The 72,089-nt window shown below is 39.0% G+C and overlaps 2 protein-coding genes and 1 non-coding gene across 8 annotated transcripts; 1 reads left to right on the top strand and 2 right to left on the bottom strand.

Moving 5' to 3' along the window:
- Positions 1-1,950: 1,950 nt before the first annotated feature.
- Positions 1,951-16,474, bottom strand: PGBD2 (piggyBac transposable element derived 2). 6 transcript variants are annotated; one of them, XM_072640956.1, is made up of 6 exons: positions 16,238-16,439; positions 14,806-14,977; positions 13,638-13,737; positions 12,046-12,107; positions 5,012-5,081; positions 1,951-4,061 (listed from the first exon to the last, which is right to left on the bottom strand). In XM_072640956.1, the coding sequence occupies exons 5-6, from the start codon at positions 5,026-5,028 to the stop codon at positions 2,303-2,305; spliced, it is 1,776 nt and encodes a 591-aa protein (XP_072497057.1). In that variant the 5' UTR covers positions 5,029-5,081; positions 12,046-12,107; positions 13,638-13,737; positions 14,806-14,977; positions 16,238-16,439; the 3' UTR covers positions 1,951-2,302. The 6 variants fall into 6 exon arrangements, with proteins under 6 accessions (XP_072497057.1, XP_072497055.1, XP_072497056.1 ...); XM_072640954.1 differs by lacking the exon at positions 13,638-13,737; XM_072640955.1 differs by lacking the exon at positions 13,638-13,737 and having other exon boundaries at positions 16,303-16,434.
- Positions 16,475-39,736: 23,262 nt separating this feature from the next.
- Positions 39,737-55,053, top strand: LOC140525504 (L-amino-acid oxidase-like). Its single transcript, XM_072640960.1, has 6 exons — positions 39,737-39,940; positions 40,537-40,649; positions 47,905-48,106; positions 49,961-50,029; positions 50,655-50,791; positions 54,225-55,053. Exons 1-6 carry the CDS (start codon positions 39,737-39,739, stop codon positions 55,051-55,053), a joined length of 1,554 nt encoding a protein of 517 aa, XP_072497061.1.
- Positions 55,054-59,289: 4,236 nt separating this feature from the next.
- On the bottom strand, positions 59,290-59,396 carry TRNAL-CAA (transfer RNA leucine (anticodon CAA)). Its single transcript has 2 exons — positions 59,359-59,396; positions 59,290-59,335 (listed from the first exon to the last, which is right to left on the bottom strand). It is a non-coding gene; the product is annotated as a tRNA-Leu (tRNA).
- Positions 59,397-72,089: the final 12,693 nt, after the last annotated feature.

Below are 72,089 nucleotides of genomic sequence, written 5' to 3' on the forward strand. Positions count from 1 at the left end.
GGAAGTATTTTAATAAGCAAGTAACATTTTTGTATAATTGTGAAAATGGTTTTGACCTCAAAGATCCTCTGAAAGTACCTCCATGACAATCAATAGACCATGGACCACACTTTGAGAAATTCTGACTAAACCTTACTTTCTTTTCAAGCTATAATCCCATATCTCTCATCTTTTTCTTGGCCAAACTTCTTAAAAAATCCATTTATACTCACTGACCTTCATCCTTTCACTCCTCAAGCCTTTTCAATCTGGCTTTTCAATTGAAAATACTTTCTTTAAAGTTACCAATGATCTCTTAACTGCCAATTCCATGGAGTTTTCTTAGTCCTCATTCTCCACAGTCTGTCTTCTACATGTGACAGTGCTGATTACCCACTTCTCTTGGATATTTTCTCCTATTTTTGTGACACTACTCTCTCCTGGTTCTCTTTTTCTGTGACACTCCTCTCTCCTGTATAACCTCTCCTGTGTCTCCTTTACTGACATAATACAACTCCTATATATAGATATTTTTCAAGTTTCTGTCCTAGGTTCTATTTCTAATCTCATCAATTTCCATGGGATTATCACGTCATGTGACTTACAGACCTATATATCTAGACTTCTCTACCTTGAGCTTCATTCAGTCTTGCCTCACAAATTTCTGTTGGATAGTTCAAGCTGCTTTTCTTGGATACATCTCAAACACAACATGTCCAAAAGAGAACTCATTATCTTTCCCCCAAAACTCACCGTTCTTCCAAATTTTATTTCTGTCAAAAGAATCACTATTCTCCCAGTCTTCCATGTTCTTAACTACTATATTATCCTTTACTCATCCATTACCCTCTACATCCAACCAGTTGCTAAATCTTAATTTCCTAACTCCACATTTCTATTATCTGACCATTTTTTGCCACCACTGAGGTCCCCATCAGGCCTAGAGGACTACAATGGCCTCCTAATTGTTTTGGTCTCAGCAACAATCCCACTTAATTCATACATCTGTGAAGCTACTTTCCTTAAGTTCAGGTCTGACCACATCACTGCCTTAATCAATGAACTCTACTGGTTCCCTTATTGTTTCTAGGATCAAATATAAATGCCTCTTTGATATTTAAAGCCTTTCACAACCTAATCCCAACTTATCTTTACATATATATGTGGATGCACACACAAACACACATATACATTTCCCTTTGCTTCCAAGATCTGTAAAATTAGCCTCCTCTGTCCTTCACAAACTGGACATTTCCCATGACTGGAATGCACTTTCCCTTATCTCTACCTTACAGGATCCCTTTTCCTTGCCCCAACTTCTATATGAAGAATTTCTTGCTCACTAACCCCCTTCCCACCCAATTGTTAGTACTCTCTCTCCCAAACTGGCATAACTCTATTATATTTATCATATATGTGTATGTATGTAAACATATATGTATATGTCTATGTATTTATATGTAATCTACTACAACTATATGGAACTATGTACAACTTGGAGGCAGAGTGCTGGGCCTGGAGTTAGGAGGATCCAAGTACCAATCTGATCTCAGATATTGGCTGTGACCCTTATCATTTGTCTGCTTCAGTTTCCTGAACTGTAAAATGGGGATCATAATAGCACCTAATTCAGAGGGTTGTTGTAAGGAGATATTTGTAAAGTGCTTAGCACAGTGGCCTGCACAAAGTAGGTGCTTAATAAATGCTTGTTCCCTTCCCTTTATGTTGTCTTCCCTCATTCAAATATAAATTCCTTGAGGGTAGGGATTATATTACCTTTAAAAATTTTTATCCTCAGTGCCTAAAATAGCGCATAGCACATTCTAGTTTCTAATGCTTCTTGACTGATCATTGGTTTCTGGTTACTGCTTACAGAGTCTCCTCACTGGTACCCAACTATATTAAAACAAACAAATAAATAAAAATAAAGGGGATGAAAGGGCACAGAAATAACAATGGTTCAACAGCATATAACCAAGAATTTCAAAAAACTAAACATCAACCCTTTATTTTTTGTTTTTACTATATTTAGGTACAAGACACTGAAACCAAAAATGGGATTTTATTTGGGAAAAAAGTGAATGATGATATGAAGGGAAAGGGAACAAATAATGCAAAAAACAAGCTATTAGAAAGTCAAGTCCAAAAACATTTTTCAATACACAAGAACAGAAATGCTGCTCTAACTACTATACATAATTGAATATTATTACATATTAACTGAAATAACCTTTGGATATATAACAAGTAAACTTTAAAATATTACACTCTAGTGGATTGCAAACCACTGATTTTTTTCTTTCTAATGCATGTCGTCAAGTGGTTATTTTATATGATATTCTCTGAAACATTTTGCATGAACACCCTTCTGGCATTTTTCACACCTGGTGTTTGTTTGAGAATGACAAAGTGCACATCGGGTCCGCTTATCTTGGTGAATGATCCAATGACCAATCATGTCAAATCTGCTTTCCGTTTCTAAACGTCTGCTCCTTCTTCCTTGGGATGATGTGTCAGCATTGCTTTCCAAATAGACACAAGCAACATATCTTCTGAAAGCCAAAAGGTCTACCTGGGTCTCTTCGCTACAGATTCTGTGAAGCTGCCATGCATTGTTTAGAGCTACATCAATAATGTAACCTATAAAACTAGAATACCATTTCATTCCTCTAATTTTCACCTTATATTTGGAGATATTTTGGTCCATTCTGGCAACACCTCCCATCTTCTCATTGTACAACCTTACCAATGACGGTTGATGCACCTGAGTCCTAGTTTTAGATGCACTTGAATAACGATTTGTTAGTTTTACAGGTTCTATTCCAACTGCATTGGAACATACATCAATAACACTGCTATCATGCCAACGGCACACAATGATTTCTTCACTTTCATCCACTTTGTAATCAAATGAGCCTTTTTTCATTTTTTTTAAGTCTTTGGGATCTTTAAGTGGGCACCTCTCAGTCATGTATTCATGGACAGTTCCTGTGGCCTTCACTCCCCTTTCCCTCAAAATGGACATCAATTTGACACTGGTAAAAACTTTGTCAAAAAAAATATGGTATGGCAGAGAACCTCGTGCCTGAAGTGCATCTACAAATTTTATCACCATACTTCCTCCTAAATCTATATCCTTTTCTGGCTTTGTGAATAATGTTCCCTGAGAGGGCTCAAACCAAACTAAGTACCCTCTGCTAGTTGTTCCACACCAAATCTTATAACCAAATCGAATGGGTCTTCCCTTGTGCAACTGCTTAGATCCACGATGTCCAAAATATTCACACATGGATTCACCAAAGCTATAGTATTCCTCTAGGGGAGCATGCTTTTGGAAATTCTGATTCATCAAAATTATGAGAGGCCTTACCTTTGCAAATCTATCACTCTCATCAAGTTCATTGTTATCAGCAAAGTGCAGGTATGAAAATATTAATTCAAACCTGTCCCTTCTAATTGCATCAGCAACAAGGTGGTGATGTGAATCAGGAGATGTTTCCCAAAACATTCTCCTTCTTGGGTAAGAAATATAACCACTCAAAATCAGTATACCCAAAATGCACTTTAATTCCTGGCCTGTAAGACCCAGATTGACATTTTTCTGCCAAGCATAACGATTGGTTTCATTGACAATGAAATTAATTGTTCCTTCATCAAAAAACAATTCGAAGAGTCCAACTGGGCTCAATTCCTGGCTCTTAAGATACTCAATATGAGGATCTGATGCAGACCAACTTACAAAGTCAGGTCTAATATCTCTTTTAGTCCAAACCCTCCCTGGTTCAGCAATTTTCTTCTGCCTCTTTCTTGTTGGTTGTAGTTCAAGTTCTTCATTGTCTTCCCCAGTATCAGAGCCTTCAGATACCACAGAAGCATGTAGCATGCTTCCAGGCAAGTTCCCTCCTTTATGGCCATCTTCATCTCCTGAGTCCTCATCAGTGAAGTCTCCTGTGGCATTATCAGGTGGTGAGATGAATATAATTTCTTTTTCTTTGATGGACTCATCTTCCAGAGAATTCAGAACTTCAAGCAGCTTAGCAGATCTTATCTTAGGGCTAAGCAATTTTCCAGATGCATCTCCTCTAAAAGTACAGAACACAGACATTGGGAGAATACTCTGGATTAGATGATCTTTAGTTGCTTATTATTTTTAAAGGTGATACTATATAGGAAGAAAAAAATATTTCTAAAGTTTTACCTAGGCATGTAGAAATAAGAAAACAGAAGGAAATGATGAATAACTGCATTCTTTGCCTAATTTTAGAGTAAGAAGGTATCTTAGTGAGCATTCGGTTCACTCCATTCTTTTTGCAAATGAGAAAACTAATTCCTGGGTGGGCCAAATAACTTGCCCAAGGTCATACAACTAATGAGTGGCAGAATCAGGCCTAGGACACAGGTCTACTAATTCGCAATTCAATGCCTGCTCTACTATACCACACTGGCTGCTTGAAGTCCACAGAATTCACAAACCAACCCTCATATGCTAATTTCCAAATCCTATTATTAGGAAAACAAGCATAACTTATGCAAATTCTTGGAAACACTAGGCAGTTTTTCCAATAACACCCCCTAAAAAGTAAACATCATCTTTTTAGAGACTGAGTAGATAACCTCCCCATTGATGGCACTCAATCATTCCTTACAATATACACTTTTTCTATTTCTGTCCTTTTTTCATCTTTCTTTACTCTTTTCCATTTCCTTTATTTTTATCTTCCCTTCTTCCCATTTCTCTGATTCCTGGGCATTGCTAATTTGTATCAGCAGCACTTTAAGATGCTGACTCTTTTTCTCAATAATAAAATTTTTGATCTGCCCATTTGATTTCATCAGTGTCTTAGAATTAAAAAATTAATTAACTGACTTATCTATAGTCATACAACCAGTACATATCAGAAACTGAATTTGTACATAAAACTCCTTGTAACTCCACAGTCAGCTCGCTATCCATTATACCACACTGCCTCTCTATTAATTAAACTGAGAGTAAATATTGTCAGAATATTCTGTACAAAATGGCAATTCCTACCTTGAGGTTGATGCCATGGTGAACTGGGGAAAACAGATCTTTCTTCACATTCAAGAGTCCAAGTTTCTCTCTACAACAATAAAATATGGTGTTTTTGAAAACTGAATCTTAATTCAAACATTTTCCTAAAAAATAAACACAAAACTTTAGACAATTTTTAGCTTATAAATAAATATTTCTAATTCTAAATTTTTTCATAAAATAACTTCTTCCACTCACCCAATATTCAACAAATATTAATTAAGAACCTACCATGTGCAAGCACTGTGCTAAGGAAAATAAATCTGTTTCACAAATAAATCTTTTTAACAAATAAATCTTTTTAAGCTATTAGGAAATAAAAAAAGTGGTCTTTTACCAGAAATATGCTAAAATAGTCTTAGAAATACTACTTCTACCTAAAAAGATGTTTTGTTTTCAAGCAGAATGTATTAAAAATACATTCCTCAAATATCACAGTCAGGAAATGATTGAGAAAAAAATAACCAAATTATGAGGAATGAGAAAATGTGACTAAGAACTATTAAGAATTCCAGGAAAATAATGGAGGCAACTAAAAGGAAATAGAATCTTGGAAACACTATGGTATATTAAGTGGAAAATAATACTCAAGTACGAATCAGAAGGTCTGAGTTGAAATTTTGGCTCTGAAATTTACTATGCATGTGATCTCTGGCAAATCACTTTACCTGTCTGGGCCTTGATTTCTTCATGTGTAAAATGAGAGACCTCTGAGGTCTCTTGTAGTTCTAGATCTATGATCCTATAATAGAGTTGACCTAGACGCTCTCCAAAGTTTCTTTTAACTCTAAATCTATGATCTGTGATTTTTCATTGGAATTTTAGAGGTCATCTAATCCAAACTTTTACCTAATTCAGCAATCTACTGACAGATGGCCATCCAGTCTCTGCTAGAGTACTTCTAGTACTAAGGAGTTAAGTACTTCATGTTTCAATTGCGTATAGTTTAAGCTATTAAAGTTATTTAAAATCAGTTGTAATGTTTCTCTATGATTTCCCTCAATTGGTATTATTCCATTTACACAATGGAATACAACAAGCTTACTTACTCCCTCCTCTATATGACAGCCTATAAACAAACAGTCAAAGGCAAAAAATAAGTCAACATTTGTAATATTTTTTAATGAGCCTGCATCTCGGAGCTTTTCCAATTAGGGAAAATAGGCACTCCATCTAAAGGAGTAATTAGCTACTGGAGGCTAGATCACTAAGACAGTTACATCCAAGAAGTCAGCAATTAAGACAGTTTTTAATGTGTATCCATGTTCACCAAGATGACTGGTAAAGGAGGTGCCTGAAAGGTTTTTGTTGAATGGTCAAAAGTCTAAAGTAAAACTCTTTGGGAAAGTCAGTTTCCACCCTCAGAGGAAAGATTATGAAGTGGATTCTAAGAATACCAATGCACTTGGCAATGTAAATTCAACTCAACTAGAAAATACAGACTGATCCTGCATCCAACCCAGACTGGACTGAGCTGGGTGACTGAGGACAACACCTAGGAAAGGTTAAGCTAGGTAAGACGGGAAAAGTAAGGCACATTTAGTTCAAGTGTTACATCAAAGACAAAGCTTAACTGTTAAAATGTGTATTGCTATGTAACTTTTTATCAATTTAATTTCAACATAGAGGAAGCTCCAATAGTTTTAGCTTTTTAAGCTTTAATAGCTTAAAAAAATTTTTTTTTGCTACATAAGTTTTAATAACTTAAAACTACACTGAGACTTTTGGGGTGCTATGTACTTCTCTATTAGTAGCAAATCCCTTAAAAAAGGCACTGTTAATTTCTGGGATTGGGTCAATGAGCATCCATTCACAAAAGCAAAACTGGATCAAAGAAGCAAGGTTATGGTAAGGGACAGTAGCAGCAAAAAACTATCAGATCAATCCCTGAGGCTTGCTGGTTAAGGTTGAAGCAAGGCAATACTTTTTTGTTTTTTTCTGATTCCCAATAACACTTCCCAAAGAAGCTATCCCAAAATTTTTCTCTCTTCAAACTTCCCACACCTATCCCTACCACCACCCTTATCAGCTGAGGACCTCAACACTTACTTTACTAGGAAGACTGAGGTCATTCAAAGTGAATATTTTCTTCATCTCAAAACCCTTTGATATCATTCCCCCCATTCTTTCCTCCAGACTCTGATAATTAGGTGATCCTTTACCTTTAGTTCATTCCTTCCTGTTTTTTTCCCAGCAGACTGCAACCTCAGTCATCCCTCATCTTGCTCTTTAACATTTTCAACTTTATTCTATCAGTTCCTTCCCTACTAAATCATTGAATCTGTTTGCCTCAGTTCCCTCCACTGTAAAATGGAAATACTACTAGCGCTTACCTCCCAGGGTTGTTGTGAAGGATCAAATGAAATGACATTTGCAGGGCTTAGCACAGTGCCTGGCACAGTAGGTACTATATGTTGTTGTTCAGTTGTGTCCAATTCTTTGTGACTCCATTTTAGGGTTTTCTTGACAAAGATTTTGGAATGGTTTACTATTTCCTTCTCTAGTTCATTTTACAGATCAGAAAACTGAGGCAAACAGGGTTAAGTGACATGGTAAGTGTCTGAGCCTAGATTTGAACTCATGAAAATAAGTCTTTCTGATTCTAAGCCCAATCTACTGTACCACCCAAGGGTCCTATAAATGCTAACTATTATCATTATTACTACTGCTACTTTCAAATATGTACAAAGTCTCATTAAAAAAATTCTTGCTGCCCTCTCAAGCCATATTTCTATCTTTCTCCTCACTTTCTCATCCAAATTCATAGAAAAAGCTATCTACATTCACTGCCTCCAATTCTCATTCTCCTACTTCTCGGCCCTTTCCAACTTGGCTTCTAATTTCATCACTCAACTAAATCTTCTCTCTCCAAAGTTATCAACAATCTCGTAATTGACAAACTTGATAGTCTTTTTTTAGTTTTCAATCTTTTTAACATCTATGCTACGTCTCATACTGCTAGTCATCCTCTCCTCCTGGGTAAGTATCCAGGAAAAAGTTTTCTTCTCTCACTTTTCCTAAGAGTACTCTAGGTTCTCTTACTATCTGTCTCACTGGCAGCTTCTCAGTCTCTCTGCAGGTTAATCATTCATATTATGCTCTCCGTGGGTGTTACTCAAGACTTTGTTCTAGACCCTACTCCCTCCTCTCTATACTTCCTGTCTTGAGTTATTAGCTCCCATTGGTTTAATTATTATCTCTATGCAAAGGACTCACAGATCTGTATGTCCAGCCCGAGTGTCTCCCTAAGCTTCAGTCCACAGCAACAGCTACCTACCTGACATTTCAAACTCGATGACCCAGAGACATCTCAAACTCAACATGTCCAAAAGAGAATTCTCTTCCCCTTCAAATTCACTGCCTTACAAATCTCCCCACTTCAGTAGAAAGCACCGCCATTTTTTCAGTCACCCAACATAATACCCTTAGTTACCCCACATATCCAATTAGTTGGCAAATCTTTGTTTCCAACTCAACTTCTCTCTAATACTTATCCATACCTATGACTTTAATCATCTCTCATCACAAAATGCTCTTCCTGCCTCAAGTCTCTCACCATTCTAATTCATCCTCCATACTGTTGTTAAAGTGACTTTCCTTAAGCACCTGTCTGACTATGTCACTCCCCTGTTCAATAAACTCTAGTGACTCCCTATTACTTTTTAGGATCAAATATAAAAGCTTCATGTTTTAAAACCCTTTCATAACCTGGCCCCAATTATACATTATTCTCTTTCCCACACTCTCTGTTCAATCAAACAGTCTTTTCTATTCCTCACATAGCATTCCATCTTCTTTTTGTTTGCCTTTGAAGGGATATATCTGTCCTACCTCCTGGAATGTACTTCCTCCTCACCTTCTCCACACTGACTTTCACAGTGAGATCATTAACTTTTAATATGAAACCTTTCCTGAACCTTCCACCACTTGTGTCCTCCTTGCCTAACTACTCTGTATTTATTTTGTATTTATTCTGTACATGTTAATTCTATTATGTGCACATATATGCACATGTGTGTACACACACATACATATGCACACATACACACATATGCCCTATGACAGAATGGAAGCTCCTTGAGAGCAAGGATTCATTTATTCTTTGTATTTGTATTCCCACTGTCCTGAACAGTGCTTGACACATAGTAGGCACCTAATAAAAGTTTCCTGAGAGCTGATCCAACCATTCTGGAGGGCAATTTGGAACCATGCCCAAAGGTCTATAAAAATGTTTATGCCCTTTGACCCAGCAAATACCACTTTTAGGGCTACATCCCAAAGAGATCACGAAAATGAGAAAAGGATCCAAATGTACAAAAATATTTATAGCAGCTCTTTTTGTGGTGGCCAAGAACTGGAAACTGAGGGGATGCCCATCAATCTGAGAATGGTTGAACAAGTTGTGGTATATGAATGTGATGGAGTACTATTGTGCTATAAGAAGTGATGAACAGGAAGACTTCAGTGAGACCTGGAAAGACTTATATGAACTGATGCTGAGTGAAATGAGCAGAACCAGAAGAACATTGTACACAATAACAGCCACAATGTGATGACTGACTTTGATAGACAGCCCTTCTCAGCAATGCAAGGTCCTAAAACAATTCCAAAGGACTGATGATGGAAAATGCCATCCACATCCAGAGAAAGAACTATGGAACTTAAATGTAGAGTGAAGGAGACTATTTTCCTTTTTCCCCTTTGTTTTGTTTTCTTCTTTCTCATGGTTCCTCCCATTCATTCTAATTCTTCTATACAATATGATTAATGTGAAAATATGTTTAATAGGAATGTATGTGTAGAGCCTATATCAGATTGCATGCCGTCTTGGGGGAGGGGAGGAAGGGGGAAAAAATTTAAAACTTATGGAAGTGAATGTTGAAAACTAAAAATAAATAAACTAAAAAAAATAAAAGCTTGTTGACTGAAGGAAAAGTACAGCACTATAACTTGGTGGAAAAGTTATTTGATTTAGTGCAGGGACTCAATCTTTTCAGTGTGTGATGGACCTCTTTGGCAGAATAATGCCAAAGGCTTTCCAAAATAATGTCCTTAAATAATCAAAGAAAATGATAAATTTCAGTTAGAAGTTAGTCAAAATAGAGAGGATTCTCGGAAGATGGCAGAGTAGGTCAGAAAATTCCAAGCTCTCAAGATTTTCCCCCACAAAAAAGTTAAAGATCACACCTTAGAGCAAACAAAATGGGGGTGGAGATAAACAAAAACAGAGGCACAACCAGGGTCTTCCTGGGACAATTTGAGAAGATTGGAAGAAAAATCCCAGAACAGATTTGGTCCCAGTGAAGAGTAAACACCTCCAGGCTAGGTTCCATTTTAACGACAAGTGGCAAGTCCTGGGGTAAGTTGGTTTGAAAGGTTGCATCTGCCTTTTACCCCCAGATAGTGAAGGGAGTTGGGCACTGGAGCCCAGGAAGATTGAGGGAATCTCTGCTGATAAGGAATGCCAGAGCAGCAGGGGCAAGAAGGAACTAGGGAACACCCACTAAGTGCCTAAGCAGTGGAGCAGAAAGCCCCCAGCTGCAGGCACTTACAGGAGGTTGGAGGTTTGGCTTTGATTCCAGACTAGAGAGGAGAACTGAAGATTTGGGGCAAGAGGCACCATTTCCCATACCCCAGGCTAGAGGTGATTACAAAAATTAATCTATTCCTGTTGAGGTTTGGGATTCTGGGGATCCCAAAATACCAACATGCCAGGTCCTGCTCGAATGAATTCAACACAAGCCTTCTTAAAGCCAAAGAAAAACAAAGTTTATTAAAGAGTCGCCATATTGGGTTGACTCTTAAGAAACCTAAGCATTTGTAATGCCACTATTAACAAGCGGGACAGATAGAATCTCAGCCATACAGAGTCTGAGCTGGATTGAATCTGAGCACCTTCATGGAGGCAAGATGAAACTTAAATACAGAAAAAGACTGAGGGAAGAATCCAGGTGTCACCAAGTAGTCTGGGGGCCCCAGGGATGGTCCAGATAGGGGAAGTCAGCCTGGAATGTAGATCAAGTCCAGGGAGGATCCTGATGGGAGTGGCTGGTAGTCCAGACAATAGGACCTTGATAAGATCAAGGATCAAAGGCAGGGAGCACCCAGCTGGGCAACCTGGACCTCAAGAGAATGCTAAATCAAATAAGGGGAATCTAAAGAGCACCCCAAAGCCAGGTTTTCTGGAGCCCTTCAGACAAATGGGACGAAACCCCTCCCAGTCCAAGGGACAAAGGTATTGGCTTGGGCTTGTACCCCATCATTACCACAAAAAATGAACAGACAAAGGAGAAAGAATTCAACCACAGAAAGCTATTATGGGAATATAGATGGCTGGGGTTCATCTTCAGAGAAGGATATTGAAGTAAAGAAATCCCCAAAGGGTAACATCAAATGGTCACCTGCCCAAAAAGAATTTATAGAAGATCTTTAAGAAGACTTGCTAAGCCCAATGCAAGTCCTTTCTCAGTCTTCAAAAACCCTGACCCCTTCTATATACCATGAAATAAGTGATCACATGTTTCTCTGTGATACTCTTGCTTCCCAAGAACTCTGAAACAATATTGTACTGGTTATCCTATCTCTTAAACTATCCATCTGGCTCATCTTCCCTGGGTGATTTCAAGAGGATGACCAGAAGGCCCTGTCCTTCTTTTTTCCTGGTTTTTCCTGGTATTTTCCCTTGGTGATGTCATTAACTCCCATGGATAACCACTATGCAGAAGACTACCAAATTTTTAAACCCTGTTCAAATGTCTCCTTAAATCTCCATTTCTATACTACAAAATACCTGCTATTTATTTATGCCTGGATATCTTGACATCAATAGCATCTTCAAATTGTGGCTTTCATAAGTTTCAGAGCTGCTACTTTAGCAATCATATTGTCCAATAACCTCATTTTACACTTTTCAACTCAAATAATCATTAAATACTTATGTACCAGGCACTGTATTAGGAACTTAGAATATAATTTTTTTTTAAATCCACAATCTATGCCCTTAAGGTGCTTACCTTTCTGGAGAAGGTTGTAAGGAAAGACTTCCAAAGTCCATTCCAGCTCCATATCTATGATCCTAGTAAAAAAAAGCATAGGGTTTAGAGTCAGAATATCTGTATTCAAATCCCAGCTCCAATATTTTCTGACAGTATAACATTACATGGGCAAGTGCTTTAACTGAGCCTATGCTAACTCACCTAAAAAAATGCTTTATCAACCTTAAAATGCTATATAAATGTAAATTATTATTCCACAAGGGGATACAATAAACCAAAGGTAATCTGAAAGGAAAAACACTAAGTCTTTGGAAAAGAAGCAGGAGGAATTCATGGAAGGTTTCATGGATGAAGTCATATCTGATCTGAATCTTCAAGAAATATAAAGATTCCAGTGGATGGAGATGAGTAGCTTGAGCAAAGGCAGAGATGGGAGATGCAATGCTGAGTTCAGAATCTCAATCAGTTAGACCAGTTAATAAGAATGTATAAGGAGGATAATAATGCTGTCAATGAAGGTGAAAGCAAGGTTGTGGAAAACCTAAAAAGCCTGACAGCTGCATGGAGGATGGATTGGGGAGAAGAGTGAAAGTAAGGAGATCTAATTAGGAGGCTATCACAATACCCTAAGCCAGAGATGAGGACCTGAACTAGAGTGGTTAGTGTGGTGAATGAAGAGCTGATAATTAACACAACAGATGTTGTAGAGATTGAACTAACAAGATTTAGCATATTATTAGATATGAAAATTTAGAGATTTTGAAGAAATGAACTGACTCCAAGCCTGGATTTAGGAATAAAAATGATTAATTCCAGTTGGAATATATTGAATCTGTGATGCTGACAAAATATCCACATGGAGATACCCAGTCAGCAGTGACTGATATGGGATTGGAATTAAAAGAGAAATTTGGGTGAATTAAGTACATTGTTCAGGACATAGTCCCACGTTTAGCTACTAGGAAATAGATGAATGTTTAGAAAAGGAGATGGAGAAGGATATAGACAAGAAGTAAGTCCCCAAATTAACGGGGACAAAGTAAAATAAATGTTTACTGGCATACTATAAATGTTACAATTGCTTAACACTTGCAAAAAGTGGATAGTAAGGAAATATAATAAGGAAGCACACACAGATCAGTCTTTTTAAGTGTTGTGAAAGTGAAAAATGCAGGACAATAGCTTAACAGGATGATAGGATATAGTGAAGGTTTTTGTAAGGATGGATATACCTAAGACTATCTGTAGGCAGCAGAGAAACCACAGATAGGGCAAGGTAAAAAATGAGACAAGAAAAAAGAATAATGCATGAGGCAAGCTAGAAAGGGGAGAGCATCATGAGCATACAGCCTTGCCAAAGGAGAATCAGAGACTATTCGTCAGAGACTGGGTTTTGAGATGAAGATTACGAGAAATGACGATTGAGTTCACAATGGATGGTGAATTTTTCCAATAAATGAGGCATGGTCATCTTCTGAGAATCTCACAAGTATGGATGTGATGAGGAGCTCAAAGAAAGAGGCCAGAGCTGGTTCAAAATGAAGACTTTGGAGAGCTCAAGAGAAACAAGTGGTAAAGAATAAAACTTTTGCCACGTAGTGTTGACTCACATAAATTTGTAGTAGACTCAAGATGGCAGTCTGAGCAATTCCTCTCTCCTCAGTGGTGATAGCACTTAACTCTTCCTGACCATGTGGTGAAGGAGGACTGCTACGTTCCAAAGAGAATTTAAAATGTCCAAAAGTGAACTCATCTCCTGTCCTCCCCGCTACAAAAAAGGTCCCTCTTTCTAAATTCTCAGTTTCAAGCCACCTCTCCCTTTTCTTTTCACCTCCAAATACAAATCACCAAGTCCTGTTGAGAATATCTCTACTGTCTCTCTCAAACTTGTTCCTTTTCACTCCCTTATTCACAATAGCATGCTGCCTCTCCATCAGCAAATTGATATTTAAATTATATGCCTGTTTTTTCTTCCTTGCTCCATAGAGTATAAACTCCTTGAAGACAAGAGGTTTATAATCTCAATGTTTCATTACTGTATTTCTAGCACATTGTAAGTGCTTAATGAATGCTTGCCATTTAAAAATTAGAAAGGTCACAATACCTTATGGCATGTTCATTCCTGTACTCTTCCTAGTTTTCATTCCTGTTAGCTCTGGGCCTATCTTTAAAATTCTGGGATCACAGTTCTAGAAGTAGAAGTGCCCTCAGAGTCCATCTGGTTCAACCCCTTCAGAGGCACAGAGAGACTTGCCTAAAGTCACAAGGCAATAAGCATCAAAGGCAAGATTTGAGCCCTCTAAATCTAGAGGGAGTGTTCTTTCTCCTGTCATTTTATAGAGCACTTCTGCAGAATGGATAATGAATGTGTCATTAATAAGTATATGTAAGGAACAAAGTACAAACCAAAATGGGTGACATCACTATCTAGTTTTAACAATTATTAAGAATTGTTTTACATCATCCATAATAACCTACACACTCACGTGCACGCACACACAATTTCTCATAATTTTATCATGGAAAAAGAGAAATGCTTATCTATTTTTTCTATGTAAAAAAAGTTACACAAAATACAAACCTTTTTCTAGCAATACAGAAATAAAATTAAGCTTAAAATATATAAAAGACAGGTGGCAACATAACAAAATAGATTTTGATTGTTCGGTAAAGATTTTTTGCAGTATTCTGTAAACTATTAGGAATTTAAACTTAAAGGATCACAAGATCAAAAACTGGGAAAGGAACCTTATTGATAATGCTGTCCAGTCAACTTACTTCATTCTAATGATGAGGAAATAAGGTTGAGAATGGTTAAGTAACTTGGTCAAAGTCAACAGCAGAAGTAACTGAAGAGTTGGGTTTCCAATCCAAGTCCTCTGACTCCAAAACCAACACTCCTTCTACTATACCATACTGGGAGACACCCTATGAGGGGCCATGAGCTGAACTAGAAGAATAATGTATAAAATAAACAATATTATGCAGAAAAATTTTGAAAGACTTGACAAAACTCTGTTCAGTGTTATGGTAAGTCGAGGCCAAAAGAATGAAGATGAAAAATACCTGACAGAAAAAGACAAATAACTTAAAATATAGAAAGAGAAAAACATTTTTGGAAATGGCTAATATATATATACACACATATATACATACATATATACATACACGCACACACACATATATACATACACACACACACATATATACATATATACACATATACACACATATATACACACATATACACACACATATATACACATATATACATACATGCACACATATACACACATATATACATATACACACATATATACATATACACACATATACACACATATATATACATATATACACACATATACACACATATATACATACATACACATATATATACATATATATATGTTTTGCCCAACCATGCAGCTATATAGTGAGGGACCTGTTTTTCAGGTTTGGTTTGGTTTTTCAATTTGCTCAAGGAAGGGGCGCAGGAGGGGCAGATTTTTTAATTGAAAAAATAAAAATAATAAATTTGCAAAAAATGAAGCTCATGGCAACAAGGCATTTAGAAAAACCCTTAGGGGCACAGGCCGAACCATCAATGCTAAATCAGGAGGCAACCAATGCCAGAATTCGGGCCCGTGAAGCTCTTACTTTATTAGCACGTGCTCACCACCACTGACTCCACCTGGGCAATGCCAAGTCCAGCCACGTTCCCTGAGCTCGGCCCGAGGGCTGCCCTCGAGGAGCACGCACGTGGAGGTTTCCCGGGAGCACTTTCCGCAGCCCTCATTGCCCCGCCCCTCGGCCTCCCCCCTCCCTCCGGAGCAGGGAACAAGTGGCGCGAGGAAGGTGGGAAGCGCGCGCGCGTGCGCAGGGACTCCAAATTCGAGGCCGGCCTCCAGCACGTGGCAAACCTAATCGCGAGGCGGGATGGGACAAATCACCTTCCTGCCGGGAAGTCCTGGCCCCGAGAGCACGACATGACGTCAGTGCAGAAGGAGTGGAGTCCCCCTCGTCCTAGGGAGCCGGGGACACGACGTCACCATTAAGAAACCTGGCAGGGCCTCCATCACCCACCCACCAGCCCCAAAAGAGGAGAGCCCGGGAAATCACTACCTCGTGAAGGGGTCGGGGAAGGAGGGGGGTCGTCAGGATAAACTGAACCAAAAACACAGAACAATGGGTCATCAATGATGCCTACCTGCGGGGAAAAGGGACGAGGGAGGAAAAGCGGGGCCTCTCCCCCGCCGCAGCCCCAAGCATTACCTCGACGCCTCTCTGTGCAGTGTGAGCGCTGCCCAGCGCTGACGGCCCGCAGCTGGCCGCCGGGAATGCGGGAGCCGATGGCCGAGGCGCGCGGAGCTGCGCACACGCCGCCGTCTCGTATGCGCAACCTCCGGCACAAAAGCTGGCAGCGCGCGTTCCTCCGGGAGGCCCCGCCCCTTCCCGGCCGCTTGGCTTGGTTTCCGGGAAGGCTCGGTCCGGAGCTCCCGCAGCACTGCCGCCTGGAGCCCCGGCAGCGGACCGGGGCGTCGGAATGGGGAGCACGGCCGTCTCGTTCGGAAGGCGTTTGCAGGCCGGCTCAGCCTGTCCTTAAAGAAGCTGCAGGTGGATCTCTTTTCCCACCACCACCTCCAGAACCAAGCGAAGGTGTGCCTGCCCTGCTCTGCGGCAGGGGCTTGCTACGGTGCACGTTTCGGCCCCACCGCTCAGGGCATCCCAGCAGGGAGCGATGCCCCACCTGGAGCCGCGGCCGGCATCTGAGGCGTGGGGCTGGCGGGAGGCTTCCAGGTGCCGAAGCTCCGAGTTCCAGTTCTGCGTCTGATACTTGAACAGACGTGTGACCTTGGTTAGACCTCTTTCACTTTTGACAGCCACAGTTTTCATCATCTGTAAAATGAGGATGATCATCTTAAGCTCCTAAACAGGTTTGTTGTGTGCATCAAATGAGAGGAGTAAAATTGTGCAACCTTAAAGCATTATTATTTACCTGTTATTAACGATCCTGGCAGGGCTATTGCTTTCAGTCTCTCCCTGTCCTTTCTGGTGTGGGGTTTCTTTGCTTTTCTGGAGCACGTTTTGTGTGTCCCATTATCCCATCATGGATTTGGAACAAGGAGTATCATCTGATCTCATTTTAAAATGGATGAAGCTGAAGCCCCAAGAAATTGACTTATGGTCACACAATGGTGCACTTGTTGAACCTAGGCTGTCTAAACCAGCAGTTCTAGTTCTCTTTGTTTTCAGGGAGGCTAGCCCATAGGATTCATTCAGTTAATGTAGTGAAAAGATCACTTACCCTAGGAGTCAGGAGTCCTGAACTATAAACACAGCTACTTTACATATTTAGTTAGTTCCCCAATCTGAGCCACAATTTCTTGTTCTTTGGTCATTCAGTTAAATGAATAGGATTATAAAGTTTACAATCAGTTCCCCAATCTGAGCCACAATTTCTTGTTCTGTGGTCATTCAGTTAAGTGAATAGGATTATAAAGTTTACAATCAGTTCCCCAATCTGAGCCACAATTTCTTGTTCTGTGGTCATTCAGTTAAATGACTGGGATTATAGAGTTTACAATCTGAAGCAACCTTGGAAATCATAGTGTCTAGCACAGTGATTAATAAATACTTAATAACTGACTAGTCCAAAGACTGATATAAATAACTTACCCAAGTTCCCTTTGATCTTGTTTTCTTTTTTAAAGAAAAATATGAAAATTCCAATCCACACATTCTTAAGCAAAACAAAGAAAGAAGAAATTTAGTCAATAAATGCACACCAAAGTATATAAAACCGTGATGTACAAACAAAAATATCCTTTTTTCTGTATGGGAAGTTAAGGGATAGGGAAATATGAAGGGCAAGATGAAAAGCAATCAAAGAAGAGAGAGAGGAGAAGATAAAAATGTCTATACAAAAGAATGGGAGCTAAAGAGGAAAGGAGATGAAAAGGATGGCTCAACTACACCCATTCTAAAGTCAAATAAATTAAATGAGCGTTTATTAAGTGCCACTAAATGCCAGGTACTGACTCAAATGCTGGGGATACAAAGACAAAAAAACAGACCATGTTGTCAAGGAATTCAAAATCTAATAGGGGAGGCAACATGTAAGCATGTATGTAGAAAGTAGATATACACAGGAAAAATTAGAGATAGTATCAGAAGGAAGGCACTAAGATTAAGAATGCCTGAAAGGCTTCTTGTAAAAGGTGGGAGAAACCCAGGGAGGGCTGGAGGCAGAGATGAGGAAAGAGAGAATTCCAGGCAGGGGAGATAACCAGTGAAAATGTCCAGAGTCTAGAGATGGAATGGAGTGTTCAATGAACAACAAGAAGACCCTTGTTACTAGATCCCAGAGTACTTTGGGGGATGTGAGATGTAAGAAGAAAGGTAGGAGGGGACCAGGTTATAGAGGGCTTTTATGTTTGATTTTGGAGGTGACAGGAAGCCTCTGGAGTTTATTGAATGGAGTTGGGTGGGGGAGAAAGGTTGATATAGTCAGACTTACATTTTAGGAAGACCAATTTGACAGCTGAGTAGACCAGAGTGGAGAGAGGCTTGATGTAGGGAGACCAACAAGAGGTGACCAACAAGGCCCTCAGGCCTTCACCTGGTTGGTGGCAGTGTCATAGCAGAGAAGGGGAGATATACAAGAGATATAAAAATTTGAAACAATGGGATTTAACAATTGATTTGGATAGGCAGAAGAGAGGAGTTAGAGAGTGAGGAGTCAGGGATGACACCTAAGTTGCTAACCTGAGTGACTGGGAAAATGGTCATACCCTCAATAGCAATAGGGAAATTAGGAACAGGGGAGGATTTAGGTAGAAAGATGAGTTAAGATGTCTGTGGGACATCAAGTTTGAAATATGAGACTGAATGACAGAAGAGAAGTTAGGATTGGATAAATAGGCCTATTAGGCATGATAGTTGAACATATGGGAACTGATGAGATTGCCAAGTAAAACAGTATAGAGAGAAAAGAAAAGGGATCCCAGGACAAAGCCTTGGGAGATACCCACAGTCAGCATGTGTGACCTGGATAAAAATATAGCAAGAGAGACTGAGGAGTGGTCAAAGCCTAAAGAGAAGCAGGAGAGAGTAGTATCTTGAAAACCTAGAGGAAAAAAAGAGTATAAAGGAGAAGGTGGTGACTGGCAATATCAGAGGATGCAGAGAGGTCAAGAAGAATGAGGACAGAGAAAAGGACATTGGTGGAAAAACATCAGTTGCTCATGGGTAGGCTGAACTAATATAATAAAAATGACAATTCTACCTAAATTAATTTACTTATTCACTGCCATACCAATCAAACTACCAGAAAATTATTTTCTACAGCTAGAAAAAATAATATCAAAATTCATCTGGAAGAACTAAATGTCCAGAATATCAAGGGAATTAATGAAAAGAAATGCTAGTGAAGGTGGCCATACCATATCTCAAATTGTACTATAAAGCAGCAATCATCAAAACCACTTGGTACTGGCTAAGAAATAGAGGGGTAGATCAATGGAATAAGTTAGGTACTCAAGACACAATAGTCAATGAATATAGCAGTCTACTGTTTGGTTAACACAAGGACCTCAGCTTCTGGGATAAGAACTCACTGTTTAACAAAAACTCCTGGGAAAACTGGATAATAGTGTGGTGGAAACTGGGCATAGACCAATGCCTGACACTGTGCACAAGAATAAAATCCAAATGGATACATGATCTAGGTATGAAGGCTGATACTATAAACAAATTAGGGGAGCAAGGGATAGATTTATGGAGATTTATGGAGAATGAAGAAATTTATGACCAAACAAGAAACAGAGAACATTATGAAGTGCAAAATGGATGATTTTGATAACATTAAACTGAAAAGTTTTTCCACAAAGCCAACGAAACCAAGATTAGGAGGGAAGCAGAAAACTCAGAAAGAATTTTTACAACTAGTTTCTGTGATAAAGGCCTCATTTCTAAAATATATAAAGAACTGAGTCAAATTTACAAGAATACAAGTCATTCCCCAATTCATAAATGGTCAAAGGATATGAACAGTTTTCAGAGGAAGAAATTAAAGCTATCTATAGTCATATGAAAAAATACCCTAAACCATTGTTGATTAGAGAGATGCAAACAAATCAAAACAACTCTTAAGATACCACATCACATCGATCAGATTGGCTAATATGACAAAACATGAAAATGATAAATATTGGAGAAGATGTGGTAGACTTGGAACACTAATTCATTGTTAGTGGAGCTTTGAGCTGATCCAGCCATTCTGGAGAGCAATTTGAAACTATGCCCAGAGGGCTACAAAAATGTGCATACCCTTTGACCCAGCAATATCACTTTTAGGGCTGTATTCCAAAGAGATCATAAAAATGGGAAAAGGTCCCACATGCACAAAAATATTTATAGCAGCTCTTTTTGTGGTGGCCAAGAACTGGAAATTGAGGGAATGTCCATCAACTGGGGAATGACTAAACAAGTTGTGATATGTGAATGTAATGGAATAGTATTGTGCTATAAGAAATGACAAAGAGTCAAACTTCAGAAAAACCTGGAAAGACTTATATGAACTGATTCTGAGTGAAATGAGCAGAACCAGGAGAACATTATACACAGTAACAGTCACAGTGTGTGAGGACTGTTTCTGATAGGCTTAGCCCTTCACAGCAATGCAAGGACCTAAAACATTCTCAAAGGACTCTTGAGGCAAAATGCCATCCACATCCAGAGAAAGAACTATGGAATCAGAACACAGAATGAAGCAGACTGTTTTCTCCTGTGTTATGTTTTGTTTTGGTTTGATTTTTTTCATGGTTTTTCCCATTCATTTTAAATCTGCTATGCAACATGACTGATGTGAAAATGTATTTAATAAGAATATATGTGTAGAATACTTATACGATTACATGCCATCTTGGGGAGGGAGGGGAGATGGGAGGGGAGAAAATTTAAAACTTATGGAAGTGATTGTTGAAAACTGAAAACAAATAAATTAGTCAAATGGAACTGATACAGAGTGAAATGAGCAGAACCAGAAAGACAATTTGTATAACATGAGTATTATAAGGACAAACAACTTTGAAAGACTTAGGAACTCTGATCAATGCAGTGACCAATCACAATTCCATACAACTTGAGATAAAACACACTACCTACTTCCTGATAGAGAAATGATGAACTTAGAGTACAAATTGAGACGTTTCTTTCCGGATATGACTAGTGTGGGGATTTGTTTTGCTTGACTATACATGTTTGTAACAAAGTTTTTTTTTTTCTTGACTTCTTGATGGGGGAATGAGGATGGGAGTAGCAGGAAGAGAATGTAAATCTAAGAATAAAGTAAAATTTGAATTAAAAAGTCAAATGAATTGTAGCTTTTAAGAAACATTTGCTTATATATATTAGGAACACTTGGTACAAAATATCTCTCTCCCCCTCCAAAAAAAAAGGGTCTAGGACATGCTCTTCTACAAGTACACATGGGTCCATGGCAGTCACAACTTCATGAAACTTATATAAAAACTAGGTTTATTATAAGAAGAGAAATGGAACATGCACATGGAACCCAAAGAGTTCACAGTCCATACCGAACTTTGCATTTTTATGACAGCAAGACAAAGGAAGGAGATACCAGAAATCTTCATGTAAATGGATATGGCATGGGAGGGGGAAAGGTCCGGTAAAAGTAGGAAAAAGACAAAAACACTCTTGAAGACAATGAACAAGGGATGGCAAAAATCACTGTTTTCCCTTGGGAACTGCTAGACTGTAAAGACAGGATGATCTGCTTATCTACAGGGATCCCAGCTGCACAAGCAGTTTCTCAGCCCAGCACAGGCAGACAGACTGGCACCTGTCTTGACTCCCAAGGACACACAGAGAATCCAGTTTGGGATGCAAACCACAAATTATGCCCCTGGGGACAAGAGAGGGAGGCTTCTACCTACTGCATGCTCTGGATCCAGTGTTTCTGGAAAATATGCCAACTTAAAAAGATAAGTTCAGGGAACTCCTTAACATCCATGAAGAACAGCCTAACCATATAGAACACACATGTAGCCAAAGGATAAATTCAAAACTCATGGTTGCTATAAGTTGTTTCCTTAGGTCCATAGTCAGCAATCTACTCTGAGGCGAAGAATCATGCTCCTTTAAGATGCTTTCTCCCTCTGTATCCTTCTGAATCCATGCTTGTTCTAACTTTGTCTTTCTCTGCTTTCAGTGGGATGTATTGTCTCCTACTGGTCCAATATCTCCTATGACATGGTAGAGGGAGGAAGGGGAGAGGAGAAAGAATAGAACATTTCCTCTGGGCTTACCACCAACCTCCTTCCTTATTGCCATCCAACACAGGTGTGAGGGTCTGCCTCTTCAAATAGACAGATTTATGCTAAAACCCAGCTATTCAAAGCCCCCAGAGGTGTGTTTAGCTTGTTAACTTAACCAACAAGCTATTGCCTTCTTAATCTGAAGAGGCTCATATCTAGTCATGGGATCTTAGAGAATGAACCATTGTCCTACTAAAAACCTCATCAGATCTTTACACTAATTATATTATATAAACTAAGTTTGGAGCATAGAAAAGCCCATATGCTCCCCTTCCCCTCCAACTTTTTCCCTGTTAAATATTTACAGTGTTCAGCCAATCAGCTAGGGTGCTTTTGACAAAGTCTGTATTCCCAAATACTGAATAGCTCTCTAATAACTTGAACAGATTCAAGCATTGTCTTTTTCCAGGACCTTCCCCAGTGTCTTGTACTAGAGGCTCTCGGAAAAAGTCTATTGATCTGCAGCCACAAACAACTGGAAAATTTACATCCTTCTACAAGGATACAGGATCATCAGAGTTGATAGGCCTGGGGATTACATTTATTCCCAAATACATATAAAAAAAAATCTAGTTTTTCAAAACACCTGTCTTGATGCTTTCAAAGGCCTTTGCCGATTCAAAGGTAGTGGGGGGAGGGGAAGAAAAGAAAATTAAGATTCTTCTTGGAGGGAAAGCCTTGTCTCAGGAGTTTCCAGAACACTAGGGTGTCTCCCCACTGACTTGAAAGGTCACCAGGGTAGACACTAGGGAATTTTCCACTTGAACCTTTAGTCTGCACATTTAGTTCTGCTTCAGCTTCTCCTGAGTTATTGTTCCTTCTAGCTTCTCAGTCAAGCAGGAGACTTCATTGTCTCAAAGTACTAAACCCTGAGTAATCATGGCCAAACTAGCTTTAGAAGTTCCATTTTTTTATTAGTAGTATAGGTTCTGTAACCCATCAAGAAAGGCTAGTCCAAGCAAGCTCCAATGACTCAACACTCATTGTCCAATCTTCCATTACACTCTTTCCTCCATTAAAAATTTGCTGTCCTCAGCAAATCAGTGGGGATATATTTTGAATTCATCCATATACCCAATCCAGAATAGTTCTCTGGAATCTTGGGGAGGCTTAAGCATTGTCCTTTTTAAATGAGGTCCCACTACCTTGTACTAAAGAATCTCAGAAAAGTCCATACAGAACAGATTAATACTGTCCCAAACTTACAGGGCCATCCCTCATAGATGGAAGGTTAAAATAGTAGTCAGTACCCCCTGGAGAACCTAAGCTGCTACTGGGTGCAAGTTAAAAGAATTAACCAAAAGTATTGACTTTGGGATAATTTGAGTCCTTCAGCACTTGCAATTATGCACTGGAGAGATTCTCCACCCAGAATTGTCATTATTGGATACTCTAGTTTCAGATATCCTTTGGAGAAAACTAAAATTTTCGTTTTCAAGTGTATTTCCTTTATAAGTTGTTTTGTGCAATCTGATCTTACTTTACTTTCTCAGGCAACATCCATTAGAAAAGTTAATTGATGTCAACTGGTTGATTGTTTGGGAGGCCAATCAGATGGGGTATGTTTGTAAGAGAGAGTATTTGAAGGCACAACCCCTCAGAGTTATCCTAAAACAGTGTACTGGAGTCAGCTTTAACTAGCTTGCAAGACAGATTACAAATCAGGGCTTGAGTTATTGTTTGGTTGATTGTCTAAACTTAAGGAAGTTCTAATGATGCATAGTAAACTTAAAAGTGTATGTACTTATCAAGCCATCATTTTGTGGAGGTGGGAGGTTCACAGGTGTAGCACAATGCAAGTTTCTGACGTTTCCAATATAGAAGGTTTGTGCAGATTTCTTCTTCCTTCTCTTCCATCTCCTGTTCTTATTCTTCCTCCCTCCTTCTTCTCTTCTTCCTCCTCCTTTTCCTCTTTCTCCTCCTCTTTTCTGACTTTGAAAAATGTTTGGTATATAGGATGACTCTTTAGGAGACTAAGGGGAGGGATACTGGGGAAAATTATGATGCTGTAAAAAAAAACACAAAAGACATCAATAAAAACTTATTTTTAGAAGTATATGTGTACTGTAATTGAGAAAAACATTAAGTATATGTGCATATTTGCCCCCCACAGAGATCCCAGTATTTCTTTATAAACATTGCTAAACTTAGTAGGAAGGCAATAGAAGGCTAGGAGACTTGTCATCACCACACTAGAAGCTTGATGACTGTAGCCTGATAACAGTAATAGCAACAATAACTGACATTTATGTAGTACCTACCTATCTTTATCTCATTTGAACCTCCTAACTGCCTAGAACCCTGAGAATAGCAGTAGTTTCTTCCACTCTGGGAATCTAAACTGACAGTCCAATGTAGTGACTGGCTACAACAGAAGAAATGCAACTTGGGGAGGTGGGGAGAGGTAGGCTGATACAGAGCCATCCTCTGGACAGGCTACCAATAAATAACCAGTGTAGTGGTTCAGTTCCCTGTTCTTTCTTCTCCTTTATGAACACATTATCCTATTACCCATTGGAGACCACTGACTTCTGTTCTTGTCCTTAATGACATCCCCAGAAGATAGCAGTAGCTCTGGGAAACTGTTCTTTGGGACTGGGTAGCTCTAAGGATGGACTCTGAGAATGTTTATCTTTTTTCTCCCTACTTAAGGAATAAGTCCCTGAGGAAAATCCTTACTAATTACTACTAAAATGCCTACATAATCACTAGGTCTAAGAGAACCTGGACACTTGAAAAAATCTCCAACAAACCATTCTGGGAATTGGGAGGTAGAATCGTAGAGGTCATCATATGACTATGATGGTTTTCCAGTAGAATATAAGCCCCTGGGATTGTTTTTTTAGTTTTCTTTATATCCCCTGAATCTAGCAATATGCCTTTGTGAGAAACAGAAGGAGTTCTGTTTCCACAGGAGCGACACCTACATACTCCCAACTTTGCAGGAAAGATAATTGATGTAACTGGTTCCAATCAGAGCTGTGACTTGGTTGTACCAGATCTCTGACCATGTAAAAGATCAGAAGCTTGTACACATGCTTAATGAGATATGTAATATTAACTCACACACCCCCAAGGTGGAGCAAGCTAATTTGACTGCACATGGATGCATGACAAGGGAGAGGGAACACCTGTAGGAAGAAAACATGAAACAGGCAGTTCAGGAAGCTGTGTTCAGCCATTAGGGAAGGGTTGGGGGGATTCAAATAGGGAACGGGGAACAAATAGCCTTGTATTTGTCTTAACAAGTATGCTCCCTTGGGAGGGGGAAGGGGTTACCCATTTCAAGAATGTAAAATAAAATAAGAGCTTTCCTGAGTTTGACAACCAGTGTTGTTCTTTCTAGAACAAATGTGTTTCTCACACCTTGCACAAAAGTAGGAGTTTACCTGTGGTATAGTACATGTAGAAAGAGTGTTGTATTGAAATGAATCCAGGTAGGGAGGCCAGTTCGATGTACTGTGAAAGGAAGAAGTTCAGAAGCAAGGAGCAGCAGTTTGACTTGGACCTCAGGAGCAAAGCAGGATCTCAGTTCTAGCATCTAGCCCAGTCTACAAAGAAATAACTAGGACAGGAATCTCAGACTGAAGGGAAACTATAGTTTGGTCATTCTGAAGCAACTTCCTAGCTGGTTGATAGGGGTTGAGTCTAAAAGCATTCTACTATTGCTCTGACCAAAAACAAGGAACTTGAAGAGGTCATATCGGGGGCAACAATAAGAATTTGATATTAAAACAACTCTAAGGTACTACACTACATCTTTTAGACTGGCTAACATGACAAAACAGGAAAATGACAAATTTTGGAGAAGATGGTGGGGAAATTGGAACACAATGCATTGCTGGTGGAGTTGCGAACTGGTCCAACCATTCTGCAGAGCAATTTGGAACTATGCTCAAAGGGCTATAAAACTGTGCATACCCTTTGATACAATACCACTATTAGGTGAATATCCCAAAGAGATTATTAAAAATAAAGGGGAAAAGAACCTACATGTACAAAAATATTTATAGTAGTTCTTTTTTGTGGTGGCAAAGAATTAGAAATTGAAGGGATGCCCATCAATTGGGGAATGACTGAACAAGTTGTGGTATATGAATGTAATGGAATAATATTGTTCCATAAGAAGTAGTGAGCAGGAAGATTTCAGAAAAACCTGGAAAGACTTGCATGAACTGATGATGAGAGAAGTGAACAGAATGAGGAAAACACCATAAACAGTAACAGCAACATTGTGTAATGACTGATTTTGTTAGACTTAACTCTTCTAACCAATGTAATGATCTAAGACAATTCCAAAAGACTCATGATTGAAAATGCAATCTGTGTCCAAAGAAGGAACTATTAGAGTCTGAATGCAGGTAGATGCATACTATTTTCTCTTTTTTGTTGTTGTTTTTTGTTGTTTTTTTCATTCTTGTGATATTTCCCTTTTGTTCTGATTCTTCTCTCACAACATAACTAATAAGGAAATATGTTTAATATGAGCATACATGTATTGTCTACATCACATTGTATGCCTTCTTAAGGAGGGGGAAGTGAAGAGAGGTGGGAAAAATCACAACTCAAAATCTTATAAAAGTGAATGTTAAAAACTGAAAATAAGTAGATTAATTTTTAAAAATAAGATTTTACCCTGGACCAAATAACTCCAGGAGCACATCATCAGTCTGTCCTTGGGATCTTAGAATGACATAATACTCAATACCCCCAAAAAGTAGCAACAAGATCAACAAGATCAACCTAGGTCTTCCCTCCAGAGCCCAGCCCTGAGTCCCCACCAAAACCCTATCTTTTACAGGAAGCCTTCTCTACTCCCTTTTAATTCCTGGGCCTTTCCTCTTTTAATTATTTTCTGTTTATCATATATATATATATAGCTTACCTTCTACATATTTGTTTGCATGTTGTCTCCCCATTAGATTATAAGCTCTTTGAAGGCAGGGACTTCTTTTTGTATCCCCTGTGCTTAGTGCGTAAACAAATAGCAGGTGCTTATTAAATATTTATTGAATGAATGAAAGTCTGAAATCAGGAAGTAGGCTGGAAAAATGAGTAAGAATCCCGCAATAAAGAATTGTTATGTTAGCCAATCTGATAGATATAATGTGGTACGTCATCACACATATCAGATTGGGTAACATGACAAAACAGGAAGATGATAAATGTTGGAGAAGATGTGGGAGAGCTGGAACGCTAATTCATCGTTGGTGGAGCTGTGAGCTGATCCAACCATTCTGGAGGGCAATTTGGAACTATGCCCAAAGGGCTACAAAAGTGTGCATACCCTTTGACCCAGCAATATCACTTCTAGGACTGTATCTCAAAGAGATCATGAAAATGGGAAAGGGTCCCACATGTTCAAAAATATTTATAGCAGTTGTCTTTGTGGTAGCCAAAAACTGGAAATCAAGGGGATGCCCATCACTTAGGGAATTACTGAACAAGTTGTGGTATATGAATGTAGTGGAATACTATTGTACTATAAGAAATGGTGAACAGGAAGACTTCAGAAAGGCCTGGAAGAACTTATATAAACTGATGCTGAGTGAAAGGAGCAGAACCAGGAGAACTTTGTACACAGCAACAACCACAGTGTGTGAGGAGTTTTTCTGATAGATTTAGTCCTTTACAGCAATGCAAAGACCTAAAAAATTTCCAGTGGACTCTTGAGGTAAAATGCCTTCCACATACAGAGAAAGAACTATGAAACTGGATCACAGAATGAAGCAGACCATTTTCTCTTGTGTTATGTTTTGTTTTGTTTTATGGTTTCTCCCATTCATTTTAATTCTTCTATGCAATATGACTAAGGTGAAAATGTATTTAATAGAACCTATATAAGATTCCACACCATCTCAGGGAGGAAGTAGGGAGAGGGGGATGGAGGGGAAAAAAATCTAAGATATATGGAAGTGATTGTAGAAAACTGAAAACAAATAAAATAATTTTTAAAAATTAAAATTAAAAAAGAGAATTGTTATGGCAACAGGGACTCTGAAGACACAATCCAGAAGAACAGGAGGACTCTAAAACATCTATAAGAAAAACTTCAAAGAAGTACACTGCTTGGGCACAAATAACACTAGAATTTTTGGAAGAGTTCACAAAGCAAGAGTTTTTGGTTTGTTTGGGCTTTTTGAGAGTTAAAAATGTTTTTATAAATGAAATAAAAGCACTTGGAAAAATTGGAAAACAATGAGATTCATGGAAGAAAGAATTGGAAAAGGAAGTAACAGCTTGGCAGAAGAGGTAAAAACATTATCCAAGCAACATGCTCCCTGAAAATTAGAATAGACCAAATAGAAGTCAGTGGCTTCCCTGAGACAACAAATATTAAAACAGTCAAAAAACTGAAAAAAATAGAAGAAAATGTAAGCTATCTCATAGCAAAAACAACTGACCTAGAAAACAGACTGAGAAGAAAAAAATTAAGAATTGTTAGGTTATATGAATATCATGACCAAAAAAAGAGCCTACACATCATATTTCAAGAAATCTTAAAACTGCCCAGATCTCTTAGAAACAGAAGCAATTCATTGGTCACCTCCTGAAAGAAACCCCCAAACAAAAAAATTCTCAGCAACATGATAGCCAAAATCCAGAACTTTCAGATAAAAGGAAAAATACTACTAGCCACCAAAAAGAAAGGAAGGAAGGAAGGAAGGAAGGAAGGAAGGAAGGAAGGAAGGAAGGAAGGAAGGAAGAAAGAAAGAAAGAAAGAAAGAAAGAAAGAAAGAAAGAAAGAAAGAAAGAAAGAGAACTAACCAAGAAGTCACGGTCTGGATAGCACCTGATTTCATAACCACTGTTTTAAAGAAGCAGAGAACTCAGAATATGATATTCTAGAAGGCAGAGAATATGAGCTTACAGTCAAGAATAACTTACTTAGCAAAACTGAGTAAAATGCTTCAGGGGAAAATTGGACCTCGAATGAAATATGGGACTTCCAAGCATTCCTGATGAAAAGACCAAAACTGTATAGAAACTTAGAAATTCAAACACAGGAGTTATAAGAAACACAACTTGTTAGTGACAATGAAAGGACTAGAATCTAGATTTTCCTTATGAACAGAGGAGAGACACTGACTACTCTCCACTACTCCCCATTTGCCACCATCTGTCAAGGATGTTCTGAGGGCCATCTTGTTTGAAAGCAAGGATATTCAGAGTTAGAAGGAACTTCACTAGTCATCTACGGACCTTGGGGAAGGTATTCATGACATTCTGCATGAAATAGGTAAGAAACTGAAGCCTGGAGAGAAGATGGATTTGGTTGAGGATTAACTAATACATCTGGGGCAGTCAAGGTATAACCAAAAAAAAAAAAACCCAAAAAACCTCTGGCTATAGACATATTCCTCTTGCCACCATTAAATCCACTTCCCTGATTTATTGGCTAATCTGAGCTACTGATAATTCCTTTCTCATCCACTTTGAGATGAGTTAAATTTCTCTTCCTAGACTTGAATGTTGAATGATGTCATTTTCCAAAGCAAGAGTATATTCACAGAGTGCTAGACTACTTGGTGATGTCCAGAGCCTAGTCCATAGTGTCTTTTTCCTATCTTGACAAATGAAAAACAGGCACATGCCCATTGTCCTCTGAGGCTTATCGATCTGGAATCAAAATACTTGATTTAACTCCTCTCATACTTCTCCAGACCAATGTTATTCATTTCAGTGTAGATCAAGCTGCTTTCCTGTAAATTGTTATCAGATAATAGGTGTAGTAAGAATGGAAGAAGTAGATTCAACGCGTAGTTAGAATCAGGATAGCAGGAGTAAGATTAGAGTAAATGATCCCCAGTCAGAGTACAACCTTGACTTCATTTTCCCATACATAGTCAGTTCTGCTATAATGCATGTTTCAAAATTGTGATTTTGTTTGAATGTGATTGATGTGTCTGCTTCTGTGCAATCAAGAAATAGTAAGGATGTAAAAAACTGTACTACATAACTCACTGACTGCAACTCTTCTGATTCCCACTTCCATAAGTACACTTCAGGTTTTTGTCAAGAGAAAGTGTTATATTTATTGTTGTATATCTTTTGGTACAATAGGAACTATGTAAGAGGAGAGGAGGGCTGGTCCAGACCATCCCTACCTCATTCCACCAAGGCCTCCTGCCCAAGGCAATTGCAACCTGCCTAATTTGCTAGTGCAGCCCAAATTCACCGACTTGGTTGCTATTTATTATAATATTTATGCATTTCTTGACCTGTTAACATGTATGAACCTATGCTATTGTTTTTTACTACATCCTTGTCTCTTTTTTGTGTCACTGAGAAAGTTTTGAGCATTGTAACCCTAACCTCATGTTCCACATAAGCTTCTTATTGTACAATTTTGCGTAGCACATTACTTTTTTCTTGAACAGCAGAACAATCTGTACATGTAGTAGGATATCATGAATGGCCCTCCAAAGATCATTCTGTTCCTTTTCTTGACTTCACACAGAGCTGATATAGGTCCTAGTCCCTGGTTCTATCACTAACTATTTATGTAGCCTTGGGAAAATCATTTTGTCTTAATTTTACCATCTCCAAAATAAGTGTTTTGGACTTGTAGCATAGGCTACAATCCAACCATCCACTACAAACAAAATTATTTCCATGATCCTTTCAGCTCTAAAATTCTATTATGTTATGTTTTTATTATTATTTAGAATGTTCTTTCAGAAGTCTAGTCCTCATTCTTCCCTTTGTACTTCCTCCTTGCAACAGAGTCTTCTAAGGAGTGTATCCACTTTTCATAAATTTTCTGGGGTGAAAATGGGGGAGCGTCAGAAAAGAAGAGAGGGAGTGGAGGGAAAAGAGAAGATGTCACACAAGGGAAGGGCCCAAGGATTCTCAAACTTTTAATGATACTCTTAGCTGGCACCTCACTTATCTTTACTATCCAAACTCTTTGAAGATATGATCTATGTCTAGGTGACAAAACTGGTTGGGGATAGGGGATGGTGTTGGAAGGTCAGACGTTGTGAAACTTAAGTTCCTAAAAGGACCAATAAATGTATTTTGTAACACTGGCATTGAGAAATGATCAAGGAATGCCTTCCTTTCATTCTAACTTTGTAATAGATCAAACTGAAAAATCTGAGCATAAAAAGCATTAAACTATCTAATTAAGATAGAGCCTTCTACCATGCATTTCCATTGAAATTTTCTTAAAATGTGGTTATGTTCTATGAAATGCTATATTGATTCCTGATGGTAGATATTTCCATTTCTTATTCTTCAGTTTTTTGACTTTGTTCTAATATTTCTTGTTACCTCATTGAATCATCTAGTTCATTTTGTTCCATTCTATTTTTAAATTATCCTCTACTTAGGTAAGGTTATCTTTTGACTGCATTTTGAATCTTTTGTTTCAGCTATTTTCTCATTTATTCCATTCACTCTAGAACCACTTATGTTCACTCAGTTCATTTTTTGTTTTTTTTTTCCTGAGATCATACTCATGATATTTTTTGTAGTTGTTTCCATCCTCTGGGATTTTATACTGGTATTCTTATAATGTATAATAGAGCATGGCAGTTGGAGTTTTCTGCTTTTTGATCATGTTTTCAGCTTCAGTTGTTGTATAGTAAGTTTATGCCAGGACCAGAAATTACTTCCCACACTCTTGTGCAAACCGGTTACACCCAGGTTGTAGTGCTAGCATAGTCCTAGAATGTTATGTGGGAGAACCTGACCCTACAGCAGTCAGAAAGACTCTGCCTTGCCTTAGTCCTAGATGGCATGGCTGAGTTTCCATCCTGCTTCCCCAGTTGTAGTTCCTGGGTTGATGGCTGCTTAAGTTCAGGTCCTGCCTTCTTTCACAACCCTAACCTGGAACCAAAGTCCTGACCTGAGACTAGGAGCTAGATCTATTGGGACATGCCTAACCTACTGCTGCAGGCTACAGCTTCTGGCTCTTTTGAAGTATTACCTTCATCACACTGACCTTGTCTACTTCCTTATGCAGTCATTTCAGGTTAAGCCTATAGAGCAGGACCTATCTAAGATCAAACTGACTTCAGATCCATTTACTAGGTACTTCCCAGACCCTATCTCTGTAGTCCTAGGTCTAGTTTCCTTGCACTTGTCAGACAACCTTAACTCAGCCCCTGGAGCAGACTTTGTTTCAGGTACCATTTTCTTATACAGTGCTTTATGGGGTAGAAGAAGTTGTAGTGTTTCCCTTTGGCTCTTTTGTTTCACATGGTATTCTTCATATTAGTAAATGTTTCTCAGGGGATCGAGTTTGGCCATACTCTTCCATATCCTTGCAGAGCCTAGGAACTGGCAGTCCTGCTATAGTAATTTCTAAGTTAGATGTAAATGCAAAAAGGGGGGAATGGGAGAAGGAAAGGAAATATCCTTGGTCTCTAAGAAAATCATTGAACATAATAGAAGAAAAGACCACTTGAAGATATTAAAATGCTCAAATGAATGAACCATAATTATGGAGTCAGAAAAGACTCAATCTAGTAGTCCAATCCCCTCATTAACAAATAAGGAAATTACAGACTCATAAAATCAAATGTTCAAGGTCACACAGGTAATAAGCATAAGAAGTAGGATTTGAACCATGGTCCTCTGACTCTTGAGCCTCTGCTTTTTTCAAATTACTATGCAGCATCTTGAAGAATAGGAAATGAATAGAAAGAAGAGTAATCCTAGGAGAAAGAGCACAGTGGGGAAAGAAAACAACAAGGATTCTATTTTCTGGGTTTAGAATTCCCTCCTTTTCTATCCCTTTCTTTTTTTAAGATATAAATTTGTTTATTAATTTTTGGTTTTAGACATTCATTTCCACAAGATTTTGAGTTCCAAATTTTCTCCCCATCTTTCCCCTCCCTCCTAAGATGGCATGCATTCTGATTACCCCTTCCCCCAATGTCCCTTCCCTTTTATCATCCCCCCCTTCTTATCCCTTCCCCTTTACTTTCTTGAAGGGCAAGGTAGCTTTCTACACCCCATTGCCTGTATATCTTATTTCCCAGTTGTATGTAAAAACAATTTTTTAACATTTGCTTTAAAGATTTGAGTTCCAAATTCTCTCCCTTCTTCCCTCCCCACCCACCCCAACTGAGAAAGCAAGTAATTTGATACAAATTATACATGTGTAGTTATGCAAAACACCTCCATAACAGTCATGTTGTAAAAGACTAACCATATTTCCCTCCATCCTAACCCTGGCCCCCAATTATTGTATTTTCTCCTTTGACCCTGTCCATTTTCTAAAGTGTTTGCTTCTGACTATTCCCTCCTCCAATCTGTCCTCCCTTCTATCATCCCCCCACTTATCCCCTTCCCCCCTTTACTTTTCTGTAGGGTAAGATACCCAATTGAGTGTGTGTCTATTATTCCCTCCTTCAGTCAAAACCGATAAGAGTAAGATTCATTCATTTCTTCTCACCTCCCCCCTCTTCCCCTCCATTGTGAAACCTTTTTCTTACTTCTTTTGCATGAGATAATTTACCCCATTCTATCTCTTCCTTTCTCCTCCCAATTTTTCCTTTCTCATCCCTTAATTTTATTTTTTAGATATCATCCCTTCATATTCAATTCACCTTGTACCATCTATCCATCCATCCATTCATCTCTCTATCCGTGTATTTCCTCCAACTACCCTAATACTGAGAAAGGTCTCATGAGTTACAAATATCATCTTTCCATGTAGGAATGTAAACAGTTCAGCTTTAATAAGTCTTTTATGATTTCTCTTTCCTGTTCACCTTTTCATGCTTCTCTTGATTCTTATATTTGAAAGTCAAATTTTCTATTCATTTCTGGTCTTTTCATCAAGAATACTTAAAAGTCTTCTATTTCATTGAATGCTCATATTTTCCCCTGAAGGATTATACTCAGTCTTGCTGAGTAAGAGATTCTTGGTTTTAATCCTAGCTCCTTTGATCTCTGAAATATCATATTCCAAACCTTCTATCCCTTAGTGTAGAAGCTGCTAAAATCCTGTGTAATCCTGATTGTGTTCCCACAATACTTGAATTGTTTCTTTCTGGCTGCTTATAATATTTTCTTCTTGACCTGGGAACTCTGAAATTTGACTACAATATTCTTAGGAGTTTTTCTTTTCAGATCTCTTTCAGGAGTTGATAGGTGGATTCTTTCCATTTCTATTTTACCCTCTAGTCCTAGAATACCAGGGCAGTTTTTCTTGATAATTTCTTGAAAGATGATGTCTAGGCTCTTTATTTGAACATGACTTTCAAGTTGTCTAAGAATTTAAAATTATCTCTCCTAGATCTATTTTCCAGGTCAATGGTTTTTCCAATGAGATATTTCACATTGTCTTCTATTTTTTCATTCTTTTGGTTCTGTTTTATAATTTCTTGATTTCTCACAAAGTTATTTGCTTCCATCTGCTCCATTTTAATTTTTATGAAATTATTTTCTTTAGTGAGCTTTTGGACCTCTTTTAAATTTTGAATTCAGCCAATTCTTCCTTTTAAGGCATTCTTCTCCTCATAGGCTTTTTTGGACCTCTTTTGCCATTTGGGTTAGTCTATTTGTTGAGGTGTTATTTTCTTCAGTATTTTGGGGTCTCCTTTGCAAACAGTTGATTCATTTTATCATGATTTTCTTGCATCACTCTCATTTCTCTTCCCAATTTTTCCCTTACTTCTCTTACTTGATTTTCAAAATCCTTTTTGAGTTCTTCCATGGCCTGACACCAATTCATATTTTTCTTGGAGGCTTTGGATGTAGGGGATTTGACTCTGTTATCTTCTTCTGTTTGTATAGTTTGGTCTTCCTTGTCACCAAAGTAAGATTCTATAGTCTGAATTCTTTTATGTTTACTTATTTTCCCAGTCAAACACTTGTCCTTCTAACTCCTTTTCAAGGTAGAACTTTGCTTCCAGTGGTGGGGGCAGTGACTGGGTGTAGGTGGACTGTCCCAGATTTCAGAGATTTTGTATCTGCAACTTACTACCCCACTGACTTTGGGCCCCAGAGCTCCAGAAGCAGACTCTGCTGCCATTGGTACTGTTGCTGCTGCCGCCACCACCACCACCCTTGGGCTGGTGCCAGTCTCAGCCAGACTGTGCTGTCCTCTTTCACCCAGGTCTCACAGAGTTTTCCTATGAACCTTTTTGGCATTTGTGGTTGAGAAGCTTGGAAACTGTCACAGCTGCCAATGATTCAGTCCCCTGAGGCCTAATCCAGCCAGTCTGTACATGTGCAGCCCATGCTGGACCATGCTCCATTCCTTGCATGGTGCAAAAGACCCTTCCTGTAGACTTTCCATGTTGTCTTAGGCTGGGGATTTGTTTTACTCTGTCATTTTGTGGGTTCTGTAGCTCTAGAATTTGTTCAGAGTCATTTTTTACAGGTATTTGGAGGGCTTTGGGGGAGAGCTCAGGGAAGTCCCTGCTTTTACTCCACCATCTTGACTCCACCCCTCCTTCTATCTCTTTCTAATTCTTCTCCACCATCATCTCTGCCTGTTGATATTCCACCATCCTTCAAATGATGCCATGAAGTTTTCTCTGATTTTCCTACTCAGAAAAAAATAGATCCATAGAATTATAATTAGGACTTTAGAGATCATGTAATTAAAATCTTTTTTTTAAAACTGAAGCCTAAAGAGGCAAAATGATTTATCTAAGATCACACAGTGATCTTTTCCTTCTCAAGAGTCTAACAGCATTTTATTTGTACTTTTCATACATTTCTCATGTTCTATTTTGTATGATAATAATTTGTGTCTTATTTTTCTTGCTAGGTTAAGCTCCTTGAGGAAAAAAAATGGACTCTTGCTTATCTTTACATATTTCTCAGCACCTAGTTGAGTGTTCTGTACCTATTAAAGACTTAAACTTTGCTGAATGAATGAATTAGATATGAGAGAGAGAGTTGGAGAATAGGAAGGAATAGGGAGACCTACAGCAGGGATTGGGAGGGGTGGGATGTTACTGTAGATTGGAAAGCATTGCCTAATGGAATCCAGAGTGAAAAGGGAGAATTCCTACCCTCAGTCCTTCCATTCCTCCTGTCCCCTCCTCATTCTCTTCCCAGTCTTTCCATTTCATCTAACTCATCTGCGTGCTCTAATATTTTCAGATACCCCTTCTCTTTTAATTTTTTCTCAGAGATTATGGTTAGAAAATATTTTGGAAATTTCAGATATGTAGCACTGATACTCCTCCAGGCAAAGAGAGTTTAGACAAGTCTGTCTAAAACCACACAATAGTATGTTAGGAGTGGGAATAGGACTGGCAAACAGCAGGGTGAACAGCTGATGAACAGCTGGTGAATAGGATTCATATTTAGGACCTTCCAAGCAAATGGTCAATAGCATCATCTGTCTCATAAAATACAAAACTAGAAAATGGCAGTGGGTAGAGTGGGGAGAAGAGGAAGGACTAAAAGTACTCACTCTTGTGGGACTCTTTATCATTAGGGGTCTGAATGAGGTTTCTCCTTAAAGGAGCTAATACCCTCTAGCATCAGAATACTGAAAGAACCTAAAATCTAACTGTGGTTGTTTTTCCTCTTGTCTACCTAGTATCTCTTTCCTGTTTTTCAACCCTTGGAAGGGAATGACTGATATAAGAGTGGGAGGAAAGATGTGTAATTAAAGAGGTGGAGGTTGGGAGAGTTCAGAGGAAAGAGATAGAAGACAATATATTACCAGCCTTTGATCCAGTCTCTCAACAGAAGTATCCAACTTGAACCATCCAGGGGAATAAGATTTCCTTCCACATCCTGAGGACTATGGAAACCCTCTGTGAGTAACTAAAGATAGAGCCAAGATGAGAGTGTAATGGGAATTTTTCTTTCCCCTATCTTTCTGCTCTGTCTTTTACCTTCTTTTACCTTCATCTCCTTAGTTCACTGTCTTTCCCTCATTCAGGAGAGATGCCTTCTTTCCCCTCAGTCTTGCAGGTATAGTACATATACTTTGCTTTCTTGAATTTTATTAGGGCAATTTCACACACATTTCTTATTCTTCATGCATCTATCTTTCAGGGAATCCCTAAAACAGAAAGATGTGATGATCTCTAAATTCAAATACAAAGACCAGCAGATTAAAGAATCTGCCAACCATCAAGGATCTTTGTCCTCAAGGAAACAAGTTATGAGGCTCTCTCTTTTATCTCACTAAAAACAATTAGCCTTATTTTCTTATTAACCATCTCCTTGCCAAGGAAAAAATAAGAATCTATAATTTATGGGACTGTGAATGGTTAGTTTAGTTGAAAAGAGTATGGGGCCAAGGAAGTCAACATTGAAGGTTTATAGACCAATCAACTTTGGCCTTGTCCCTGCTACTAACTAGATACATAATTTTAGGTATTTAAACTTTTTTACTTTCTTCATCAGTCAAGATAAGAACCTGAACTAAATGATTTTAAATATGTTCTCTGGGATTCACTCTTAACCACAATGTCTGGCAGAGACTGGGTAAGAGAATGTGAATGGTTCAAGGTAAGTCTGTCTCTACTACTAGAAAAATAGCTGAAAGTGTTCATTTTGTGTGTTTATTTGGAAAATAATGTAATCATTATGACTTTAATTCTGTTACACAACGGATGAACATGTAGGAACAGTTTTTCAAAATTTACTTCCCTTCTTTCCATGTACTTCTACTGCCCTTCATTTTTCTTCAACACCCCTCAATTGCACCCAAGGCTATTACCATCCCTGGATCATTCCAGTGGCCCCCAGGGGGCAGTATTGCCCTCTTTGGGAACCTCTGAACAATGTACGTGTGTGTGTGTATATAGTGTGTGTATATCCTGATATAATAATGATATGTATATAACCTGATATATCCTTAGCACTCAGCACAGTGTCCTGCGTGCAGCTTATTCTTAATAAATGTTTGCTAAAAGACTGAATGAAGTAAAAAACCCAGGAATCAGAGTAAGACCTAGCAGCCTGAAGAAACCCATTCTTAGAGATCTAGGCAAATCCTAAATCAAAGTAAGGGTGGCACGATGATCTTCCACTCTGAAATAAAGAATGAAAGATTGAAACAATTGTCCCACCTGCCATCCTTAGAAATATCTCCTTAACAGAACCAGATTATGAGGTTATTCCTTTATCCCTTATTAAAAGAGAGAGAAATGGGCAAAAGGAAATAGGTATCATCTATGGAAGGAAAAATGGAGGTTAGATGTTAAGATGGTCTTCATATGGATTGGGATGAAGAGTCAGTGAAATGAGATCTTGAAAGAATTTGGGGTATGAATAAGGAAAGTGGAGTGGAATAAAATCTTGCTCTAAAGTAAAAGGATATGTCTTTTACAAGTAATCCAATCTGTCTTTAAGAGCTCAATGTCCTTAATGGATCTGGAGTCAGGAGTCTTGGCTGTGTGACTATTGGAATTCACTTAGCTCTTCTGTGTTTCATTTTCTTTACCTCTAAAAATGGAGATAGTTATGAATAAATAAAAAGGTATTTATTAAGCACTAGTTACTTTCCTTCTAGAGCTTAAAACATCATATGAATGTAAGCTATGACTTTTTAAAGTTGTTGCCAGTTCTGGAGTTCTTCCAACCCAAGAGAGAGCAGAAAAGATTCTGATAGGTTATATCATTAATTTAGTGACATGTCTGTTGTGGTTTCATGATGAGTTAGGGTGGAACTGTCTCAAAGAATTCAGAGTCAGAGCACCTCTAATCCAAGTATAGGCATTCAATTGAGATTGACACCTCTCATGAAGGAGGCTAAATTCCAAGAGGAGCCAGCAACTTCAGAGAAAGAAAGATGGATGCTTATAGGGTAAAGATGCAATTACATAACAGAAATTATGAATATTTAAAAGGCAGGAGGGGTTTGTTAAGGGATTAGGCAATAGGGGAGAAGTCCCAGCCATAGTGGAAATGTACATACAGTTCCCCACAATGCATACAGAAAAACTCATGGGGGTGGGGAGGGGGGCTGTATATATGATAATGATATTATAATAAGCCTCTCTATGTCATATCATGAGTTCACCTAAAAGACAACTTTTGCTATTACTGTGCAGGTACCTACTTAAGTAAAGTCCCTTCTATTGTTTTAGGGCCCACATCCTGCTTGGGCATCCTGGTGGGGTTGCTTTCTGATTGGCTGAGTATTATGGTCCTGTCTGAGACCAGATGGACGTGGTTGTGGTTGAGTGCATGGATACACCTGCTGTTTCTGTGGGAAATATGAGAAATGGGTCTGGGGGGTGGGGCATGGGGCAGTGGCTAGCTAGAGGCAGCGTCTAGGATCCCATCACATATACACACCTGCTATTCTGTGAGATATATGAGGTCATGGACACACCTGTTGTTCTAGTGAGGAGTGAGGCATATATGAAGAAGTCAGGATATTGACTGACCCTAGTCTTTCTGTCCTGTCATGTCTAGTGAAATTGTTCCTCATGAGTATGGCATTGCTGAGCCCCCACTCCCAAGCTTTTAATAGTGAGCTGGTGAAATGCTTTGATGACCCCCAATATGAAGATCTGCTCAAGTTATTGCAGGATGGCCTGGGAGCAACTACTGAGAAGAAGAACGTGGTAGTGATTGGAGCTGGCATAGCCGGGCTTACTGCTGCTAAAGTCCTACAGGATGCTGGTCACCAGGTACAAGAACTGGGGATGCCAGAATCCTGGGTCTAGAACTTCATATTTAAGACAGAGAGGAATGAGAAAGGGAAGGCAGTGGGGAATGTTGTTGTTCAGTCATTTCAGTCATGTCCAATTCTTGGTGACCCCATTTGGGATTTTCTTGGCAAAGATACTGAAATGGTTTACCATTTCCTTCTCCAGTTCACTTTATAGGTGAGGAAACTGAGGCAAACAGGATTAAGTGACTTGTGTGGGGTCATATGGCTAGTAAATATCTGAGGCCAGATTTGAACTCAGGAAGATGAGTCTTCCTGATTCCTGATGCCATTCTATCCACTGTACCACCTAGCTACCCGAACAACAACAAAGAAATCAAGAAAATATAAACCAGATGGACTGGATGGATGACTACATCCTTAAATCTTTATTTCCAAACCTAGTAAAAGAGAGAGAAGTAAATTGGAATGGAGCTAGTGCTTGTAAACTGGCATGTGGGAAAAGAGAGGAGAGGTGTGATCAGGGTGAGATCTAAGGGGTGTGGTACTTGTATGGAGATAGAGCTTAAGAGGAAACCTGATTTCTCTAAGACTGGGCAGAATCTATCTTTCTAGGTTACTGTGCTAGAGGCCTCTGGGCGAGTAGGTGGAAGAATTGAGACTCACCGAGTGCCTGGGGCAGAGTGGTATGCTGAACTCGGAGCTATGCGAATCCCTGCCAAACACAGGTAAGCAATTATTGTCATTGACTCCTAACTGGACATTCTTCAACCATTCTATCCCTAGTCTCCCCTCTTGAATTCACCCTTTACACAGCTGTCAAACTTATGGTCTTAAAACACAGATCTGATTATGTCATTTCCCTAGTCAATAAATTTAAATGACTCCCTATTACTTTTAAGATAAAATACAAATGCCTCTTTTGGCATTTAAAGCCCTTCATAATCTGCTCCAACCTATCTCTTCAGACTCATTATATATTACTCCCCATCACTTCACTCTATTTTCCAGTCAAATTGACTTATTGGTTTTTTCTTATATACAACATTCAGTCTTCCCTCCCTGGGCCTGTCCCTCATGCCCGAAATACTCTCCCTTCTCATCTATCTTCTTAGAGACCTTAGTTTCTTTCAAGACTCAGCTCTAGTGCCACCTCCTTCAAAGATCCTTTCCTAATTTCTCCAGGTGTTAGTCAGCCAACAAGAATTATTAAGCACTTGCTATATACCACAAAATAGTCAAAAACAAAATCCTTCCTCCAGGAATTCACATTCTAATAAGAAAGACAACAAGCAAATAGCTATGTACATAGAGTATGCATAATTGTTATTAATATTCTCTCCCCACCTCCACCCCATGCACAAATTGCTTTGCATTTACTTTGTATGTATTTCATATTTGGAGAAATGTGCATGGTGATAGAGAGGTGGCCATGGAGTTAGGAGGAATGGAACCCAAGTTTCATTTCTTACAACATACTAGCCATGTGTGTGAACAATCTGCTTTATCCCTCAACATCTCAGGCACATCTTTAAAGCTGTAAGTTGCAGAACTATTACAGATCTGCATTCACAGACATAGTTTCTTTATCAATTCTATACCAATAAATTCACAGGTCCAAGCAAACTATTTTGTAGTTGCTAATCTGCACATGCTGCTTTCTCCCAATAGGATGTAAGCTCCTTGAGGGCAGGGAGTATTCTCTGCATATAGCACAATGCCTAGCATCTAGGGGGTACTTCATAAATCCTCACTGAAGTAAGTTGAAGATCCTTGAGATGACAAAGACAGGCCCAAGAATAGGAAGAGAGAGGGAGCTAGAAAAGACAGCTTAAGGAGGAAGATAATGACACGAAAAAAAATCAGAGAAGATTTAAGGCCTGGACTATAGGGGAAACATCTATTAAGTGACTTCTTGTCGTTTGTCTTTTGTTCTCAAAGAGGACCATGACACCAGGGAGGTGATGCCATGCAATGCAAGTTAATTGGATTTAAGTGAGGGAGGGTTGTGCAAAGTTCCCAACCTCACTTTCTCCTCTGGAGCCATCTGGGTCTAGTGACAAGATATAGATCAGGATGACTGAAGATGACCCTGGATGCAAGAGGAGACCTTGCCATTTTTAAGCTAAGGTCTTTAGCAGGTTTCAGTTTTGACTGAAACAATGCCTTTTCAGTGATTTAGGCTAGGATAGAAATGAGAAAGAGAATAGTTTCTATTACCTAGTGCAAACAAAATCATCTTCCACCCTGCGAGTGGAAGACCCTGAGGTTTCTGACCAAAACAGAAACAATTGCTATTTACATTCACTACCAACTTGGTTATTAAGTACCTACTATATATTTGGCACTATGCTAAGTGCTTTACAAATATTATTTTATTTGAACAATTTCTCAGGCCTAGATCAAGAGCCAAGAGGTCTGTATTCAAATGCTGGATCTGTCCTAATGCATAGTATGACCATTTCAAATCAAAAGTTCCTGCCTCTGAGCCTCAATTTTCTTATCTATAAAATAAGGGATCTAAAATGCAATCCATCCAGTTCTGAAATTCTATTATCAGTTCATGTGAATGCAAAAATATCATTTGGGAAGTCTAAAGCCTACTCTAAAGAAAAGATGCTATTCAGTTCCTGCTATGGTGACGGCATAGCTTACCAAGAGGAACAAGTCTTATGCCTGACCAGCAGGCTGCTCGTCCTCCTGTGGAGCTTGCAAGTAAAAGAATGAGGTGGGAGAGCAGGTCATGATGCAACTCCAATTTATTCAAGCAAGCACTCTGATTATATAGTCTCTGCCAGCCAGCCCAGTGAACCATGGTAACACACACAAACAAACCTGAAACTATAGTAATGAACACAAGCTGGAACTATAGTAACAAACACAAACCAGGGGTGGGGCCGTCCCTTCCAGCGCCATCTTGTTCACCCTTCCCTGCACCAGCAGTGTGGCGTCCCAGATGGTGTGGAGGTCAGCGCCCCTTACAACTCCCCCTTTTTGTTTTAGACCCGATGACCTTCACGGGTTTGTACATCTCTCAGCTTGAACTGATTTTCAGTAAGGGTCCACAAAGTATCTTTTACAGTTCATAGGGCACATTTGAGACATGCTGGTATAAGACATATAACAATCAAGATAACAATACCTCCTGACAATAATGGACCTAGCCAATTAAACAATGAGGTGGAATGACCAAAAAGTTGCATCATGTCTGGAACAAAATTTTCAGGTATTAACTTTTTTGTCCCTTTAGTATATATATCCAATGCCAATTTTTCCAACAGTATCATTTCACTTAAAATGTTAGCGAGTGTTAAACCATGCAACTGAGCTCTTATTTCTTCCCAATTAAATTCAGTATCATTGTACAATTTGTTCATCATGCAAAAATGACGATATCTATAATCACATCTTAAAGCCAATTGTGTTTCTATGGCCTGCAGTTCATCTCCAATAGCTATTACATCATTTTATAACATTAGAATGGCCTGATAGAATTCATGATCCATCCTCAATTGTTCCCGAAATCCCACTGATACATTAATTGTACAAATGCCAAGGATAGCCCTTCACCAGTATTGTAAAGTTGAAATGTCTACTAACGTCCAAAGGCCCAATATTGGTCCTTGGCCTGGCTCACTGTAAGGAGTAGTAAGATGCAGCTGACTAATTTCATGGCTTGAGCGTTGTAGTTTCTTCTTCTTTCTCTGGCAGACTCCCTGTGATTTCTTCCTGGTGCTGTACGATCCATAGTCTTTTCACTGGTACCCAGATCTCCTTGTCTCCTGTAAAGATACAAGCATAACCCTTGCCCCAAGTTAGTTTGGTATGGGGTCCATGCCATTGCCCTTCCTGATCTCACCACATGGCTGTCTGTCCCGTGGCTGGAGGTGTCCATTCCAATCTTTTCTTAAAATCATTTGGTGGTCTGCCTGATCTGACCATGTATTTCATGGCAGGCGTAAGACCGTGCTCATCGAATTTTAAATAATTGATAGTGTAAAGTGCTAATTTCAATTGATTAAAAAATTAAATGTGTATAGTACCAGTGCCAATTTCCAAAAATTGATTGTGTGCCATGAATCTGTGATTGTGTGCAATGGACCTGGGTCCCCAAACTCCCCCTTTTTGTTTTTGGACATATTGTTTTGTGGTGCAGTTCGCACTTTCTACTATGACTTGTCCTGTGGGGTTATAGGGGATCCCAGTCACATGAGAGATTCCAAATTCTGAAAGGAATTTTTGGAAGGCTGAAGCAGTGTATGCTGGGCCATTGTCTGTCTTTAATAGTCGTGGGATGCCATGGGCAGCAAAACATTGAAGCATATGACTACACACGTCCTTAATTGCCTCTCTGGTGTGTAGCATACTTCCTACATTTTTGGGCACAGTGTGGTTGGTCTCCTTCTAAAAGTTGGTCTGTTTCCCTGGACCTGAAATCTCTTTCTCTCCTCTTAGTTGTTTCTACAATCCCTCTTGTGATGTCCTATTTGTCCACATGGAAAGCATTTCACCTTTGGTCTAGCCAGTTTCAACCTTAAGCTTAACAGTACATTCCTTCAGGGTTCTATTCATCCTTTCCACCTGGCCTGAATTCTGGGGTCCAAGTACATGTACTCAAGCACTCCACCCTGTCTCCCTTTAAGCAGATGGGACCCAACATATTTTGGGATAAGGGATGAAGGTCTTGACTTCTGAAACTGCTTCCTGCTGAGACTGGACATAGAGCTGACCCTGCCTCACAGGGTCCCAACATTGGAGGAGTTGGGTCTTTAACCAGTATGAGAAACTTGACAATTCAGAGGGTGATAATTCTGGAGAAAGGGATGTCTCTCCACCTGGTGGAGGGAGGCAACTTACAAAAACTGAAGCACAATTTTCATACCCTAACACAGAGAATCCAACCTAATTGCTCATGTGGCTTTAGAAAAGAGTGGAGATTTGAGTAACTTTTGGGTACCTTCCAAGTTTCAGCTACAGCCCACAGCACTTTCACAAAGAAAGCTGGTAGCTAGTAAGGGGGGGAAACCAACCGACCGTGCACAAGCTCTGGATACCTGAAACTCAGGTATCTAAGGAGAGAGACCTTATGGAAGAGAAATTTTATTTAGCTACTATGCAAGTACTCTGCAAAGTACCATAAATCTTCTCACAACTGAATAGATGATGACAAACCAGATTCTTAGGTATAACTGAATTCCTAAATATAAAACATCTTTGACTCTGTTTGAATTCAAATAGGAGTAAAATTTTCCAATCATGCAGTATCTGTATTATAGCCAGACTCAGGAACAGTCAGGTGGGAAACATTCCTTTATAAAAGGACACAGTGGGGAAACTGACCAGGAGGATCCCATCCTAGATTGAGTCTAGAATTGTCCTCTCGGTGTTTCCTCTCCAGATCCAAATTTCACCTGATAACAGTACAGGACAAAGGATCACAGTCTCTCTGAGTAACTTCTGGCATATTCTTTCAGATACTGATTTAATGCAGATGACTATACCCAAATTCAAACTTTAACAAAAATATTTATGGTCCCAAATGCTTTTACCTCAAACAGCAAATTTCACTAATCCCAACTTAAAGCCAAATACAGTTATCTGTATTCCCATGGAGTTGAAATACGCAATGAAGATGAACAGGACTCATATACATAAGAGATTTCATTTAAGATCCTTCCTTCTCAAATTTAAGACTTGTCCTGATATAAAAGCCAATTGTTACAACTTTTGAGCAAGTCACATTCATTATTTATGAATTATACAAGCCAAACAATTTTCTTAGGACTGATGACTGTGTCCACATGAAAGGAGCCTTGGCAGTTTTACAAAATAAAAGGAATTGGCATGGATCCCATGCTTGCCAACCCTAAACATATAGGAGGACTGTTCTGAATGGGCAGAACCAGTCTAAATAAATTATTACTCCATTCATTTCTTTCCACACATAGTAATCCATTAACAATTTTAGGTTTAACATTAAAACAGCAGCTTTTTAGCTGTAACTTTTTTTAACAGGCAAAGGTGAAAATATCTGGTTTTCTAAATAACATAACTTTTCCAATACCTTTTAGTTTCAACAAAATTCAGATTACAAATTTCTTTCTCTAACACCATTTCTGGATTATAGAGTAAAATAAAAATCTTGATGGTTCTAACTTTTACTCAAGAAAATTTAACATCTGTGGCCACTCCTTAAAAATGTTTTTGAAAGAAAAAGTTGTGAAACTGCAAGTGGAAGTGAGGGAGACTCTGGAACAAAGTCCATTGGCTCTTAGTCTCCTCCTTTCTACCTGGGAGTTTCAAAGCTTTATCTCTGAGGTGTCTTTTTTCTTTCTTCAGTAGGTTTCTCAATTTATCAGTTAGCTCTTTAACACTGTCCTGCAAATCCTGCACCATCTGTCTGTTCTTCCATCTCTCTTCTAAGTTTGGATGTATGGGTGCTGGCTGCCTTTCTGGGCTATTGTCCCTTGTACTACTCTCTGACTCTGATGGCACTGTCTGTGAGGATGTGATGAATGTTCTTATTTGTGCTGCCTTGCCACTGCCTTCCTCTATGAACACATTCTTCAGCATGTTATATAGAAAGAATGTGTACTGACCCTGACTCAACTTTTGTGAGCTTTGCCCCATTTCAATTTTACTCACGGTCTCACTCGAGCTGAATGTGCACGTCTTCTCCTGCGTCCGCTTCTTGGACCCGCTTTCCAGAGGAACTTGGTGAGGCAGACAGGCTACGGTTTCCTGTCGCGCTCAGGTATCCGCTTTTGACCCTGTCCTGATAGCTCCAGTACACTGTCTAGGCTTCTGGAGAGCCTGACTCACTCGGAGGGTTACTGAGGGACCTGATTCCCTCAGCTGGGGTTCCTGAGGGACCTGACTTCCCTCGGCTGAGTTTCTCAAGGGACCTAACTCCCTTGGCTGAGCTTCCTGCTCCTTCCCCCTGCTTGTGGCCCCAGTTTGGGCTCCAAGTTGCTAGTGGCCCCAGTTGGGCATCAAGTTGCTATGGTGACGGCATAGCTTACCAAGAGGAATAAGTCTTATGCCTGACCAGCAGGCTGCTTGTCCTCCTGTGGAGCTTGCAAGTAAAAGAATGAGGTGGGAGAGCAGGTCATGATGCAACTCCGATTTATTCAAGCAAGCACTCTGATTATATAGTCTCTGCCAGCCAGCCCAGTGAACCATGGTAACACACACAAACAAACCTGAAACTATAGTAATGAACACAAGCTGGAACTATAGTAACAAACACAAACCAGGGGTGGGGCCGTCCCTTCCAGCACCATCTTGTTCACCCTTCCTTGCACCAGCAGTGTGGCGTCCCAGATGGTGTGGAGGTCAGTGCCCCTTACAAGTTCCCTGATGATAGGAATAAGAAAAAAGAAATATTTGCAGCAAGAAAGACCTTTCTGATAACATGATAGATTCTGGGATGGGGAAAATTAAGGCTGGACCATCTGCCTTCCTAGATAATAATCAGAAGATATACTCAGTTCTGTATGGACTAAGGTGGTGAGGTGCAGCTTCTGTGTGGAAGCAGGGAAGTGGAAAGTAAAACTTCCAACTGAGGAAATTTGATGTTCTGGAAAAGGAAAACTAAAAAGAACTTCTCCAAACCAAATTCTCTCCAACACACACACACACACACACACACACACACACACACACACACACACACACACACACACACACACACACCCTCTAAAGAAAACTGAATTTTTCTATTTCAAATGCTGAAAAACTCAAATACGTAAAATATGATCACAGTAATACACATGGCATACTAAATAAATAAAATAAAATAGTGTGATTGACAAGTAGCCAGTGCTTCATCAGTCATCCCTGTCTTACCATGATGCAATGAAAAGTGAGTTGGGGGTAGGACCAATGAGAAAAGGGAGCTATGATACATAGCATAAATTTTCTGCTTTCTTCTTGAGTCTCTTATCTTTCTTCATGAACTCTTCTGACCTCTGCTCCTACCAGACTTTCTCGTGAACTAATCAGTCAGTTTGGATTGAAGCTGAATGAGTTCTCCAGATATGATGACCGAACGTGGGTCCTCATCAATGGAGTGCGTCGACGAACTGGGGAGGTACAAGCCAATCCTGGCCTCCTTGGCTACCCTGTCCGGTCAAATGAAAAGGGGAAAACAGCTGACAAATTGTTTGATGAATCCCTGAGGAAGGTAAGTCTTGGACAGAGCTGGGACAGCCAAAGTAGGATCTACATTAAGAGTGTTAGGCAAATCCCAGGAGGCCTTGCCACAGAATCCCCAAACCCAGGCTACTGCTATTTCCAAAGAGTTTGAACAGCGCAAGTTTTCCCCCCTCCCTGGATGTCTTTCTGGTGAGAGTCCAAACATATTCTGCATTTGTTCTATATATCCATTGTTATGCTTAGCAATGGACACAGTGAAGAAATATGAATTAATGAATGAATGAGTGAGTGAATAAATGAAAGAAAAAATTTTAAACATTAACTGCCAGGTATGAGGGAGCATACCTGTAATCCCACTACTAGGAGGCCAAGATTGATGATCTTGGAAGTTCTGAGTTGTAAGACTAAAGTTGATTGGGTATCTATACTATGTCTGGCATCAATATCATGAGTCCCTAGGAATGGGAGGCCATCAGATGATTCAAGGAGGGGTGAATTGGCACAGGTCAGAAACAGAATAGATCGAAACTTCTGTGTTGATCAGGAATAAGATCAGCCAGTGAATAGCTGCTGTACTTAAGTGAGATAGGGATACCTAGTCTCCAAAAAAAGCACCATGTGCTAAACATTAAGAATGTAATCTTTAAAAAAAAAAAAGTGGTTCTTGCTTTGAGGGAATGTATACTGGAATTGAGAGAGATAATACATATAAAAAGTTTCAGCTTCTGGGCTAAGTCCTGGAGGTTTTAAGGTTTCAGTAGCAAGACCCAGGAGAACTTAGTATGCATCTGTGTCTGTCCACTATGTGGGGTACATGGAAGAGAATGACCCACCATCAATGGGAAGGGGGAAATATGCCTAAAGATATTTACTAGATATACAAGAACGACCTACTCTCAGGGAATTTATAATCTATTGTGAGAGAGAAAAGGCACTTCCCTCTTTTCAGGTTGTTTTCTGTCTAATAGGACAGTCTCTACCTACATTTAGTGAGCTTCCAATCTAATGGGGAAGCTGGAAACATGCAATACACATGTAGCATGTCTTAATAATAAATCTACTCAGGGTTTAACTGTTGATATTCTGTATAATTAATTATGCAACTCATGACCCAAGAGTCCTCATAAAATCTACATTATTGCCAGACCATATGTGACACATAAACCTAATATTCAAAGTGTTTAATTAAGACAGGAAACACAATAAAAAGCAAGGAACGAAAATTTTGTTTAAAAAAAAGTTCTCTTTAGTAATACACAAATGGATTCAATTTCTTTTGCCTTTAGGGAAATTATTACCTAATTCCCTTTTAATTCCACATCACAACAGGAAAATTACACAATTCAGAATGTGCAGCAGCAGATATTTAGGATACAGTGCCTTCTATCTCCCAGAATTTTAGTGGAAAATTTATAGGGGCAAGCTTGGGGATTTTATAAAGTCTAGAGACTCTAGTGTAATTAAGGAGCCAGCTATGGCTCCTGCGTTTGGGAACTTCGTATTCTAATGGATCTATATGATCCCCTTCTTTCTCTTCCTCCATCTGTATGTAGCCCCACTATTTCCTTCACTCATGAATACTTACATGGCTACCCAGTATTCCGACTTTTAAAATCTCCTTCCTTGTAGAGTATTTCTCATTGATCCAATCCTGATGATATCACCATACTACAGCCAGCCCAATGATAGTGGGAAATGAAGTCCTAATGTCACATCCAAAATACATAGAACAAATATACTCACAAAACAAGTATAGGAATGATGAGGAAAGAGTTGGTGGGAATGGGGATATGAAAAAGTGAACAAAGAAGATTGGAGTAAATCATGAGAAAAGTAAGAATTCCCTTTTCAATATTTTTTCTCTTCCCTTTCTTGGCCCCAGGTGGTGGAAGAGTTGAAAAGGAGCAACTGCAGTCAAATACTAGAAAAGTATGACTCTTTCTCTACTAAGGTCAGTCTCTTGGTGCCACTTAACCCCATTGGCCCTCCTACCCTCCCCCTGCCACCCACAAAAATTGAAAATAGATTATAGTTAATCAGATTTACCAGACTAGCACAAGTCCTTACTGAAGTGGGAGAGAGGTTGTACCTTAAGAATTCAACATAATAAACCTTATATATACAGCACTTTAAGGTTTACAAAATGCTTCCCTTATGACAACCCAGTTAAGGAGGTTGCACAAGCATTTTGATCTCCATTTTACAGACTCTGAAAAATCACATAACTTGCCTCCTACTTCACAGCTATCCTGGTCACACAGTGTGTCAGAGCTGGAATTTGACTCCAAATCTGCTTTCTAAATTCAGACCCTTGTATCTAACACCACCCTGCCTCTCTTCTGTGGGAGTGAAGAGACCTTGGGACCCTGGAGTCATTGCAGATCTGAAGTGTCCTGAATCTAGCCTGGATCAATCCATGCTACATGGATTCTCTAGAGGCTGTGTCTTTCCGATTCAGACTCCTTTCCTCCTTGAGTGACCTACCTAGAATTAGAAAGATAGATATTATAATCACAAAACAAAGATTTTCAACCTCTGATTTTCTTTCTTCCCCACCCCCAATTCCACCATGGCAGGAATTTCTGATTAAGGTGGGAAAGCTGAGTCGGGGTGCGGTGCAGATGATTGGAGATCTCATGAATGCCGATGCAGGTTACTATGAAGCCTTCACTGAGACCTTAAGGGGAGCTATTTTCTTCTTTCACAACTCTCGGTGAGATCTGGGACAGGATGGGCTAGAGAAGCAGAGGGGGAAGAGAAGGAGGAGAAACACGGGAAAACTGACCTTTCATTCACCTAAATGTTGACAGCCACAAAACTAGGTAAAATGACAAGGTTTAGAAGCCATCTATCAAACAATGACTGCAATAGGTAGTAAAGTGGTACCTATATTGCAGGGCTTAACGTGACTCTATTTAGACCTTTCCTGAGATGCTGCATGAAGTCAGTATAGTGGAGTGGGGAGAGTATTGGACTTGGAGTCATGAGCCCAGGTCCAAATCCTGGCTTTGTAATTTGTGACCTTGGGCAAGTCATTTCATTTCTCTGGGTTTTAGTTTCTCCAACTGCAAAATGAGGGAGTTAGATGACCTCTATATTTCCTTCCAATTCTGAATCTAGCGTTCTGTGTGATCACATGATCTTGGAAGGACTCTGTGTTAGCTGCAAGGAGATGGTGCTGTCTCTGAGCAAAGGGAAAGAGAAAACAGGAAGAGGAAGGAGAAGACTTACCTGGCAGTGGGGAAAGGTGGTGTTAATGTACACATTGAAAGGTGGAGGAGATTTTAGTATGTGTGTTTTTGTTTTGCTGTGCTCTGATGCCTGCTCTCCTGGCATAGAATTATTTATGGCTTCTAAAGGGCTGTACCAATAGAACTGAATCTCTGGCAGAAGATCCCAAGCTGAAAAGTTTAGGTAGGAGTCCTAGAACTGTTTATCTGTGATCAGAGGACCCACCTAGATAAATTCACAGAGGCTCACGACCATAAGGTTAGCCAATACATAATCAATTACTTTTGTGATCTATGTCAGTAAGGGGGGAATATGAACACTCATGAAGTTATGAATCCCTAAAATATCAAAGTTTGTTTTGGAAAACAACTAGCAAGGCTTATTCTTTCATCTTTTTCCATGTCATACCCAGGTGCATACACCTCTGAATGGTAAAACTAAGGGTCAGCAGTGCTTAAAGCTTGAAAAATGTAGTATTAGGACAAGTAAAATAAATTATTACAGCAACTGGTAGGCAATAAATATAAACAGATTCAAAAAGAGTTAAGATTACCTGACTAAAGTCAGGACCCAAAAATACTCCATAGCAATTCATCTACAATGGGTCATTAAAATCATGGAATGCTAGAGATGAAAGGAATCATTTAGTCTAACACACCGATTTGATGAGAAAATTGTGGCCTACAGAGATTGAGTGATTTGCCCAAGGTTATACGGAGTTGATGAAGGCACTAGGACTAGAACTAGATCTTCTGATTCTCTAATTATCTTTTCCACTACACTATTTTTCCTAGAGGTTTTGAGTAAAAAGCTAACTTTTGAGAAAGATGTCATGGAAGGCAGCTACTAGGGTATAACAGATTAATCACTTGGTACCATTTCCAGAAATTGAAAACTGGACAAGATAGTCCTTTCACTACCAAATGTAGTTCCAGTTCCATATTAATCCATATCCACATCTATAACTATCAGCATAATTATTCACCAAAACTCTTCATCCACCATGCACAGTGAGAGAATAGAACAAGGTGAAAATAACCCATTCTTCTATGAATGATTCATACAGAAGACCGTTGGTTTTATGCTTTCCCTCCTATTAACAGGTCCTGAAGGACCAAACAATCTTCCCAACGCATACCAGGTAGGATAAAAAGGTCATATCAAGACCTAAAGAGGATCTTAGAAATCATCTCATTACACCCTCATTTTTACAAATAAGGAGAGTAAGACCCAGAAAAATCTTGTAAATTGTCCAAGTCTATGACATTGCCATTCTGCTATTTACCAGGATAGCAAAAATAGCAAAAGTAGAATTGGAATCAACATCACCAAACTCCATATCCATTGCTCTTTCTATTAAACCTCACTACTTCTAGATCAGGGGCTTTTAATCTAGAGTCTGTGAACTCTTAAGAAATATATTTTGAGAAATGTATTTTAATATAATTAGTTTTCTTTGTAGGCTTGTGTATGCCTTTTTATGTATTTAAAAACATCATTTTGAAAAGGGGTCCAGTATACAAAAGAGGTTAAGAACCTGTTCTAGAAAAAGTTAATTTCAACAGAAATGAAACTTAAATTCCTACCTCCATATCTCAGAGCCCAAACATATTTTCCCTATTTCTCCTTGTTTTCCAAATATAGAAAAGGAGAACATTAAGTTGGCTGTCTTAGCCCAGTTGGTCATACTGGCACCCAAAGAGCAATAAAAGAATAGCCAATCTGCAGGACTTAGGACTTCATGAAGAGCTTTATGTATATACTTTGATGCAGTGTAAAGGGAGGGAAATGTCATTCTTCATTACATTGATATTATAACTACAAGTAACATTATGTCTTTTGAAAGACCAGAAAAAATATTGCTATATAAAGACATATAAGGATGCTAACCAACTAGTAACAGTCATTTTCATATCAAGACAGTTTAAGTATTTAGATCTTTAAAATAATATCATGACCATTTGTCAATTATTTTCATGAATTCATGTTACTACCATGATCTAGGAAAACTAGGAAATTATCAGAGAGGCAAATTTCAGCTGCTTGAAAGGAAGAGTTGTTTTAAGTAGAGTTGTTTTAAAAATGGAAAGGGTTCCCTTTCAATCTGGTGAATTCTCTGCCATTGTTGATATTCAAACAACATTTGGATAATAACCTGTTGAGACCATATAAAGGAGAATCCTGCACTGTGTGGGAAGCTAATCTCCAAGGTTCTTTACAATTCAGAATGTCTAAGAATCTGTAATTCTTATTCTATTGATTAAAAGTCTTATCTGTGATTTCTAATTGTATCAAAACTTATGATCTAGTAAAAAAGGACTGATACATGCCATATTGTGGTAATCCAGCAACTAATCCACATTCTCCAAAGTCTAAAATAAATCTCAAAGAAATGGAAACCATTCTACCTTGCCTTCCAATTTGATCTGCTGCAATAGTGTTAAGGAATTCACACTGTTTCATCTCTCTTCTTGAGTAGATTAGTGATTCCTAATCCCAGTTTTACAGCATCCCCAATTATCAGAATAAAATATTGAATAAAATTAGTTTTACATCAACATTTTTAAAATAAGCCATGTTTGTCCACTGAGAAGTTGTGTAGAAAGGAAAAGGAACAAGGTAGTAATTTTCTGGTAGTATATGTATGAGGATGCAAGATCTTTAGTATCATAAACTGGCAGGCTAACTGGGTACCAAAGCAACATAGAGCCCATGAATACACACACACATATACACACACACACACACACAGACACACACACACATACACACATCCAGAACAAGTGCCCCATTTTTCCAGTTGCAAGGGAACTGCTTTGTCAATTGCAAGAACCTCTCAGAGGACCTACTCTAAGACTAAATTCATATCTACCTCATCCTTTGCATAACCATCTCACCATGCTTCCTCCTCCTAGGTTTGAGGAAATTATTGGTGGTTTTGACCAGCTCCCAAAGGCCTTACATGACTCCCTCATCCCTGGCACTGTCCACCTCCACTCACAAGCAGACGAGGTCATAAGGGATGGGAACTACGTCCATATTGTCCATCAGACACCTGACCCACTTCAACCTCGTGCCCGCCTGACTGCCAACTATGCCATTGTAGCCACAACAGCTAAGGCTGCCAGGCTCCTTCACTTCTACCCACCTCTGTCTCCAGGCAAAGAAGATGCCCTGCGTTCAATCCACTACAATAGTGCCACTAAGGTGATCCTGGCCTGCACCAACCGCTTCTGGGAACAGGATGGTATTTATGGTGGGAAGTCCACAACAGACCGTCCCTCCCGATTTATCTACTACCCCAATCATGACTTTCCCAATGGAACTGGTGTCATCTTGGCATCCTACACTCTGGATGATGATTCTACCTTCTTTGCTGCCATGGATCAAAAGCGGGTAGTGGATGTGGTGTTAGAGGATCTGGCTGCTATCCACAATCGCTCCAAGGAAGAGCTTCGGGCTCTTTGCCCCTACTCTGTGATCAAACGTTGGAACCAAGATCCCTACTCCATGGGCTGCTTTGCCTTCTTTACTCCCTACCAATATGTAGACTACTCCCAGGAGCTCTTCAAGCCTGAAGGGAGAATATACTTTGCAGGAGAGCACACCACCCTGCCTCATGGTTGGATTGACACAGCCATCAAGTCTGGACTCCGGGCAGCCCAGAGTATCCAAGAAGCTGTGGGATTATTGAAAGAGGACAAGGAAACCAGGAAGGAGACTAGGCCTAAGAGTGAGTTGTAACCAATGAAAAAGCACTTACATTGATGAGGCAATATCATGGATTATAGTGAAAAAAAACTTTGACTTGGAATCAAGAAAGAATTGGATTTAAATCTTACCTCTGACACATGATAGCTATTTGGCAAGTCACTTAACTTGCTTAGAACTTCCTCACTTTTCACATCTGTAAAATGGAGATGATAATACGTATTGGTTGGTATTATCTCACAGGATTATTATGATGCTTACTTAAATCCAATTCACCTGTATTTCATGGCATCACCACCCTGATGTCATGGTCCTCTTAGAGAATAAAGGACAAACAAGAGCAATGATGCTCAAATGAAACTGTCTTCACATATGCTTCTGAAAATGTTAGAAGACATTGCCATACATGTTCTTGGCTGATTTCCTTAACACAGTGATGGGTTGAAGAGACCAGCCTACAATTTGTCTCTCCTTGGACACAATGGTGTACATTTGTGAAATAGGTGCCTGGGAGATATATTCAGCTAGGGAATAAAGAACAGAAAAATCAGGTGAAATCAAACCCCAAACCTTGCTCTGAGCTAATAGCCCAGCAGCTGGCAGTAACTAGTCTTTTAACAAAGACATCACATTGTAGTTTGTTAATCACATTTAAATGTCAGCTGGTACAAAATATGTATTCTGAGAGGACTAATTAACCTCATAGTAGCATTTATTAACCAATAAGCCATATTTGCAATTAACACAATAAGTAGGCACCAAATTTAAATCTGCCCATTAGACAACACAAGATGCATTCTAAAAAGTAGTCTCACATGCTTCCCTTAACATGGGTCCCACTGCACTCATCCTGCCTCTCATCTTCATACTTCAGCAATTTTTCTTTTCATGTTAAGGTCCTGAGAGATGGAGGAATGAACAGAATGGTTTGGGAAAGGGAGGCAGCCTAATGAGTTGGAGTCATTCTTGGCAACCCAATTTTAATTGTATCATGAATTAGTCCCTCTAGGGACACAAAAAGGTGCATAGAAGGACAGAAGGAATAAGGAAGGCTGGGATGTGGAGTGACTGGTCTACTGGCCAACTCAAAGAGAGCATTTTACAACTATTGTGTAAACCTCTGGATTTATTGACATAAGTGAACTCTGTCATTTTTCTCTCCTGCCTTTTGGGTCAGTGCTCAAGCATTTTTCCACCACAGGCACACTCTCCCCCTCTGATCTGTTAAATCCTTTTAACCAGAAGCAGGTTCTGGAGACCACAGTTTACAGCATTTAGGATATCACCATCTCAAAGTGGTCGTTCTATATAGTACTTTTTCTTCTCTCCTCAATCTACCTATACCAACTTTTCTTCCTTCTCTCTCAGGAGAGAACTTCACCTCGTACTTATCTGACAAAATTAAGACTAACTGTGAGGGAGCTCCCTCTCTTCTCTGGTTTCACACTTCAGATCACCTCAATATCACCAGTCTCACCAGTTTTAGTAGTTTAGTTGGCCTTTCTCCTTGCCCTCTTTGCCCCTAATCACATCCCCTTCTGTCTCCTCTGTCAATTTGCTCCTTGGACCACCCACTTTTTCTTGATAATTTTCTCTAATTTTCGACCTCTCCCTATCCTACTGCTTAGATCTCCCTGTTCTTAGAAAATTTCACCCCAACTTCCTTTCAGTTATCCTGTATCTTTCCCTTTCTCAAGCAGACACCTAGATACCTATAGTCACTTCACCTACACTTCACTTCACTTTTGCAATGACTCCTGTCCCCACTATTTAACTAAAGCTGCTTTTTTGAAGTTCATCAGCGATCTTGTAATTGTGAAATATCTAGAGTACTCCCTTCTCACCTGTGGGGCCCCAGAGTAGCTACTCCAGGATGGTTGTTATTGCTCAGAACCATAATTCCCTATGCCACCAGAGAAGCCTTTAAATTTTTTTCTCTAGTAACCAAGAAATTATTACAAAGGAAAGGTATTTGATACCTTTAGAGGCAGTTAGATGGGGCTGGGACATGGAATCAAGAAGACCTGAGTTGACATCAGATACTGGACAAGTCATTTAACCTCTGCCTCAGTTTCCTCATCAGTAAAATGAAGATAATAATAGCATTTACCTTCAAGGGTTTTTGTGAAGATAAAATGAGGTATTTGTAAGGCTTTTTGAAACTTTAAAGCACTACTAAATGCTACTTAATATTAATAGTATAGTATAATATAATATTGCTGTATAACAATCAATAATAGAGTAGTATAGTATCGTTTAATACAGTATTCTAATGGTATAGTAAGAAAAATTGCAATGAGACATTCCTCCTATAAATCCAGAGCATATTCTACCACAAATGCACATACCATGAGTGGGAAGAGTGGGCATACATAGGGATCATGCATGAAAGCACACATGTAGGGAACATATCTGCCTAAGATTCATATGTAGAAGGAAAATTCTCACTTCTTTATGCTGTAGGACTACTAATATCTTCTTTCTGCTCTCACTGGGTTTGCTCCCACTAGACTTGGTATCCCCATTTGGACATATTGCTAGTTCCTTGGTGACCCAATCTTTGCTGGATTTCATCTCTTCAGGAGCACTTTTAGATTATTTCAGCTCCAATCTGCTAGGGTAGGTATCTAGAACCTCCTCATGTTAAGAGCAGATTGACTTCTCTTTAGTGATAGCCAACACACCCAGCTAACAAAAACTAGTTGGTGTGGTTCTGGGTAGGATTCAATTTTTTTTTTCTTTTTTACCACTAGGTCTGGATTGAAATCAAACCAGTGTGTTATAGATAATTATTTGTCAGCGGCAAAGTCACGTTTTTTTGGTGCTGAATTATAGCCAGGAAAAAACAAAAACAAAAAACTATCTTCCTAAATTGCATTTTTTAATATCTCCAATGGTTAGCACAGTAAGCCCTTAATGCCTATTAACAAACTATCTAATTTTGTTAAATCCAATGTAATTTTCTAAGTCTTTATCCTCCATAATTTCTGTATCATTGGGTACTATTGACACACACAACCCTCCTTCCTCCTTCTCATCTTCCATTCTGAATATTCCCTGGGTTTGGGGCTTTAGCTCACACTTCTGCAGTCTGCTATTAGCCATTTTCATAACACCTGGTATTACTCAAATTTTGCTTAATTTTAGCATGCTAGAGTAGGAGCAAAAATCAGCCCGGTCCCTTGACTTCGTGACCTTGGGCAAGTAACCTAACTGTTCTAAATCTCAATTTCCTCATCTATAAAATGGAAAGGTTGTTGGGGGTGAGGAGAGAGATCATAATTTTAGAGCTGGAAGGGATTTTAGGGATTATCTAATCCAGGGGAGGGGAATTTGCGACCTGGACATGTGGTCCTCATAGTCCTCAAGTGAGGCACTTTGAAAGTTTGGATTCAATCAAAGGGTCGCACTTGAGGACCTAGAGGAACACATGTGGCCTCGAGGCCGCAGGTTGCCCACCACTGAATCCAATCCCCTCATTTTCACAGAGGAAAAAAAGGAGCTCTCTTCAACTTGGAAGTGACTGTTCTTTCCACCGTACCATACACTAATTTTGTAACCATAAAGCCAAGTCAAAAAGTCCGCAAACATTTACCGAGCTCCTATGTGGCAAGGACTGTACCGAGAGCTGGAAATACAGAAAAAGACAAAAACGTCTTCATGGAGCTCACAATATAAGGGAGGTGGGGCCAGGGTAGAGCGGGGATGGAGAGACAACTTACAAACAACCATGTAGAAACATGATATGTACAGGATAAATCGGAAATCATCTCCCAGGGAAGGCAGCAACGTGAAGGCGTCCGTCAAAGGCTACCTAAACGTTGGCTGCTTGGTGCTGCGGGGTGATCTCCAGTCTGGGTGTCCCTCTGAAGGGGCAGGATCCAGGCTGACCACAGCTGAGTGAGTGAATTGGTCCAGGGTCCTTGGCACTGCCACTGCTCGGATCGTTCCGTTTCGTCCGTCCCCGGATATCGAGGCGATCGATCTCCTCTCGCAGCCGTTTCTCGTTCCGCCCTTCTCTTCGCTCTGCCTCCAGTCTAACCTGGACTGGATGGAAAGAGCAGAACCAGAATGGAATATTGGAGAGGGGCGGGGGCGGGCCCCGACACCAGCACCTTTGTGATGGGAGAGCCTGAGGCAAGCCACGGCAGAGAGAACCACAAGCTTCCCGAGAGGCACGCGCCCCAGAGAGACTCAAAAATCAGGTTACTATTGCTGATTGTGGCTTTTATAATTGGAAAAAAATATTACCTATTGAAAAGATTTATGTGTCAGAAGTGGGATTTGAACCCACGCCTCCATTCGGAGACCAGAACACTCTGCATGGTAAGGAGAAACCTTGAGTCTGGCGCCTTAGACCACTCGGCCATCCTGACACTTGGAACATGAGGTGCTAAACAATCTTATTCAAGCAAGAATCGAAAACGGGACTTGGGTTTCATTTGTGTTTATTCTAGTTTGCTTTCGATGTTTCTTTTTCTGTCTTTGGCCATCTGATTCATGATTTTTCTTTGTTCTTTGTATCTTCCTCTTTCTCCCCTACAACTTAGGAAAATACCGAACCCACGAGGCTTCAATTTCTACTGTAAGAAAGGCAGAATTTACTGAAACCGAGACAATTTATTATTTGTAATTAGCTCAGTAAATATATTAATCACCTACTCTCTACATATTAGTTTCATAATGTAGTTTAAATCTGGTAATGCTAGACCCCCTAGCTACTCCCTTAATTATTTCCTTGAAATTTGTGCCTTTTGTCTCTTAAAACTAATTATTTTATTTTGTCAGTTTTATGTAAAGTAACCCTTTGATGGTTTGATATATCACCGCATAGTATTACGTTAGCCTCTGGAACCATTATTTCACTTACTACCTGTACGACTGTGGGCAAATTGCTCATTAAATCTCTTTGGCCATCAATTTCTTCATCTAAATGAGGGGGATGGATTAGATTGTCTCTTCAAGTTAAACCCTGTTCTTCTTTAAAAAGGAATGTCTACTTATAAGCACACTCCTTTCTACCATATCAGTCCTTAAAAACATCTACTATATAAAGAAGTCACCTAATGTATATGTGTATATGTGTATATATGTATATGTATGAAAAATAGAAATTTCAAAATGCTTTCTCAGAAAAGCTAACCAAATGGGAAAAAGCAACCAAGTCTTACCACTAGACCACCAAAGAACTCTTTTCAAGAGAGAAACTTCTGGATTAACACTTCCTTTGCCAAAATACTTTAAGAAGGGTCTAATGTTGATCGCATGTCTACTCCCAGAACCAGGAAAGGGTGAGTGGAGAAGGGTCGTGGTGTTCCTCCTTAAAGCTCTGGTGCCACAGTTGCTGTTGCTTGCTCTTTCTGCTGCTGATAGCAAGCCTATGGTCCACCTCCTTAACTTGACATTCAATATGGTCCTAATCTATTTTTTAAACTGTCACACTCACTAATTTCATATTGTACCCTCTTAACCAAATTAGTCTCTCCAAAGTCACTGTCCTTTAAATATATTTACACTGTCCAGTCTTAGTACCTTTGTTCATAATATACTGTGATCTGAAATGTCCTCTATATTACTCTACACGGATCCAGCTCCTAACCATCCTTCAATCCTGGCTCAAATTCTAAGTCCTTCATGAATCTTTACCATTAGAAAATAATCCTCTCTTTTCACAGAGCTGCTCTACTCACAGAATTTTAGAATTTCCATTTTTAGACTTCAGTGACCATCTAATCCTAAATGAAAAGGAATCCCCACAAAAAATTACTTAATAACAGAGGTCATCCAAAAAGCAGCCATCCTCCAAGGAGGAAACTCAGTAGCTCTTGAGACAGCCACTTCCTTTCCATCTGTTCTAGTTTTTCCTGACTTCAAACCTAAATTGGCCCCTTTACTTAACAACTTAAAATAACTAAATTAACTCCTGTTCATTGCTTCTGGTTCTACTCTCTAGTGCCCAACAGGACAAGTCTAATCTCTCCTTAACATGACAGCCCTTCAACTACTCCAAGACAGCCATCACTTTGCCCTGTGTCATCTCTTCTCTACACTAAACATGCTCAGTTCTTTTAAATGATCCTCAGCTAAGTGGCAAAGTAGATAGCATTCTGGATCTGGAGACAGGAAAACCTGAGTCCAAATCTGTCCTCAGACATTTACTAGCAGTGTGGCCCTGAGCAAGTTACTTAACCTCTGTTTGTCTCAGCTACCTCATCTATAAAATGGGAATAATAATAACACCTACTCCCCAGGGTTGTTATGAAGATCAAATAAGATAATATTTATAAAGTGCCTGAAATAGCTATGAATGTTAACTATTATTAGATGTCATGAATTCAAGATCCTTTCCCTAGTTTCCTTGTTTGAGCACTTTCCAATTTATCAACTTTCTTCTCCAAATGTGGTGCCCAGAAATGAGCATAATACTACAGATGACATCATATGAGGGCAGAGTACAGTTGGACTATCATCTCTGTTGACCTGAAAACTTGGTTAGAGAGAAAAGGCAACAGGCTAACTGCATACATTTTATGATTTAATTAATTAATCAATTCCCCATAAAGATAACAGTTACATAGCGCTATGGAGCCAGGATCGGAACTGGCTGACTTAGTACAGAAATTGACTGTCTTAAGTACATTCTGCCATGAGGAAGGAGTTCTCTTAGATAAACACATTGTAAACAAAGTGGCGTCAGTTGGGTTTTATGATCCCAAGCTATGGGCATCTTCTTTCCATAGCATGTCTCTGTGATTTAAGATAAGGAAAAAGTCCCATCACCCATATAACAGATATCCTGTCCTAAACAGGCCTTTGAAGTTGTTTATCTTAACAGAGTTTGACAAAGCTGAAGTAACACCCCAAGGTATTTGTGTTTTTCTCTTGACACTAGGATGCTAGAAGAAGGGTCTGATAAGGAAGTCCCATTTGCCCATCAAAAGGTATCCTCTAAACAAAGGAGACTATTAGGTCCAGACTCTTCTTAATTCAAACTTTGGCCCTTATTAAAGTCTAAAATTTATATTAAATATTATCACCTCCCTATTCCTAGAAATGAAATTATGCCCCTCAATACAGTCCAAATATCCTATTAGCTTTTTGGGCTGCCACCTCACACTGTTGACTCATATTGAACTTACAGTCCATTAAAACTCAGAGCTCTTTATCAGAACAACTGCTATTTAATTATGTCTAAACCCATCTTGTACTTGTGAACTTGACCATTTGTACCCAAGTGTAAGACTTTACTTTTATCCCTATTGAATTTCATATTATTAGATTCGGTATGTTGTCTGTCTAACCTATTAAAGATCCCTTTGGGTCCTGGCTGTCTTCTAATATGTTAGGCATCCCTCCCAGCTTTGTGTCATCCCTATCAATGTGCATACTGTCTATGACTTTATCCAAATCACTGATAAAAATATTAAACAGCATAAGGGCAAACACAGATCCATGAAGTACCTCCACTGGAGACTTTCTGCTACATTTAAATTGAACCAGGACTGCTCTTTGAAGCTGGTCATCTAACCAGTTCTAAATTCATCTAATTGTCTTATTATGTAATCCATAGTTTTTTATTTTTTCCATAAGACTAATATGAATCATATCAACAAGAAAAGTAACAGAAACCACATGATTATCTCAATAGATACAGAAAAAACTTTTGACAAAATGTAATACCCATTCCTATTGAAAACACTGGAGAGCATAGGAATAAATGGAACTTTCCATAAAATAATAAACAGTATCTACCTAAAACCATCAGCAAGCATTATAGGCAATGAGGATAAGCTAGATGATGCATTTCCAATAAGATCAAGGGTGAAGCAAGGATGTCCATTATCACCACTGTTATTCAATACGGTACTGGAAATGTTAGCTATAGCAATAAGAGAAGAAAAAGAAATTGAAGGAATTAAAATAGGCAAAAAAGAAACTAAATTGTCACTCTTTGCAGATGATATGATGATATACTTAGAGAATCTCAGAGAATCAAATAAAAAACTACTTGAAATAATGAACAACTTTAGCAAAGTTGCAGGTTGCAAAATAAACCTACATAAATCATCTGCATTTCTATATATTACTAACAAAGCCCAACAGCAAGAGATAGAAAGAGAAATCCTGTTTAAAGCTAGGGTAGACACTCTAAAATATCTAGGAGTCTACCTTGCCAAAACAAATCCAGGAACTATATGAACGCAATTACAAAACACTTTTCACACAAATAAAGACAGATCTAAGTAAGTGGAAAAACATCAGTTGCTCGTGGGTAGGCCAAGCCAATATAATAAAAAATGACAATTCTACCTAAATTAATTTACTTATTCAGTGCCATACCATTCAAACTACCAAATAATTATTTTTTAGAGCTAGAAAAAATAATATCAGAATTCATCTGGTTGAACAAAAAGCCCAGAATATCAAGGGAACTAATGAAAAGAAATGCTAAGGAAGGCAGCCAAGCCCTACCAGATCTCAAATTGTATTATAAAGCAGCAATCATCAAAAGCACTTGGCACTGGCTAAGAAACAGAGGGCTAGACCAGTGGAATATGTTAGGTACTCAAGACACAATAGTCAATCAATACAGCAGTCTACTGTTTGATAAACTCAAGGATTCCAGGTTCTGGGATAAGAACTCACTGTTTGACAAAAATTACTGGGAAAACTAAGTAACAGTGTGGCGGAAACTGGGCATAGACCAATGCCTGCCACCGTACACAAGAATATAGTCCAAATGGATACATGATCTAGGTATAAAAATTGATATTATAAACAAATTAGGGGAGCAAGGAATAGTGTATTTATCAGATTTGCGGAGAATGGAGAAATTTTTTACCAAACAAGAAATAGAGAACATTATGAAGTGCAAAAGGGATAATTTTGATTTCATTAAGTTGAAAAGTTTTTGCACAACCAAACCTCGTGCAACTAAAATTAGGAGGAAAGCAAACAACTGGGAAAGAATTTTTGCAACTAGTACCTATGATAAAGGCCTCTTTTCTAAAATATATAGAGAACTGAATCAAATGTAAAAGAATACAAGTCATTCCCCAACTGATAAATGGTCAAAGGATATGAACAGGCAGTTTTCAGAGGAAGAAATTGAAGCTATCTATAATCACAAGAAAAAATGCTCTAAATCACTATTGATTAGAGAGATGCAAATCAAAACAACTTTGGGATACCACATCACACCTATCAGATTGGGTAACATGACAAAACAGGAAAATGATAAATGTTGGAGAAGATGTGAGAGAGTTGGAACACTAATTCATTGTTGGTGAAGCTGTGAGCCAATCCAATCATTCTGGAGAGCATTTTGGAACTATGTTCAAAGGGCTACAAAAATCTGCATACACTTTGACCCAACAAAATCGCTTCTGGGACTCTATCCCAAAGAGATCATAGAAATGGGAAAGGGTCCCACATGTACAAAAATATTTATGGCAGCTGTCTTTGTGGTGACCAAAAACTGGAAATCAAGGGGATGCCCATCAATTGGGGAATGACTGAACAAGTTGTGGTATATGAATATAAAGGAATACTATTGTGCTATAAGAAATGATGAACAGGAAGACTTCAGAAAAGCCTGGAAGGACTTATATGAACTGATGCTGAGTGAAAGGAGAAGAACTAGGAAAATTTTGTACACAGCAACAACCAGAGTGTGTGACGAATTTTTCTGATAGACTTAGTACTTCATTGCAATGCAAGGACTTAAAAATTCCCAATGGACTCTTGAGGCAAAACACTTTCCTTATCCAGAGAAAGAACTATGGAATTGGATCACAGAATGAAGCAGACCATTTTCTTTTGTATTATGTTATGTTTTGTTTTGTTTTATGGTTTCTCCCATTCATTTTAATTCTTCTATGCAACATGACTAAGGTAAAAATGCATTTAATAGTAATGTATGTGTAGCACCTATTGTACTATAGATTGTGCACCGTCTCAGGGAGGGAATAGGGAGGGAGGGGGAGGCAGGAGAAAAAAACTAAGATATATGGAAGTGATTGTAGAACACTGAAAATAAATACAATAATTTAATATAAAAAATAAACTATGTAACAACCTAAAAAAAGACTAGTATCTGATACTTTATCAAAAACTAAAAGTCTGCTTAGAGATGATTGTTGAAAGCCTGAGAGGTGATGAAATAACCTAGAGAATGGCAAAGAGAGGAAGGCCCAAGACAGAGCCCTGCTAATCCCCATGTTTCTCTACAGTGTGGAACATGTATGATGATATAGCACAAGAGACAGAGGAGTGGTCAGGTGAGCAAGAGGAGAGCCAACATTGAGAGGTATCACAAAAACCAAGAGGAAAAGATATTCAGAAGTCAACCGTAGTAAAACAGGGTCATATTCTACAAAGGGGTCAAGAAGGATGATGATTGACAAATGGTTCAGATTTGATAACTGAGATTATTGATAGTTTTGGAGAGAGCTGGCAAGCAAAAGCAAGTAGCCCAGAGATGAAAAGTTGCTGTACAGTAGTACTATGGGTAGGTTTAGCCCTTTCACCTCCTTTCACAGCATCTTCATTCTTCTGGCACTTCCTGTCACAAAATATCCCCTTCCTTAAGCCCATGCCTCTTCAAACGTTCAAGCAAATAAGTATTTGTCAATCCCTGGCTACATTTAAAATACCAAACAAAAACCTTTAACTCTTTTGCTCAGAGGAAACTATTTTCCAGAGACTGCTAAGACAAATAAGGGAATTTCCTAAAAGTTACTGTGTAAACAAACTATTACATGCCTTTTGTGAGATAATTTCAGATAGAAAGAACTGTCAGCATAGTACAGCATAGCAAAAATAGAAGACAGATATAATTGTCATCCTCTTTTTATTAAACGCTGGATATAGATTGAAAATGTGTTTAATTATAAGTGTTTGTTTTGTCTTTATGAATAGTGCTGCAAGGATTTGCAAGTTTGGACTTATTTCTTGACATTGCATTTCTGAGGATGCAAATGAAGAAGGTTAATCCTAAAGAAGAGAAGAAAAACAGATTTAACACTGACGTGTTTTACTGGATGAGGTGCTATCTCTGGATGTGTAATTAGAGTTAAAATGGAATTATAGATTCTTTTGTTACAACTTAACAGAGCTTGTTGTATTCATCCTTCATTGCGGAAGAAGACCATGCCATCAGAGAAATGATGGCATGAATTGCACTGGACTTTGTTTTGAATAAGGGAAAGCTATGCAGGTCATCAGCCTCACTTCTCCTCCAGAGCCATCTGAGTCCAATGACCAGATATTCATCAAGATGACTGGAGATGGCCCAGGATGCACTGAGAGACGTTGGCCCCTTTAGGCCAAAGTCTATGCAGATACTCACTTAGGGTGAGGTAATATCCATTCATTGTATAGGCCTCTTTAAGAAGTAGTCAGGGCATGGCCCCTTTAATGAAGCAATGAAAAGAAAGACATCTGTAACAGAACAGAGAAATAATGTTAATACCAGGAAACCAATCTGGGCAGTAAATTAGTAGGAGGAGTCAGAGTGAATAAGATTGGATAGATAATCTTGCTCACCACCCCACCCTACCATTACTATAAGGTTTGAGTTTGGTGCTGAATAGAATTCAATTTCTTGCTAATTTGGTGGGTTGTTATTGGGTTTAGATTTTTGTCATATTGATAACCAATTTTTAAAAATGCCCTTTTATTCCTTTTTACTGAAATTTAGCAATCTATTTTTAAAATAGTGTATTTTTTGGTTTTCCTTTTGCATTTTAAAAATAGTATTTATATAGTACCTTAAAATTTTCAAAAATGCTTTCTATATGCTATTTCATTAGACCCTCACAATGCTGTGAGATAGGCACTCTTATTACAGTTGAGGAAACTGAGACTGAGAGAGGTTAATTGACTTGCCCAGGGTCACACAGCTAATGTGTATCTAAAACACACTTAAGTGTCTTTTATGTGTCTAAAATAGGATTTGTATTAGCCTCTTTCTGACTCCAAATACAGTGGAATACATCTATTTTATCTTTTTGTTGAACTCAATCTACTACATTTCTATGTCAAATTTAAATCTTAACACCTACACTGATATGCTTGACTATCCAGAGTTGTGGACCATATCCCTCTACCTTTATGATAAGCTTTTTTTTTTTTTAGGTTAATTTTGGCACACTTTAATTTGGAGTTCTTTGCAGACTCTGGAAATTATGTGTGTCTCTTTAAAGGCTACATGGGAAAGACTTTTCGGGAAAAAATGAAGCTTCAGTTCTGCTCTTGTCCTCACTGCACATATCCAATCAATTGAAAGGTCTTGCAATTTCTTTCTCTATAACCCTTCACATATGCAGTCTCTTTTTTCCATTCACAGTCAATACTCATGGTCTGACCTCCTCTCATCCTAGACTATTGCAATTGCCTTCTGATTGGACTCCTTGCTTCAAGTGTCTTCCCACTCCAATCCATTCTCTACACAGGTACCGAGGGGTTTTCCTAAAGTATAAGTCTGAACACAGATGTAACCTGTCCCTCCCCTGACCACTCAATGAGTTTCAGTTGTTCCCTATTAATCTCTGGCATTTAAGGTTTTATATAACTTAGCTCCTTCCTATTGTAACATGGTTGATTCTGGTTCCACTCTCTCAGAGACAGTTCTGTTATATCTCCCCTTCCCAGTTCTTCATTATCTGAGGGTTTTGTTGGTGCTTCTATTGTCTTCAGAAAGAGAAAAAAGAAAGTGCAGAAGGGGGACTTCTATTTTCTTGTATTCTGCCTAATCTCCAGCCTTCAGAAGGAAGAGAAATTAAATAAGGACTTTCATCTGAGCATGTGCCTATCATCTAATACTGCGCTTGCCTGGTCTCCAGCCTCTTCTGGTATAAGGAAAGGCAATTTCTACTCAATGATTAACATATTCACACCTGGTAATACCCTATACCAAGACCACATGAGGCCCTCTAGGCCTTTGGACTGAGTTCAAGTTTTCGAATTTGTTGGCCTCAAGTATATGTGACCTCAAGGCTGAAAGTTCTCCACCCTGCCCTATACTTCCCTGTGATTCTGACTCCTTGTAGCTCATCATTCAAACCCCATTCTTCATTATCCTCCACTGATTCCTTATTCCTAACCCCCTCAACTTTCCCATCCCAAAGTTAGCCAGTCAGTAAATCAGGCAATACATATTCATTAAGCACACATGTGCCAGGCACTCTGCTAAGCCAAAGTCCCAACAGAACACTACTGATGTGTTTTTCTGGGACATCTGGAATGCCTGTTCTATAGACAACAAAATTGCCTTCATCCCCTACTCCTTCTGCCTTCTAGCAATAACTGAGACCTACCTCCCCCTGGTGACACAACCTCTCTGGCCAACCTTTCTAATATTGTCTACACCCTCACTTATTCTTCTCAGTTCACAGGTTGAAGCAAGAGAATTTAAATACTCCTTGCTTCTTCCCACTAACACTTCCAGATTATCCCCTCTACTTGCATTACTCAGGAACCTCTCCTTACATGCAATCAATATCTATCATCCAATCCAAATTCTGGTGCCTATTCAGAATTCAGAATCCAGGACTCTAGGTCACTCTCCTTCCTATCTCAACAAGTTCAGTGTTTCACGATTTTTCTCTCCTCCACAACTCCTGTCCTCACACTAGGGGACTTCAAAATATATATTGATTTCCCTCACATACCCTAACCACCCAGTTCCTCAACCCACTCATTTCCCCATGACCTACTCCTCTTCTCCATGTCAACCACACACAATGATGATTCTACTCTGTCATCACTCAAATGTTAAACACTCCATGTTAAAGAATTCTGAAATCTATTCATGTTCGACCTCTTCTCTCTTCCCTCACCAAACCCTTATCTTTGTCCATACTGTGGCCTCCAATCCCTTGACCTCTCAATTCTCTCTCAAGGTATCACCTTGGCTAATACCCACTTTCTCCCCTTTCCCCTTCTTCATCTCTTTAGGAACCAATTTAATTCTACACTGTTCTCTTCTCTTGAGTCCCAGGCCCCATTATCATATGTTCTATTGCATACTGCCAAGCCTCAGTCTTAAATCACTCCCATTACCCACTGACTTCACTTCTGCACAAATGCAACTAAATGAAGTGGAGAAAATCATGCAACCATTCTGCTTGGATCCACTACAAATTGAGGTTATACAACCTCAACTGAACCCTCACTGCTGCTAGGCAATCCTTCTATACCTCCCTTACCAACTCATTACCCCATTCTTCCAAACCTTTTCATCTTTCCTCAGATTTCCCTCTAATCCCCTACCCTCTTAGCTGAGAAACTTGATTCATATTTTACAAAAACAAAAATCGAAGACATTCTTCAAGAATTCCCTCTCCCTTCTTCCTAATCTCAAATCATTCACATGTTTTCTTCTACTATGTCCTCCTTCTTCTTGTCTCACAGGAAGAGGTAGTCTGTTCCTTGGCAATGCAAACCCCTCTACCTGCACAAGTGATTGCATTCCATCCTATCTCCTCCAGAAGAATGCACCTTCTGTCATCCCTACTTCTGTAACTTATCTTCAAGCTCTACTTATCTACTAGTTCCTTGACTACCACCTGTAAACATGCTCATCCCCACTATTATCCTATATCTCTTCTGTCCTTTGTGACTAAACTCCTTGAGAAGTCTGTCTACTTTAGATGCCTCCACTTTCTCTCCTCTCACTCTCTTCTTAACCCCTTCAAATATGACTTCTGACCATATCATTCTACTGAAATGGCTCTCTAAAATTACCAATGATCTCTCCTAATTGCCAAATCTGATGGCCTTTTCCCAATCCTCATTCTTCTGGACCTCTCTACTGCCTTTCACATTGTTGATCACTCTTTTCTCTCTAAGTTTTTGAGACACTGCTCCCTCGGTTCTCTTCCTACCTATCCTTACTCCTCCTTTTGCTGAATCCTTATCTAGGCCATATTCTCTAACCATAGTTTCCCAAAGGACTCTTCCATGGGCCCTCTTTTCTTCCCCGTCTATATTATTTCATTTGGTGATCTTATCAGCTCCCATCTCTATGCTGATGATTCTCAAATCTACGTATCCAATCCTAGCCTCGCTACTGACCTCTAGTCTCACATCTCCAAATGTTTATTACATGTTTTGAACTGGATGTCCTATAGACATCTTAAACTCAACATGTCCAGAACTGAACTCATAATCTTTGCCCCAAACTATCCCCTCTTCCAAACTTCTGTATTATTATTGAGGGCAACACCATTCTCCTAGTCTCTTAGACTTGGTATCATCCTGGCTTCCTCCCTATCTCTCACCCTCCCCCCATACCCAATCTATAGCCAAGGTGTGTTGATTTCACCTTTGAAATATCTCTTCAATATTTCCCTTCTCTCCTCCAGTACCGTCAACCAGGCCCTTATCACATCACGTTTGAACTATTGCAAGAGCTTTCTGGTTCATCTGCCTACATTCAGTCTCTCCTCACTCCAATTCTCCATTCAATCCTCAAAGTAATTTTCCTAAAGTACAGATCCAACCACATCATCACTCTACTAAACTTCAGTGGCTCCTTGTCACCTTCAGGATCAAATATAAAATCCTTTGTTTAGCATTCAAAGTCCTTTGTAACTCAGCCCCTCCCTATCTTTCCACTCTTCTTACTTTCAGGCATGTGCTCTTTGATCCAGTAACATTGGTCTCCTTGATGTTCCATGAATAAGACATTCCATCCCTGGATGTCTTCCATATCTGTAATGCTCTTTCCGTACTCATCTCTATGTCCTGGCTTCCTTGGCTTCCTTCAAGTCCCAAACAAAATCTAATCTACTGAAAGCCTTTCTCAATCCATTTTTTCCCCTTGAAAGTAGTATTTTGTTATTTTCAATTCCATGAAAAGATAGTTTTCAACATTCATTTTTTGTAAGATTTTGAGTTCCAAATTTTTCTCCTTCTCTCCCTCCCTTTCCCCCTCCCCAAGATGACAAGGAATCTGATATAGGTTAGACATGGGCAATCATGTTAAACATATTTCCACATTCGTCATGTTATGAAAAAAGAAACAGAACAAAAGGAAAACATACACAAAAAACAAAACAAAATGAAAAGGGTATGCTTTGATTTTCATTCAGACTCAATCAGTTCTTTCTCTGGATGTGAATAGCATTTTCCATTATGAGTCTTTTGGAATTGTCTTGGATCATTATACACTGAAAACAGCTAAGTCCTTTACAATTGATCATCACACAATTACTGAGTACAGCATTCTCCTGGTTTTGCTTACTTCACTCAGCATCAGTTCATATAAGTCTTTCCAGGATTTTCTGAAGTCTACCTGCTCATCATTTCTTTCTTTCTTTTTCACATTATTTATTTATTTATTTTTAGTTTTCAACATTTACTTCCATAAGATTTTGAGTTCCAAATTTTCTCCCTATCTCTCCCCAATCCCCACTCCAAGATGGTATGTAATTTGATACAGGCTCTTACATATCCATTCATATTGAACATATTTTCACATTAGTCATGTTGTAATGAAGAAGTAGAGCCAATGAGAGAAACCAAGAGAAAGAAGAAATAAAAAAAAAAGGAAAAAGAGAGAAAGCAAACAATACACTTCAGTCTGCATTCAGACTCCATAGTTCTTTTTCTGGATGTGAACAGCATTTTCTATCATGTGTCCTTTGCAGTTGTCTTGAATCTTTGCACTGCTAAGAGATAAGTCTATAAAAGTTAGTCATTCATTGCACATTGTGGCTGTTACTATGTACAATGTTCTGATTTTACTCACTTCACTCAGCATCAGTTCATTCAAGTCTTTCCGGGTTTTTCTGAAATCTGCCTACTCATCATTTCTTATAGCACAATAGTATTCCACTGTGACATTCATATACCACAACTTATTTAATCATTCCTCAGTTGATGGGCATTCATTCCTTCAAGTTCCAATTTTTTTGCCACCTCAAAATAAGCTGCTATAAATATTTTTTCTCAATCAGTCTTAATTCTGCTGTCTTCCCTGCTAATTATTTTCTCTTAGCCTGTATATAGGTTATTGACATGTATTAATTTGCCTGTTGTTTCCCCCGTTAAATTGTGATGAG

The sequence above is a fragment of the Notamacropus eugenii genome, chromosome 2 (assembly GCF_028372415.1).
Source record: "Notamacropus eugenii isolate mMacEug1 chromosome 2, mMacEug1.pri_v2, whole genome shotgun sequence".
Taxonomy (NCBI): Eukaryota; Metazoa; Chordata; class Mammalia; order Diprotodontia; family Macropodidae; genus Notamacropus; species Notamacropus eugenii.

Excerpts from the sequence above, each read along its gene's own strand:
- LOC140525504 (XM_072640960.1), top strand. The coding sequence starts at position 39,737 with ATGAGTATGGCATTGCTGAGCCCCCACTCCCAAGCTTTTAATAGTGAG. Across the intron at positions 40,650-47,904 it reads CGAATCCCTGCCAAACACAG|ACTTTCTCGTGAACTAATCA; the intron begins GTAAGCAATTAT and ends TGCTCCTACCAG. Across the intron at positions 50,030-50,654 it reads ATGACTCTTTCTCTACTAAG|GAATTTCTGATTAAGGTGGG; the intron begins GTCAGTCTCTTG and ends CCACCATGGCAG.